Here is a 72,089-nt window from a genome sequence, read left to right as displayed (position 1 = left end):
TAAGCAATTCAATATACCTTTGTTGGGAATTCTCTGTTTAGCTCTGTACCCCATTTTGTAATTGGGTTATTTGGTTTGGTGGTGTTTAATTTCTTGAGTTTTTCATATATTGTGGATATTAGTCCTTTGTCAGATGTAGGGTTAGTGAAAATGGTTCCCCAGTCTGTAGGCTGTCGATTTGTTCTGTAGACAGTGTCCTTTGCATTGCAGAAGCTTCTCAGTGTCATGAGGTCCCATTTACTAATTGTTGATCTTAAAGCCTGAACTATTGGTGTTCTGTTCAGGAAGTTGTCTCCTGTGCCATGAGTTCAACTATTTCTTCTAACGGATTTAGTGTGTCTCGTTTTATGTTGAGGTCTTTAATCCACTTGGACTTTAGTTTTGTGCAGGGTGATAAATAAGGGTCTATTTTCTATTTCATTAATGGCCTCTGTAGCTCTGGGAAGGAGGCCTCAGAGACTCTATTTTGCCTTCCAGCATGACTTAAATCGAGTTGTTACCTTGACACTCATATCATCCTAGTGTGAATGTTCAGTGGTTTCATTAATTTTCTCCCTTATTCTCTGTGAAACATTTAGGTTTTTCCCTGGTTTTAACCAGTTCCATTTCATGAAACAAGGCACATTTTTTTGACAACAAAATACATCAAAAGTCATTTGGAACTGAAGTAAGGCTATTAAATATATTTAATCCACTGTACTAGTATGAGGGCAAAAATCCTACCCAAGGTCCCCTTTTGAAATACCAATTAATTCTTTGATTGCTATAATATTCTCTGTTAACCTCTCTGTGAATGTGCTAGCAGTAGCTTTCTCAGCTGCCAAGTATATGATCATTTTCTCTTCAATGTCAAGTCAATTTTGAAATTGCACAGTCAACTAGATGGTAAAATTTCTTTACAACTTATCATTTTCACGTCTAAAATTGTTAATGATCATAAAATGGGATTATTGGATTGGTTTATGTGATTGGAGACTGGATGGTCTAGTAGTGGCTGCCGGCAGGTTGGAGAGTCAGAGAAACTTGTAGCTGCTCAATCAAGTGCTAGTCCTCTCAAAGAAGAGGGACCAACGATGCTGTTTCCATTGAGGGATGAAGTTCGGAAAGCTACCTGAAGAGTCTTTGGTATGAGCTCATCAGGGGATTATAAACCCAGTGTCAGAGGTCCCACAGGGGCAATGGCAGCATTGGTAGATACACCAGAAGAATAGAGCCTTCATGGGTTGGTTTCTTTCCTCTTCTTTCCACTTTTGTTACACACACACACACACACACACACACACACACACACACACACACACTATTATTGGGGCATGCCACCTGCATGGGTTGTCAGTTCTCTCACAGACACATCTAAAGGTGTGGCTTACTAAGGTTCTAGGTATCATTTGCTTGGATCAAGCCAAAGGCAAGATTAACTATTACGACTTTGGTAAGTCTACAAAGCTTTCCATTGTCTTTACCAGCCAGACTCTTAAAACATATTCCTTACCACTTATATTTTAGGCTTTAACCATATCTGGTATGTTATCTTTTCCAAATTCATTCTGATGTAATTTTATCACCTTTCCTCATGTTGCAAGAATGAATGCCCACCAACATTTAGAGAAGTCTAAATATTTCAGAAGCCATGTTGTCACTGAATGACATTTCTAATGGTTATTTTGAAATCAGTACATACTATTTTGTTTCTGTTTAATTGGCATATATTCATTGTGTGTGATCTAGGTTTATTAAAGATAGTTTTATTCATGTATATATTTACTTATCTCTTTAACATGATGTTACAGTTCCCTCTGTCTGACATCAATACAATGCACATGGTACAATTATCATGTTAAATTTAATGTTCTCTACTTTCCCCCTACCCTATTCTCCTATAGTAAAGTGGAGAAAACTTGGTATTCCAGTGTTCAAAATTATGAAGCTGGTTAATAAGAAAGTCGCCAGACATGACATGATTGTCCATGTAGCTCTAACTCACCTTGTAGAATTACTCTAAACCCTTTAAAAGTTAAAAGCCCCACCCCAAATTTTGTTTCCTAATGTTTAAGAAAAGTCTTTAAATTCTGTTAACTAAACTGTATGAATCAAATCTCAGTTGTCTTGGTAGCTTTTCTAAGCACAGGTTCTTCTCTCAACTCTTTCCCCAGAAAAGCACAATTTTGTTCTGAGAGATTAAAGTGGATCTCTGTGCATGATCCTTGAGGAAGTTCTAAATCTGGCTCATTCCATTCTAGTGAATCAACTTAAACACAACGTACTTGAGGACAGAGATCAGCCAGCATATTTTGGCTTTTATTCCCACTGAGTCATGCTGTGTATAACAGAGGCCACATGGCTTTCTGCACAGATCCTTGTCCCTCTCTGGCACACAAAAGAAGAGTAGGATCCAGATTCCAACTGTGGTTTTATTCCTTACATGTACTTGGTACTGATATTACTAACAGAATTCATGTTCAGACATCCAAGCAACCAGAAAAAGAAGAGATTGCTACATTGGAACAATTATGTTTTTCCCCCTCTTTGATTTAAACTTTAAAAAAAAGAAAGATTTATTTATTATGTGTACAGTGCTTTGCCTGCATGTACACCTACAGGCCAGAAGAGGGCATCAGATCACTTATAGATGATTGTGAGCCACTGTGGTTGCTGCGAACTGAACTCAAGACCTCTGGAAGAACAGTCAGTGCTCTTAACTTCTGAGCCATCTCCCTAGCTTTTAGTGAAACTTGTTAGCTAAACTAGTTTTGGAGCTTGAGGGTTAGATCTATGGTTAAGAGAACTCATTTCTCTTGAAGAGCACCAGCGTTCCACTCCCAGTACTAACATGGTAGCTCATGACCATCTATAGTTCCAATTCTAAGATCATTCTTATTTCAAGGGATCTGATGCATGCACTTGGTTCACTTATGCACAGACAGACAAAATATTCATACACATAAAATAAAATGTAAAAATAAATGTAAAAGTAAGTTTCAAATGAGTGTGTATATGTGTGAATAAGTCAAAAGCATACTTTAGTAACAAAATTGTAATGAAATTTAAAGGCATAGTTAGAATTTAATTCTTGATGAAGTAATAGCTTTTAATCTGAAAAAAGAAGCTGTACTCTCTTTCCTGACAATACTGTGACTAGGTACATCCACATGGTATTGAACCTATTAAACATAGTTTTAGTGTATGTCCTTTAAGCCAACAAATCTATCCTCGATAAATTTTATCAACAATCTCCAGTTTCCTCGGCTTCTGGTAATGATAGTGAAGGATTTGTTAATGAAAACTCTCTGATATAGCAATTATAAAATATAAATAAAATATTAAATAAAACTCTATCTATCAGGGCTAGTGAGGCAGCTCAATGAATAAAGCTTCTTGCTATGAAGCCAGATGACTTGAATATGGTCTGCAGAACTCAGGCAAAGTAGAAAACTCACGGCGCAAAATCAGCCTCCACGTATGCACCACGACATACGCCCTCACATAGAATAACAAGAAATAAATAAATTTCTGTTTTAAAAAAATAAGAGTAAAACTCTTCAAGGACTCTGTATACAGAGAGATGTCTGAGGAGTGAGATTTGTCTCTGTTACTTTTATCCAAAGCATTCCCCTTACTCCCACTCCCTTCAGATTGCTATGACAAACTAGCATAGGGTAGGTAGATTAGAAACAATAAAACTAAAATATCTTGTGATTCTACAAGACGTGAAGCTCCAGATCACTGTGCATAGAGGTTAGGTGTCTGGTCAGAGGCTGCCTCCTCGCTCCTAGATAAAGATCTTTTTGCCTTTCTGACACACCTTCCAAACATCTCGCCTCCAATTACCTTCCTGAGGACTAGATTTCAACATCTTACTGTGAAGAGAAAACAATTTATAGCACATGGATGTAATGGGAAAACTCTTCAGCGCTATTTTCTTGGCTCTTGGTAGCAAAGAGTGAAGCTAAGAAATCATAATGTAAAAGGAATTTAGGAAGCAAAGGAGACAAGAGCAAAATATCACAGAGGAATGTGAGCTCTGCTCAGCCTGCTGCCTGGCCAGTCATGCAGAGCAGAGAGAAAGCAAAGGACAGACTTAAGCAAAGCCAACCATGGAAGCCTTTGCTGCAGCAGATGGCTTTCTCTGAGGTAATTTCATTGTTGGCATTTCTCAGACCAGGTGCTTGTCAAGTGGCAGAATGCAGATGCTGTGGTAATTGTGGAAACCAAAGAAAACAGGCCAAAGCTGGCTAATAACTAAAAATATAAAGGAGATCTTCCAAAAAGTCCACAGGAAAGGTGTGTCCCCACTGTAGAATAAACTTTTTGTCCAAATCCCAAAACACATGCAATCCAGGAGCTAGCACATTAGAACTGATGGAACATAAATTTGAAAAAAGACGGCAAGTACTGATGCAACAGGAAAGCTGCAGTATGCAGTGTGCACTAAACAACTTAAGTCTGCCTGACAAGAATGTGGCCCAGATGAATACAACTTGGTTCTCCATATTTTATCTACCATGTCCAATTCCAACTGTATATCACTGGACCTACACAGAAATAGGAAACTGTGAGCCAATTCAAAGATTAAAAAGTAGTGCATGGAAATTGACTTGAGATCAAAACAAACTATTTAGCATACATTTTCCAATAAAATGAAAATATTCATAGATACATCCAAAGAATTAAATATGTATGCTAACTGAAGTGGTGTTTCAGGACAAACTCTACTGGAATCACCTGGTTACATTTTGTCTTAGTTTTATTTCTGCTGGTGTAGTAATTGACAAAAGCAATTTAAGGAAACGTGAGTTTATTTTGGCTCACAATCCAAATTACAAGTCAGGATGGCAAGAATGAAGCTGCTGGTCGCATCCACAGTCAACAGCAGAGAGAACACGAATGCATGCATCTTTGGGCTCAGTTCACTTTCTCCACTCTCTTTTGTTGTTGTTGTTGTTTGTTTGTTTTTGTTTTTAGAGACAAGGTTTCTCTATGTTATTTTGGCTGTCCCGGACTCACTTTGTAAACCAGGCTGGCTTCAAACTCACAGCAATCCACCTGTCTCTGCCTTCCAAGTGCTAAGATTAAAGGCGTGTGCCACCATGCCCAGCTTACTTTCTCCACTCTAATGCAGTTCAGGATGCCTTGCTTAGGAATGGGGCCATCCACAGTACTAAGGTCTTCCTACCTCAATCAATGCAGTGAAGATAATCTCTCATTTACACACCCACACACCAACCTGGCAATCCCTCATTGATACTTCCTCCCCAGATGATCCCAGATTGTTTCGAATTATAAATTAAAATTAACAATCACAGTTCTACAACGTGACACACAAAAATATACCATAATTTAAGCAATAATCTTCATCCTTATAAGCCTATGACCACCTTAAGACATATAAGAATGCATTACAGTCTAACTCATAAGTTCCCATAGTTTTATAAAAATTTAAAAACATAAGTTTCTCAACTATTATCCTTGAAATAAAAAAAAAACCTATAATGGCACAGAACAGATATTTTATTCCCAAATGTAAGAACTAGGACATAAAATCATCACAGAAAAACAAAACTAAGCTCCTGTGGGATAAATACCAAATCCTGAAGCTCCATGTCCAATATTTGGGGGTCATGATACAATCAGTTGGGCTGCAAAATGCTTTAGCATCTGTACCCTACACCTTCTGTGATAGACATAGTGGGGCTCCATTCCACAGCTACAGGGTGTTTCACTTGTTTGTTTGGTTTTTATTTTTGTTTGTTTGGTTTTTGTTGGTGGTTTTGTTTGCTTCTTTTTGCTAGTGACCCACAGTCTCGGCATCTCTGATATCCTGGGGCCTCTACACAACTGAGGTTTTTGTTAGGGTTCAGAAATAGCTATACAGTGACCACTTGAACACCACACTAGGTCGATGGAAGTTTATTGAACACTGAACAAAGACTGGGCAGTCAGGGACACAATCTGGGTTTGGGAAACAGACCGTGATGGCAGTCCATGTCTAAGACAGATATTTTTTTTTGTTGTTGTTGTTAAATAAGAAAAACTATAACTAGGTAACAATCAGGTAACCGGGTGGGAAGCAGGAAGGGGGCAGCATTAGATCATTTTGACTAGATAAAGATAATCAGTTTTGTCCTGAGGGCATTGTATCTAGGTAGCTAGACAAAGCATTTTAAGCTGATTGGCTAGGATATAGTCTTGGAGACTTTCCATTTTCCCACCATTCTAGAAGAAAGGAACATAGCAGGATATTGTGGTTTTGTTTAAGTAGGATGTATATCATTAATTCAAGCAGAACATTTAACACATATTGGATTGTAAGGAAAAAGCTATTCACGTTCTCAGGCAGGCAGAGCCTGAGAACCCAAACTTAATTTCACCTTATGAGCAAAATGGAGAATTAAAATAAAATGGCTCCTGTTATGCTAAAGACAAAAGCAGGTATTAACAGAGGAGCTACAGTTATGCCAAGAACTACAGCAGATCTGCAGGGAAGGGGGTTCTATAGAGTTTAACCAGGTTACAACTTTTAGTTTCACAAATTTACTAAACAGCCCTTTACTTTTTTTTTTTTTACCCAGGGGTTTCCAACCCTGCCAGACAATGTCTGGCTTCAGCTACTCTTTTCAACTTTAACAACTTTTTAAACTCTGTAACTTTTTAATTCCTGCATCTGGTATGCCTTCAAACACTAGCATGAACTATTATCCTACTGCCAAGTTCTGCTTCCTGGGATGGACCAGCCAACCCCCACCTTAAGATTAGAAACCATTCTGCCACAGTGTCAAAATAAGTTCATTCCGATTTCCCGCAAAACTTGAATTTGATCAGGATGTTGTGTGTGGAGGCCAGAAGACAACTTAGGGAAGTTGGTTCCATCCTACCATGTTGGCATCAGGAATAGAAATAAGGTGGTCATGCTTAGCAAAAGGCACATTAACTACTACCATGTTGCAAGCCCTCGCCAGCATTCCTGCCAAAACAGAAGCATTCGTCTTGAATACAAGTAGTTTGTAAATTCAATGTTTAATAAAAATATTTTTAAAAACCAAATACTTTAATTTATAAAAGCACATTCAAATGACTTTCTATAGCCTCTTTTATCTGTGTATAAATGTATTTTTTCTTCACAAATTCAAAAAATTGTACTGGAATTTTTCCAGTAAATCAATTTTTTTCTGTTTTTTTTTTTTTTTTTTTTGGTAAGCATTTAAGTCAGATTAAATCCCATACTAAGACTCTCAAAGCAGCAAATATTAAATAATTTTCAATTAAGTTAACAGATAGAAGCATCCTTCCATGTATACTCAGAATAAACATTATCAAAAGAAGTGGAATGAGACACATTTTGTTCAGAGCAGAACCCCACATATATAATGGTCAGCTCAAATAGGCATAAGATTGAGATATAAAATGGTTGCCTTGGGGTCTCTCATAATGAGGAAAGACACCATGGACACAGCAACTCTTATAAAGCAAATAATGTAATTGGGCTGGCTTACAGGTTAGAGGTTTCATCCATTATCACCTTGGCAGGAAGCATAGAGGCACACAGGCAGACATGGTGCTGGAGAGGCAGGCAGCAGGGTCTGGCTTGAGCATCTGAGACTTCAAGGTCTACACCGTGTGGCACACTTTCTTCAACAGAGCTACACCTACTCCAGCAAGATCTTTCATAATGCTAATTCCTATCAATCTATGGGGGTCATTTTCATTCAGACCATCACAAACTCCAAACTCAGGTAATAAACACATTATAAATGTTATTAAACACTAACAAACAATGTTGAAATCCTCCTGAGAAGTAACTTATTAGTGAGAGATTTTTCTGGTAGTGTCCATATAACTCATGTGTTTGTCAGTGTCAAGCCCAGAGCTTAAAACCAGAGCATATGGAAGTAAGTCTCAAGATCACATAAGAATCCTTTTCTCATTTCTTATCCACGTTTTTATCATGACACTTCTTTATGGAATATTTCACTTGAAACATTTTTGGATTCCTCATGAATAAATATCACATAAGAAAGTAATAACTAACTCTCAGAGCTGTCTTCTGTGAAGGGCTCTAAACCACACCATCAACGGATCAAGAGGTGCCTTGTGCCTTGTAGAGGGTCTGCAGTTTGTAATGCTGTCAAATCTGTTCTTCCCACAGTATTGAAAGCTAAGTTTTCTATTTTACCCATAAAAATAAACAAATAATCAAACAAGTGAGGTTTGATAATGAAGCTCTCAGCTCAGAAACTGAACTACCAGATTTAATCCCAGTATAAGTGTAAAGAATTGCTAATTAGAGTACATGATCTCAAGCCTTAAAGAAGACAACTTGGACATTTCCAGTAATAACTGCCATAATTAAATCTGTTAAGTTTGGTGTGTAGGAATAACATTTAAATATCTTAAGTCAAAATGATTACGAAGTAACAGAGCTATATATACATTTGCACACTTGAAGCAATGATCAAAGAGTCCACAGATAGTTAAGCCTTAACGTCTTCACACTTAAAATAACTTTTAAGGATCAAGGGATATAGCTCAGTTTGTAGAACACTTGCTTGTGGTTTGGAGCCCACGTCCTGCTTCTTCCGTGGGAGCATCCAGGCACCATAGATGCTGGACTTGAGGGAATGAAGCTTAGCTGGGCTGATGGGTTAGAAGGATCTTGGTTCGGCGCTGAGTGCCTGAGGAGGGGAGAAAGCCTCTCTCTGATAGACTCTTTCAATGACACGGTTCTTCCAGTGATACAGCTCCCTTTATTGAGGGGACTGAGGACTATATACACCTTGGGAAGTGAGCTGGGGTTTTGGGGGTGAGCGTACACCATTGACAGGGGCTGAGGTGCTGGGAATGCCTCATTTGAATGGAGAGGAACTCCAGGTGCTAGCTTGACAAATCCTTACGGGGAAACCTGAAACCTGGTCACCAGACTATATGACTACCTCAAGGGTGGCAGAAGTGGGTGTCGCAAGACTACATGCACCCAGACATAGAGTCCCAGAACAGGGAGGGGAGCGGCCTTTACTTCTGCCAGTCTTAAGATGAGATTTTCGAGGTTTGCAAACATCTTGACCTCACTTTTCCCCCAGACCGGTTTCCCCGGTTGCATTGTTCACGTGCCCCACACTTGCTTAGCAGGCAAGAAACTGGAGTGGATGGTGCATACTGCAATCCCAACAACTGGGAGATGCAGGCAAAAGCATCAGGAGTTCTAGGCTTTCCTCATCTACACAGAGAATTTGAGAGTAACCTGGGATAACATGAGACTGTATGAAAAGAGAAAAAAAAATCACATATTAACAGTATGTTGTTTTTACCTGTTGTATATACAATTACTTATGTAATTGTAAAAGGATCCATTAAAAACTAACTAAAGTAGAACTGGGCTAGAAAGATGATTCAACATTAACACTGACTGCCACACCAGCCTAATGACGAGAATTTGAAATCCTACCACCCTTGTAAATCCTGAATACGTCAGCTTACTTCCCATAATTCCCATGCTTACTTGGAAGGTCCAGATTCCTAGGAATAGACAGATGTCCTTATTTGTATGTTCTAAACTTAACTGAGAGACCCTGCTTCAATGAAGGAGAGGGATACAGGAAAAAGTCCTGAAGTCGGCCTCTAGTCTCACACACACGTGCGCTCATACACACACACACACACACACACACACACACACACACACACACACACAAACACCCATACTCTCACAGAAATTCAAACATACAGATATACATGTGTGCAAACCACACAGACACAAACTAAAAATTAGCAAAAGGGAATCTATTCATAGAATATTGAAAAGTGAATTAGGAAGGACAGATGTTTAATATTACCAATTAGGAAAGAAAATCAAAGGTAACAACAGGAGTAATTTGTAAATGAACTAGCAGAGTTTAAAATGCAGAAAATATTTAAAAGCCAAAAAAATACTAAATATTGGTTCTCTAGACAGTATTGATTGAATGATACAGCATATTTGAGAGGGGATTTGGCAATATGTTTTAAAGTTAACTTTTTAAAAAAAAATACTCATTTTTAGTATTATTGTGTATACACTGTGCATGTGTGTGAGCATGGTTATGTATGTGCCACAGTGCATAATTTGAGGTCAGACAACATTTGGAAGTCAGTTCTCTTCCTATCGTGGAGCCTGGCAGTGGAATTCAGGTTGCTGTGTTTGCCCTCAAACACCTCCTGTCTCAACCATCTTGCCAGTCCTAAGGGTAGCTTTAATTAAAAGAATGGATTCAGCTCTCTACCATTTCATAACAAATAGGCAAAATATCTCAGTCTGTACATAGTTTAAAATCCTGGGGTTGTAAAGATGGTTCCCGGTTTAAACATAGATAATGCACTTGGCTAGAAATTGAGTTTGTTTCCCAATCCCCTATTACAGAGCAGTTCATAACTGCCTATAACTCAGCTCCAAGGGGTCTGACATCTCTGCCTTCCACATGCACCTGTGCACAAGCACACACACACACACACACACACACACACACACACACACACACACACCACACATTTAACTGAAAATAACAAAGCATTTTTTGTCTTTTTTTAAAGATTTGGCTTTGTAATTTAATGTGGTAAACACTTCCAAGAGCTTTCCCTTTCAAAAATTTTAAATGTAAATGTTTTTAAATTGTAACGAATACTACACACTTACCTTGGCACTAGAATTTATGCATACTGCATGTTATTGAAGGTTTGGAGCATTTGAAAAAAGTGAAACTTAATATGATCATTATTCAACTAATACCAGGGTTATGTTGAGATGTTTTATGTTTCAAATCTTTTACATTCTTTTTTTTTTTTAGTTATTGGCACAGTAACAACATTCTTTCCAATGATATTCTATTTCCTTAATTTTTCATAACCTATTTGCCATTTCTCGAACTTTTTGACTTTTACACAAACATTTGTGGATTTTTGTTTGTTTGGTTGGTTGGTTGTTTTTTGGTTACATAGCATAGAACTGAGGATGCCTCTTCAACCACTGAAGTCCAGAAATTACAGACACAGTGTAAAATGGCTCTTTCATTTGTTTGTGTTTGATAGTAACACTGGATTATCTGGATTTGTACTCTGTGTTGAAGATATATGTCTTAGTTTGGTTTCTATTTCTGTGATAAAATACCGTGATCCAGAACAAGTTGGGGAGGAAAGAGTGTATTTGGATTCTGCGTCCCAATCCCTATCTATCATGAAGAGAAGTCAAAGCAGGAACTCAAGGAGAAACTTGGAGGCAGAAACCCAAGCCAAGGCTGTGAAGGAATATTCTTTATTGCTTGCTTCCCATGGCTTGCGCAGTCTGATCTCTTATAACTTAGGACCATCTGCCCAGGTTGTCACTGCCCACCATGGGCTGGGCTGTCCCACACCAATCAAGAAATGCCCTGCACAGCATTCATAGGGCCTGAACAAGTGCAACCCAGATGAGGCCCTAGTACTGAGATGGGTAAATTGATATACTCCGGTGCCCAACCAAGAAGCAATTTCCAATTGACAACTACTAACAAAGAAATTTTTTTTTCTCCAAGTTTCTTCTTCACTGTGTATATGAAACAAAACAAAAAAACCAAAACACCTAAAAGCAGACATCATGCCTGGCAGTAGGTGGCCAACAACACAAAAACAAGCTCAAAAGTATTTTTAGAGATTTTCTCTCTTATGTATTATGACTTCAGATTTTGTCTTTTTATGAGTTACATATGTGTGTGCACATGCACGCTCATGTGCATATGTTTGTGTTTTTGTGCTTTTTGTTTTACCTTTTTCTGTTTTTGTTTGTCTTATTTTATTCGTGTTTGTGTCCTTTTTATTTGCCTTTTTGTTTTCTTAAGAGAGAGATAATGGTTAGCAGGTGGGGAGGATCTTAGAGGAGATATGAGAGGAAAAACCATCATAAGAATATTTTGGATGAGATAAACTTTATTTTTAATTAAAAACCAAACCAAACCAAACCAAAACAACAACAAAAAGGAAGGAAGGAAGGAAGGAAGGAAAAGTGAAAAGGAAAGAAAATGCCTCCATAGCCTTGCCTAGGTCAACCCAATAGAGACATTTCCTCAGTTAAGGTTCCTTGTCCCAGTGCCTCAGTTTGTGTGGCAAGTTGACAACCCTAACCAGCGCAGTGTACAATACACCTTTTTGAAATTCCTTACTCTGTGAGCATGATCAAATAATTATTATCTCTATTGTTTTAAGGTGTTTGTTTTATAACATTAAATATTCTTTTTTTTTTTCAAGATAGGGTATCTTTGTGTATCCTTGACTGTCCTGAACTTGCTTTGTAGACCAGGCTGGCCTCGAACTCACAGCAATCTGCCTGTCTCTGCCTCCCAAGTGCTGGGATTAAAGGCGTGCGCCCCCAATGTTAAATATTCTATGTGTGCTTTGATCAGTATGTTCCTTCAGATCTTTTTGTACCACGAGTGCCTTTTGAAAGTCAGTTGCCCAGGAGAGGATTTTTCTCTTTTTCTAACTTTCGTTGAGCAAATTAATTTTTTGCTGAAAAATTTAAGTTAGAATATAATTATATTATTTCCTTCTTTCTCTATCTCTTCTCAAAGCACTCCCATGCTGCTCTAGTCACTCCCTTTCTCTCAAAATGATGGCCTAGTTTTTCATTATTAGTTTTCTAAATATATATTTATAAATTTATAAATGCAACTTGGTGAGTCCACTTAGTGTTGCTTGTATGTGTATGACTTTAAAGTTCACCACTTTGTATTAAATAACAAATTAGGCTGCTTATCCTTGGGATGAACTAATTGTCCATCTCTCATGGTTGTCATTACTTGCCAACAGATTCTTTGTCTAGGGGTGGAGCCCTATAAGATTTCCCTCTTTCATTTTAGCATGTCTATTGATATTATCATTATTTGAATCTTGTTTAGGCAGCCATGTTGTTGAGGTATCATTGATGTAGCCTCTTTCTCATTTCCAGGAGAAATAATCTCACATCAGGCTTCCTCATCCTCTGGCAATAATGGTACACATGGTAAGATATGACCATGGGTGTAATAAGCAAAACCAGTAGGTGTCTGGTTTTGTAGGTGTCTATTATGTAGAAGAAAGACCTACAAAGATAAATATGGCTCGCTCTTTTTTCTTTCTTTCTTTCTTTCTTTCTTTCTTTCTTTCTTTCTTTTTTGTATTGTCTGTTTTATATAGCTACCAAAGGTACACAAATACACATACATGTGCATAAATAACTGTATTAAAGTTTTGCAGTATTTAAGGTAGGAGACCACTGTTTTGATTTGATGAATGCCACTACCCAATTGCTGGTAAATATTTCAAAGCTCTATGCTTTCTTATAAATGTCAGTGGAGGTAAAGTCTTCATAGATTTTTTTGCTAAATCCTTTGGTGAATGTTTAATGAACTGAATGTAAGTATGATTATAAATAATGTCACTAGTACTTATTTCTTTGCCTATAATTTTCTCACAGATTCATTTCATAAAACTAATAAAAGAACTCCATTCATATTTTATTGACTTTATTTTTAGTACCTATAAATCTAAAAAAAAATAAGTCACCATCATTTGTCTATTGTCATATCTGTAAGATCTAAAGAAGTTGACATATAAGCATATACGCATTTTTGAAGATAAGTCAAATAAAATATGGCACAGCAAATTGACAATACTTTATAAAGTAGTAGTTTCTAGTAAATTTTCTTTGTATGTTTGTTGGTTTCCAGAAGAGAAATTGAAGGAAACAGATCCTAAATCTTCTGGTCATACTGAAGCATCTACAGTAAATTTTTCTTTTTGTTTTTAAGCCCAGTTATATTAGCTGTGCTATGGTGATTTCGAGGACACAATAAAAACAACTACATTTGGGTCTTTTTAATTCACTATTGGCACTGTCTTCAAGAATTTTACAACTTCCATAGGAAGTTAGGGTATGAAAACCACAAAATATTCAAGAGTAGTTTATATAAACAGCTCAAAGATAGCAAGAGGCTTTCCAGAAGCTCCTGTTTCATGTCTGCCCACAGCTTGTTGTCCATAACTTTGTCCCATGGTCATGGCTAGCTACAAAGGCAGCTGCAAGTAGAAATTACATCTGTGTTGTCTGCAGAGGATGCCAAGTAAAAATTTAGTTCAATGATTACTGGACTGAGCTATCTATGTTATACATTATTAAAGTATATGTACTATAATAATCAACCAGCCACGACTTCTCAGATGTAAAGTCTCCCTTTAGCCATCTGTTGTAAATGACAATAGCATCATTCATTAAGGCCTTATGTGTACCAACAGGTATACTGAGCAGATTATTAATTGTTCTATAATTCTGAGTCAGGTTTCACTATACTCATTTTACAGAAAGGAAAGGTGACATACAAAGAAGTAAAGTTCCTTCCTCCTCAAGTTCACAATCCAGAACACCAAAAACAGAGACAATTTTTTGTGTTTTATAGTACTCTTAGTTGTAAGTTATTCTGTTACTTAATCCCTTACATAGCTTCTTTTGATATTTTATTATTTGAATTTCAAATGGATTCCATTTATTTGCTTATTTAATTTGCATTATTATTTAAACCATTCATGCTGTACCATAATTGTGCACCAGATAACTTTCTGAAGCATAATCTATGAAGATGATTTAGCACATGTCCATGATATGGTACTAGTTGCTCTTAAATGTCTCACCCTTCCTGACTTCCAAAAAGAGTACTATTCCATGTCTTCTAGAAACTATCTCTGCCTTAATGCTACATAGTTTCAGAATTTTTCTTAAAAAAAGTGTTTGTCATCACCTGTATTATCTTTACAATGGAAACAACTTTCCAAGGGTTTAAAAAAATAATATATGCTAATATTTTTTCATATAATGTTTAATAAAAATCATAGTAAAAATGATTTTGAGAAAAATAACCAAGTGACAATAACCTGGAATATAACATAGGTAAAGAAGAAGCAGATCTTCCAACACCTTAGATACTCATCTGCGTTGAAGGAAAAGTACAGAACTCAGCACCAGAAGTCTATTTGATTTATAGGTGGATTTTGTTGATGTAAATATAATTCTAGTAAATTACTCTAAGAGCAATATAAGAACATCAAAAATACATGTATTGCCTGAATAGTGCAGGCCACTCCTGGGTAAATCATGAAATAGCACAGTCTCTGACAAAGTTCCTCCCACATTCAATAAACAGATTCTGCACATGCAATTAAGGATGGGAAGAAATGCCAGCTTTGGACAATGTTGATCGAATACAGTAAACGTGATTCCAGTGCTGGCTCTGGTCTGGCCCAACTAGGCCTTGGGCTAATCAGGCTACACAAAATAATCCACAATGATAGCTGAGAATATTGCAGTTTTGGTTAGTATTTAATGAAAAATGATGTACTAAGCATTTAAACGATGATAACTATGATTACATAAAGATACTGTAGGACTGATGAACCAGTCAATGAAATCTGCTCAGCAGAAAAACAAGCCATTCTTTGTTGCACATTCTTTTGTTCACAGCCCCCTTCGACCTCACAGCTAGCAACATATTTTAAAATATTTTTAAGCATGTTCTCATCTACCCTCCATTTTAACAGACACCATTTAGATGATCCACGATCATCATTCACCTTCTCAATGTCTTTAACTTCACAGCATCTTCAAATTTCCTTCGGCATGCAAGGTCATCCATTCAGAGGCTTCGCAGATAAAGATACAAATCTTTATGGGAGTAACAGTAAGGGCATTTTCTTCATTGTAGAGAAACATATTAGACAGGTGGTCTCACTGATGTCAACATAACATCTGACCTGTCTTTACATCACTCTAACATAGCACAGTCACTTTGCGGTGCTTCTAGACCACACAGACAAGCATGTAAAAGTGCTTCAATAAAAGTATTTACTGTGTGAAAGATACTTTTGTAGGTGATGGAAAATATGACATTGAATAAAATAATATTCACATTCCCATGATCCTTAGCTTTGGTTGAGTAAGCAAAGGAAAAAAACACAAAAATTAGAATTGGGTGACAGTAACAGCTAAGAGTAGAAAATATGGAGAGTTCTGGACTGCTACAGAAAAGGCCTTTATATAAAAGGTGACATTTGATTGGAGACCACAGAGAATTACAGAAGTAGAAGATGTCCACAAAGAACTCTTCAGAAAGCACAAACGAGAAGGCAAAGGTTCCAAGGCTGGAATATGTTTTGAAACTCTTCAGAGAAAAAACATGATGTGCATGTGGTTTTGCACTGAAAACTAAGGCTGATGACAGAAGATGACTTCAGGGACAGAAGAGTGACAGATTACACAGTTCTTTAGATTAGGAACCAAGAATCTAGATGGAGCCCATACAATTTGGATCCTGTGTGAAGAAAGAGAGTAAATAAGATTGACTAGAAGACTTGGGCCAACAAGAAGGAAGTGCCACTTACTTAACTTAGTAAGATTATGGTGAACAGTTCTAGGTATGTTCAGAATGAGTTACATGTAAGAAATTAAGTATAGAACCTATGAAGACATATGGACATGGGAGAGTGGAATTGTGGGAAAAGCAGTCAATTGTGGTATATATTTAGAAATCTCAAGACATAAAGGTCATATAAAACCATGACATTGAACAAAACCTCCAGAGTGAGACTTTTGAAAAGAACAGAGCCCAGCACACTGAGGTTTAGAGACCAGGAAAAGTAGAAGAAGGCATAGCTACAATGGCCTCTGGAAAAGCAGGCAACATTGAAAGAGAGGAAAATGACATTCTGGATGTAGATGAGGATAGACTTTCAGAAAAGGAGTGGCCAAATGATAAGTTAGTAAGGTTCAGTATCTCCAAATTGTCATTTGTTTTATCATGATGGGTTTGATCATGTTTTGATAGAGTTGGGGAAACAAATGCTTTAAGTGAAGTTATCTGTGGTTTTCCATGTGCTTTATAATCCACCCAACTGCATCTCTGAACACTGAGAAATATTCATTTAGAATTCTAAACTCTGACTCCATGCAGTGGAAAATAGTACCAAATGTATATTAGCATTGGCTTACCTAAATTGCTTTTGTTCAGTTGCTTCAGTTTTATTAAAAGACTAGCAAATTTATAAAATAGATTAACATAACCCAGGCATGTTCCAATTTCTGTGGCAAACTCAGTATAGGCAAAATAGTTTGGAAAACACTGTTGTTTTAATTTCTTAGCCCATTTCTTCATGGTACTGACAAAGACCAAATATCAAAAGCTCAAGATCAGAGCTTGGTAACTGAGATTCCTTTGTTGGAAATGAGACACTTCTACACATCCATTCTCTTGAGACCAATGAACATTACTAAGTAGTCTCCTTTAAGTGTGCGTCCTGTTAGTGATATTAGGTGTGAAAACATTGTTGCTCTATAACTGATTCTAGACTATAAACCATACAGTATTTGCTAGATTTTTTTGGGGGAGGTGGAGGGAGCATCCAGATGTGGTACTGGTAGTGTATGCCTTTAAAGCACTTGGATGTTGGGGAGGAGAATAGCGACAGGTGGCTCTCTGAGTTCAAGGCCATCCCAGTCTACAGAGCGAGTTCCAGGACAGCCAGGGTTACACAGAGAAACGCTGCTCCCCAAAAGGAACAAATACTAAGATTATAAAATGCTGAAACTCATTATTCACGGAGTATAAAGCAGTCTAAAGTATTCGACCACTGCTCCTACCAGGTTCTTTATAAAACACAATGTCTAAATAAAAACGATTCTATCTATTTCTCTCACGTTGTGCTCTTAAGATTTTTTTCTCATGCCCTTACTAAAGAAGTGATAGTAACGGGTGGCATGGGCTCGATTTAAAAAGGAAAAGAGAACTTTGCCAGATTGAGTTCATAGTCTGAAGCTGTGGTCTGAGAAAGCAACTTGCTTGTGCATAGCTTGTTCTAGGCAACTGTTGGGACTTAAAGTTGTTAGAATTTGCTCTTGTTGTCTCGTCTGTTGCTACGTGCCAACTTCATTCTTATTAAGGATAGTTTCCTAAGCGTGCTGCAGACATATGGTTATATAGTTCATTACCTTCTGTTTGAAATCCATCAGTCTTGGCTTGAAGGGTGTGTTCTCTCTGGAGTTACAATGAGTGCTCTTGAGTTTTAATATGATAAACAATCTGTGCTAAGAATTTCTTGGTTTGATTCCAGATTAAAACTAAACAAAACAGCCAATCAAACAGCCTTTACTAAACTGGAAGTAATAGTATACAGAAAATGGGAACTATTTGAGGAATAGTTGGCAAAGGGCTAGTTCCTGACTTCCTTACTCTGAATATGTGATTTAAAGAAAGAGCTTGGTGGTTCAAACTGGGAAACCAGGAGACATTACCTGGAAAATGCCCTGGTTTTGAAATAATGTATAATGTTAAAATACTTTATTTACTATGCAAACAATAAAATGTATTCATATCTTCTGACACATAGAAATCTCAAATTATTTAAGAACACAAAGAACAATAGGAAGTTATCAGACTTTGGTTTATTGTAAAATTTAGCAAAGTTTTTCATATAATCCCTGGTCCCTCGCTCTGAAAACAAAAGCAGAAACAATTATTGCTTATTCTTTCCCCTCTACTTTGTCTGTGCTACTGTGAGAGAAGGGAGAAAGATTATTACAATAAATAAAATAGAGATGTAACAGAGAAAAATAAATCAGTCTAGATGAGAAATATTAGGAGCAACAGAAATATGATTAAGCCATTTAAAAATAAGCCTCTTTAAAAAGGTTGCCTTATTAAAATAAATCACACCAAAAATATAGCAGCAGAGAAGAAGGATACATACAAGTTAATTGCACACAAGTCCCATGCAAAAAACTGGACCATTAGCCAAGGCAGTAGTACTCAGAATCCAACTTGGGATGCTTGTGCAGAGCCTGTGAGTCCTCTATGATGGAGCTGTCACTGAACTGATCCAAGTCCGAAGGGGTCTGATGACCTGGTACATCATCTGCCAAAGTGTCCAGGTAGCTCCCTACTGAGATGCCATCCAGCCCGTCACTGCCATCATGGAGACTGTTGTAGCTACCACGTAAGGAGGTACTCTGACTCTCCAGCAAGCTACAGAGGCTGCCACTGAGACTGCTGCCTCGGCTGGTTATGGTGGCCTTTTCCTCAATCATCCACTTGATGGACTCGATGCTCTCATTGATGAGGAGCAATTGGCGCATGAGCCTTACATCAGTGGCTCTGAGGTTAACCTGTGGCAGAGAAGAAGAGAAGAAAGACATGACGGTTATGCTATGTTCTAGAAAAACATCTCAAATTAGCTCATATTCTATGTACTGTAGCTCACAATTTTAAGTTTACAAGATAAAAGAAAATGCTCTTGTTTCACTCTCTTTGGAAATTGTTGACTCCTCGTAGAAGTCAGAATCAAGAACTCATTTCCTGACATGCACTGGGCTTCTAACCAGGCAATGAAATCTCCATTGTATTACCCATTCACGCTTTCTGAACACACCCATCAAATGGCAAGTTCTCTGTTAAAAAATGCATTCTTTTTCTGGATTAATCTATGACTTGTCTATGATAATATGGTGCTGAATGTAACAATCAGGAAAGTGAAGAAATGACGCAATCCTCATTAGTTTTATAGAAACCTCTGCTTATTAAATAACACACCAGGCCACATGAAAGAACAGCATCCACTAGAAAAATCTAATTACCCTGTACTACAGGCATTATCACTTTCTTCTTTTACAGAGAACTGAAATCCACAGGAAGAAAAAGTTAAGAATAAGTAGAGACCAACAATCCTTCTGACTGCATCTTGTAAAGAGAGCCAAACTTGGCAGCAGAGACCTGTCTGGCCACAAGAGGGCCTACTTACACTCATTACAGTTTTGAAAATAAATTCCCACTCTTCCACTTAGGATAGTAACCCCAAAAGCTGGCCATGCCAAATCTCTCTTTAAGACATAGGACTAATTCAGATATGTAAGCCTCTATACTTATTAAAAGCATTCATTCTTAAGCGACTCAAACCACAAAAAAGGAGTCTATTGTCATCAGAAATCTGCTTTCATCTCAAAGGACTTCCTGCTGAGGAGTTAATCCATAACTGAAGGTGAACTTTAGATTGAGTGAATGTGTGAACAAACGGGGCAGGATAAAATCTCTACCAGAGAGCAGCTGAGGTCAATGCTCTGTGAGTAAAGGACATCTGCCTCTGTGTTCTGGGATCAGCCCTAAGAGACAGCCAGTCAAGAGACACAGAGAAGAGGGCAGAGGAGACAGACAGAGAGACAGAGGAGAACGAAAAAAGGGCCACTCTAAAGTACAATTTTCAAGAAATAATGAAAATATAAATGGAAATACGAGAATTAACAAAGTACACTTTTTTAAAAAGCTTGAATTCACTCAGATATTAAAGCAACTTCTGCATCTTCTTCGCAAAAGCTTAAAGAATAGATCACACAGACAGTAACAGGTTAAAATTAGTTTCCTCTATTGTATTCTCAAGCAGAAAGGTATGAACTCAGTAAGTCTCCAACTGTTTGTTTATTTCTTATTATGCTACTTCAGTGACCATGAACTTGCAATGGCTATGACCAAGATGGAGGCTTTCTGAAAGTCTTTGTATTCAAACTCACCCACATACCTTATGAGTCATGAGGACAGAGTTCAGATTACAAGTAGTACAAATATTTATAAATATCAACAATGCACATAGGTCCATTGATGAACACAGAAAATCAGTGAGTTAAACTTCTACAAAATTCTTCAATAAGTCCTTGAAGCTGAAGAAATTTCCCATGCCATTACAGGCATGGGGAAAGATGAATATGATCATTTTCCAACCACTCCCCAGATGGACAATGGATGCCCATTTCCACATGCCTGCTTTGCCCAATGAAAACAGCCCAATTGGCTTGAGCTCTGAGCATCCACCAATGGACCAACACTACTCTTCATTTCTCCAAAGCCTCCTCATTCTTCCAGGTGGATTGTTCCCAAGTTACTGACTCTAGTCTCCTCTATCGATCCACAAAGCTTCTATAATACTTTACATTTCTATCTTACAATGTTGCTGAATTTTGTGCTGTTGCATACTGTGACTGATTTGTGATATATACGAAAAATATATGTATGTATATATTGGTCTTCTCAATTAAGTAATAAATCCCTTAAAGAAGCCTTTCTTACTGTTCTCCTAGATTATAAAGAAGTCTTCTATATGATATCATAAGCCCTTTAAAGAATTTTTGTCATATATTAAGATCTTTGACGTGTCAGCCCTTAATTTATTAGTAAACTCACACTTCCAGAAACTACCTCACTTGAGGGTTAATATGTACTATGAATACGTTTTTCTGTCGGCAATTTTGGTCTTGTATAGTAGTCGCATCTAACAGACTTTTTTTTTTAATTTTATTGAGCAATAAGAATGAAAAGGAAGTGGGATATGCAGGAACAAAAGCTTCCTTTGACCATGGGATTATTTAAGTAAGGAAATCTGTTTCTAAAAGCAAAACATTCAGTGGCTGTTGAGTCATGGTTGGGGAGGGGTGTGAAGGTAATGTGGGTAGAACCTGTTGATGCAGATAGTGATTATAGATCTAAGTGTCCTTCAGGACAGTAAACAGTGTCTGCTCAGTTGCTGAGTGTGCTGGTTTCTGTGACTGGCTGCTGGTCTGTTCTATGAGTTCTTGCCTGTCACTCGGGGCTTTCTTCCAGAACTAATGTGTGGTTATGATATTGATGAAGCCTGGGAAAATGAGCAATCCACCAAGAACTGAATCACACAATGTTTTTCCTGTCTCCAGTGGCTGCCCCACCTTTTTCATGCTGTGATTCATCTTAGTCCTTGTGATGGCTGCACCAAGAACAGAGTAGCTTTACCACAGTGGCAGGAACCTATGGTTCTCTCAGCTGGGGTTTATAAGCCCTGTAACTTTACTCTGAGGACACTGAGAGTTGGGACCCTCCTCGATCTCCGAGGCTCATTACCACAACCGTGGAGAAACTGTTCCTAATTAAACAAGCCCAGTCTTCAAGCCCAACTATACTGAGTTTTATGGTTACTGTTTCCTGCATAATATTTATGACTTGTTGGAATCGATTTGCGTATTACTTGCGCGTAAATGAGTTTACGAATACAAGAAACCTTGTCTTATCACCATTGCTTGCTAAAACCTAACAGAGTGCTTATCACACTCAGTCAAGGTCTGTACAATGACTGGATGCTAGTTATGCTCCAGATTGGATCCCTGGTCTGAAGCCAGGAGCATTGTGTGGGCTGGTGGTATAAAATGTGAAAGGATGAAGTCTTTTTATTAGTTTATTCATATTACATCTAAATTGTTATCCCATCCCTTGTATGCTCCCATTCCTCCCTCCCTCCCATTTTCTCCTTACTCCCCTCCCCTATGACTGTGACCGAGGGGGACTTCTTCCCCCTGTATTTGCTCAAAGGGTATCAAGTCTCTTCTTGGTAGCCTGCTATCCTTCCTCTGAGTGCCAGAATGGGGAAATAGAAGGATCCAGAGGGTCCTAGAAACCTACAAGAAGAACATTATGATGGGCAGATCTGGGCCCAGGGGTCCTGCTCAAACTATGGCACCAGCCAACGACAATACGTGCAGTAAACTTCGAACCCCTACCCAGATCTACCCAATGGACAGGACCTTCTCCACCGTTGAGTGTAGCATGGAGACTGACTTTCACATGAACTCTGGTGCCCCATATAGTCCTGTTTCTATTCATTCCCAGGAGTAACTGCTACAGTCTCTCCCTGGCTTAAATACACAGAGTATAAGATAACATCCCAAAGGGAAGCGGACTTCAAGCTGTGAGTCACAGCACACACACAGATTTTGTTTGCTCAGGGGTGGTAACTTGTTCTAGCACAGCCCAGGTGTTCTGTAAACACCCAGTGAAAGTAACTGAACCAAGAGACCAAACAAGTTCCACATCTCCTTCCCCAGTACAAGTGTTCGGACTGACTGATTCAAAGCCATGTCAGTATCCTCTCCTTCCGGCCTCACTCTCCACTCCCTGTTCCAATCTTTTCAATTCCTGCTGTGTGGTTGGCCTTTGTGCTGAGTCTCCCAACCTTCAGGTTTGTGCCAAAAGGCCTTTGGCCTCTGGGGAAAGTGCTGAAACTTCATGTCATCTCGGAAAGGTGATGGGCTAGGTTTATACAGTATTTAAAAATGAAGAATCCAGAAAGAGCAATGATTCCTAAAAACACATTTTCAAGATGTTTTCCCAAGCAATCCTTTTTAAAACCATTTTTAAAAATACATTTCTTTCTTTATTTATTTACTTATCTGTGCTGAGGGTGAGGGTGTACAGGTGTCCTAGATGTGAGTGCAAGTCATCTGAGAATCAGTTCTCTTACCACCATGTGGGTCTCAGGGATAAAAGTCTTGTCACTGGGCTTGGCAGAAAGCATATTTCCTGACATTGACCAGAACCATCTCACTGGCCCTACACAGTCCTTTTTGTATGAAGGAATGCAACAGCCATGAATTAGCAGGATGGAATCCGAGGAAGAATACAGTCAAATTTTCAATTAACCAAGGAATTGAGGAGGGTGGAGAGATGGTTCCATGACAGAGAGAACCGGCTGTTCTTCTACAGGGCTAGAGTTAAATTTCTAGCATCCACAGGATAACTTACAATCATCTCTAACTCTAATTCAAGGAGATGCAAAGGCACTAGGCCTATAAGTTATGCACAGATACACATGCAGGCAAAACTCCCACACACATAAACAAAACTAAGTGTTTTTTTAAATCAGAGCATTGATACTAAGGTGTTGCATGAGGAACACAGTAAAAGATCCGTGTCTGCCCTTGGCACCGTATATCTATGATCTGTGGATAAACAAGCTTGCTGTGTAGGATTCAGATTCCCCAAACCTAAGGAGACCCATGAGGTTCTACTCAGCTCTCTGTGAGCCATAGGACATGATAAGAATGGCAAAGCAAGTTCCAGGAAACACAAATAAAGCATGCCCATCACTAGTAACATGTTCCTACTCTAAAACCTACAATATAAATCGCAAATATTCTGAAAGCTATACTGTGAATTAAGAAATGCTTTTTGCAAGTCCATCATAAAGTTCATGGGACAAAAAAAAAAGTTTAGATGTGCCTTCTTTTGGAGGGGTATTTTGATTCGATTTTTATTTATTTATTCACTTTACATGCCAATCGTAGGCTCCTCCCTCCTTTCTTCCTGGTCCCATGGTCTCTCCTTCTTCCTCCATCCCTTCTCTACTATCCTTCAAAAAATAGGAGCCCCACCACCAGCCCACCCCAGCATATAAAAGTCCCATCAGGACTGAGTGTGTCCTCTTCCTCGTGTAAGCTTGTCTCCTAATTTCCACCTAGAAGAAACAATAACCATCTGTTTCTCTCTTTTTCCCTTTCCATTTATAGTTGAAGAAAGTATTTGATTGTGGACGACCCTCTTTTATAGTCATATTTATCTCCCATTTTCTTACCATTCTTATTTTTACATATATTTAAATTTTAAGTATGAACTGAAAGGATATTGGAAAGTTGCCTGGAATATTGCTTTTTCATCAGTTTATGTTTGTTTATTGTTTCAGGATTTCTATTACTGTGGTAAAACTCCACTACCAAAATATCTTGGGGAGAGAAGGATTTATTTCACCTTACCCTTTCATATGACAGTCCATTAAAAAAGAAAGTCAGGTCAGTAATATGGAGACAGGAACTGAAGCAGAGGCTGAGGACGAGTGCTGCTCACTGGCTTGCTCCTCCTGGGTTCTTCCTCCTTATACATCCCAGGGCCACCTCCCCAAGGATGGAACCACTTACAATGGGCTGGGCCCACCTACATCAATATGATGAAGCCATTTTTTTAAATTGTGGTTCCCTTGTCCAAAATTACTCTAGTTTATGTTATTGTGTAGCCTCCTGGCATCCAATTCTGTTCCTTCTCCAAATTCACCACATAACCATTCGATGATCACAGGAGATTTTCTGCCTACTCATGCTTAGATGATCCAGATGTTTTATTGATAGTGGTATTATATAGCATTTCTCTCTATCTGCCATTCTTGGCAGATCCATGAGCATGTTGCTGTCTCTCTGTCATCTGGGAAGACACTATATAAGATTTCAATTAACCGACTTTTGTTTAAAACCTTCAGGAGAAAAGCCTGTGACCACACACATCATTTTTATTAGGATCAAAATTTAGAGCATAATTTGTTTCTAACTAAAAAAAAATGGGTTCAGTTTTATTTTGCCATCCTTCACTTATGTTGTTCACTGGTAGAACTGAACAGCTTGTTCTTCTCTCAAAGCCTTACAGCTGGGTAATTTCCCTAATGACCACATTACTGACAAAAGCACTGATGACACAGAAAGCTAAGTTTGATCATTTAAAAAAGGTCCATGTGATTTTGCTTATCTTTCTTATCCCATCATGTATATTCTAATGTACTGAAAGTCAACTTTACCAATTCATGTCTGAAGCATCACTGAGGCTAATGCAGCAGACTGAAAATTGCCTGAGCCAAGATTCATTTTGAGTGAGTTAGCAAACATATTCTGCATTCACAATAGAGAAGCTGATTCACACAAAACATAGATCAGAAGTATGACCACTAACATAAATAATTTACATATCCATTTTTCCAAGTTAGACCTTAAGGCAGTGTATCCAGATGAGGTTTAGATAAGTGTTGTGCTTTTCTGTTGTCTGTAGTGACCAGCATTATGATCTAAGAGGAAGATGCAGGGTGGTATAATGCCAAGTGTCCAACAGCCAAATCACTAGCCAATACATACACCTATTTACTGGGTTGTCCAATTCCTATGTGCTGGCTAGTGTTATGTCAACTTGTCACAAGCTAGAGTTATATGAGAGTAGGGAACCTCAACTGGGAAATTAAGATCCTGTTGTAAGGCATTTTCTTAGTTAGTGATTGATGGGGAAGAGCCCAGCCCATTGTGGGTGGTTCAATTCTTAGGCTGATAGTCCTTGGTTCTATAAGGAAGAAGACTTGAGTGCATACCTCCATGGCCTCTGCAACATGGAAATGTAAGCCTGTAAGCCAAATAAACCTTTTCCTCCTCAAGTTGCTTTTGGTCATGGTGTTTCATCATAGCAACCAAGAGGTAAGACATCCTACCTCTATGTTGAAATAAATAACTGAGATAATCAGTTTATGAGGTGTTAAGTTTATTTTGGCTCATGTTTTCATATATCATATATTGAGCATGTGACAGAATAATACCTCCAGGGCGGGGGGCAGGGTTGAAATGTATATGAAGGAGACCCATTTAACCCACAGTGGATGAGAAACAGTGAGAAACAGGCTGGGATCTCACTAACTATACATAGTGTCCAGTGACTCAACTTCCTTCTAGAAGACTTGCACATCTTAAATATTTTGCCACCCCAGTTCTATCACAAGTCAGGAATCAAGCCTTGGACACATGGGTCTTTGGAAGGCATTTAAGACCCAGACTCTGCCATATAAATTGGGATAATATAAAAAATGTGTGATACACTTTCAGTAACATATAAGGTAGCTTTGCTATCAACTCCTGATAGCCGACTGATTCTCAAAGAATGTCTTAGCCATTCTTGCTAAACACTTGGATGTGTGCAACCTACACAGATAGATTTTCTCCCATTTCACTGACTCTTTTCCCAATAATTATTTATCCTTAAATACAGCAATTATCTGTGGCTAGACTTTCTCATATAGTACAAATTATATGCATTAAAAGTAAAACCTATGTAAGCCTGGCTACGTTACTGGTCTATCAATGATGTTAGCAATTTCTTTGGTGAACTGTAGGACTCCTTTTGAATACACAGAGATTTTATTTTCCCTTTCTCTGTTAGTTGAATAACAGGGACATTTCAAAATGTATTTATTTTATATTTTATATGCAGAATTTGTTTCTTGTCTGCATGTACACCTGTGTAACACTTGCATGCTGGGTACGTGCAGCATTAGAGATAGTTGTAAGCTTCTGTGTGGTTCTGGGAGTTGAACAATGTCTTCTATAAATGCAACCAGTGTTTATAATTGTTGACATTTGAAAGTTTAGCCTTCAGAATTAAAATCATCTCTCATCTTTTAAAGTCTAGAATCAATTAATTAAAATCCAGGGATTTGCTTATACTGTTTTCCACTTTCTGTGTATGAACTCATCTATCACGGATAGTTTCAAGTTAACAATATGATATCAGCAAACATGGTTGATAAGATAGATGTCTAGAAAGTCTTATGGACAGTATTTTCATCCCAGATACAAGCAAAAAGAAAAGTTTACTTAGGAGAATTCCACAGAAGTACTGAATTTATATCATGTCCCACTCTTTGCCTCCAACTCCTTCAGCATCCCTTGCCCTACCTTCTCAAAATCATGCTTTCTTATTCTTTAATTATTGGTGTTATACCCATACACACACACACACACACACACACACACACACACACACACACATACACACACACACACACACACACACACACACACTACAACCTCCTGACTCCATTTAGTGTTAGTGTTGTCATATGTACTTCTGTTAGGGGCTTGCCACTCGGGATTGGATAACCTACCAGGGGGCTCACCCACGGGGAGGGCTTCTTCGTCCTCTCTCCACAGCCACTAACTGCCTGAAGCTCTTCATCATTTTTTTTTTTTTAGGTCTTACTTAAGTAACCATCTTTTGATATTTCATGGTGCAGCTTCCCTCTCATGTATAGAAGACACTCGCTTCAAGACTGTAACTGAAAGTAAAATGCAGTAAAATCATGAGGAAGTGCTTGAGAACTTGCTGCCTTTGAGTATAGTGTTGATTTGTAGGCTTATCTACGTAGCTACAGTTTTAACAGTGATTCTGAGAAGAAGTTCCCAAAGCTTCTGCAAGTTTAATAAGCAGCTCATGCATGCCAGTAAGTGTTGGTTTTAGAGCCACTGGGAAGATACAAAGGCTTTACTTAATCTATTGCAATCTGTGATAAGTATATTTAGGCTCTTTCATTTTATACCTTAGGGCTTTTACCTCTCTATGTATGATTTAATAGCAGAGTGTATAGTTTTATTTCCCACTAGACAGAACTTGTGATAAATGTAAAACATAGTGAAAAGTGTTCATGTCAAGGATGACAAGGTAGTACAAGGCAATAATCCAGGCATTTGGGAGGTTGAAACAGGATGATGGTGCCACCTGGGCTACGTAGCAAGACACTGTCTCAAATACAGAAGTTTCTTATGGATGTGGTCAAGTTCTATATCGTGTCTGTTCAGACATGAAGTAGACGGGACTGGATAATTAAAGTGCTGAAATTCAGTTGAGCATTTCCATTTCCATTTTTGTACTGTGATGATTTGGTGGCTATATTTTTAAAATATGTTCAACACTTCTATGTCTTGATATGTAGAATCAAATAAATCCAGGAAATGGGTGGTCATTACATTACCATTATAATCAATATGTTGCATGGTGCAGAGTTTTTCAAGAATGCATTTAGGGTTGTCAAAAAAAAAAAAAAAACCAAAAAAACCAGAGCTATAATCTTCTATTTTATACCTAACCTCTTTATAATGGCATTTCCATAGTAACATTTATTTCTTTTATAATGTTATGTATATGAATGCTTTACCTGTATGTATTTCTGTGTACCATGTTCATGCCTGGTGCCCACTGAGCTCAGAAGAGGCTGTCAGATCCCCTAAGGCTAGAGTTAAAAACAGCTGTGAGCCAGCAACTATGTGAATACTGGGAATTGAACCCAGATCCTCTGCAAGAGGAACAAGGGCTCTTAACCACTGAACCAGCTCTCCAGCCACCTATTTAATTTTTTAATGTCATCCATCTTTATATCTTTTGGTCTCAGCCCTTATATCCTTTACATCTTCCCTATTTTACCAAGTCTATTCTCAGTCTGATAATGGTATCCAAGTCATGCATGCTCAAGTAACCTTTGCTTTTTACATATCTGTTGAATAAGATACAAGGACATTTCCAAGAATACTTTGAGTTTATTTTTAAAAAAAAAAGAAAGAAAGAAAGAAAGAAAGAAAGAAGAAAGAAAACCCACCACCAACAACAAACAGTAATTAAGTAAAATTGAGAAACATCTTCTGCAACAGATTGAGGTGAATAGCCCTGATGCTAGGAAAAGGCTCTCCAACAGTGGGAGCAGGTGTGAACTGCCAACATGACACAATCCAGACTCAGCTCGGAGATGGACCTCACCCATGGGGAGCGTTGCCTTGGTTAAGATAACTGAGGTGGGAAGACCTGCCCATTGTGATGACATCATTCCCTGGGCTGTAGAACTTGGACTGTATAAAGAAAAGACTGTGAGCTGAATCACAACATGCATTTGTTGCTCTGTGCTTCTTGACAGCAGTGAGCCAGATCCAGCATGCTGCTGTTCTTGTGACTTCCCTGCCATGATGGAACAACCTGGAACTACGCGTGAGGAAAATAAACTCTTTCTCCCTCAAGCTGCTTTTTTTTTTCAGTGTATTTTATCACTGCAACAGAAAAACAAAGGCAGCAGGCCTTGACACGTACACGGGACTCCTAAGAAAGTTGCTAAAATATAGACTTTGCTTACTAGTTCCATGATGCTGCATTTCAAACAAGGTCTCACTTCATACTAACTCATAGGAAGCCTGTAAAGTATATCTCCATTAGTCTATCTCCTGACTTACAGCCTTTGGTAATCCTTGCCATTCACTATAGATCAGGCCTACTCCTGGTTTCTAAAGAGTTACAAAGGTTACAAAGAACATGGCTTCTGCTTGAAAAAGCCTCTTGCTAGCTGTGCACAGCCCTGTTCTGAGATCCACATAGTATCTGAGCTCCAGGCAACAGCTGGCCAGGAGAAAAGAGCTGTCCATCATCACCATCACCACTATCACCACGACCACCACTACCACCATCACCACTACCACCACCACCACCACCACCATCACTACCACCACCACCATCACCATTACTGTCACCAACACCATCACCATCACTACCACCACCACCACCACTATCACCACCACCACTACCACCACCACCACCATCCCAGCCCCTTCCTCCTGTACCTCAGTGAGCCTAGAGGCAGAGTCTTCCAAAAATCAAGCCCTGAGATGACTCCAGCCCCCACTCCCATCTGTGCCCCCATGGGTATCTGTGAGAATCTCTGAGCCAGGGACACCCAATTAAAATGTTCCCAGACTCACAGAAACTCTGAAACAGTTTGCTTTTTGGTGCTGCTGAGTTTGGGAAGCATCACTAATAAACAGGCACTAATAAATAGGCCACACTTTGTTCATCAAGAGCCCAGAGGTCTTTGAGCTGGTGGATAATTTGGGAGAATGGCAGACCACTCTGTCTATGGAATGCTGTTTTAATATCTAACAGTTGGGTACTTAATGAACAAGTAAGTAGCTAGGTATTTATTGGTGAAAGCAAAGACTATTCTAGGTAAGGCAAAGTCGATATTTAAGTAGCTATCTGGATTTCCCACAGGGCAAACTTTCTTCACCAGAGAATGCTATTTCTTACAGTGAGGAGTGGTAGTGGGAGAAATGCTTTATAATTAGTGACACACTAGATACACTCAATGGAGATTGCTCACATATTAATAGTTTTGAGGATAAATAAAAAGTAAATAATTACCCTAATTATCAGACCTAAACTTATATCATAATATTCAGATACAATGTGAAGAGTTTGGAACAAACTAAAAGATGAACATAGTGACATTATTGCAGTTTCAATATTTAGTTTTCTTCAGTTGTGATTTTTCTTTTTGAGATTGTTTATTTAAGTTGAAAGTACACTTCAAGTTGCTCTCAAAGGGGAAAAAATATGGGAGGAACATATGTTGGGATAAGAGTTCCCTGTTGAGTAGCCTACGCTACACCAAACTTTGTCCATGTTAATTCATTTTCTTTACAATGAGTCCCTGTAGAATTATCCTTTTGCATAGGGAATGTAACTGAACCATTGGTATCTCACTGTGCTACTCATTTTCAACCATTGTTAGTGATTTGGCCCCATCTGACATCCTTTATGGCACATGAGTCTTAGCCTTATCTTATTTTCCATATAGTACCCAACACTGACTAAGTATTTGCACTTGGGCATTTCAGGCTGGACTCTCCAAATGGGAGCAGTGATCTCAGCCTCAATGGGTAGAGGCAATGATTGGAAGGGCAGCCAGTAAACCACACCTGGAGTTTTCCCACCCTCACTGCAGTACCTTGACTCTGCTCTCATGATTTATGCAATCTCTGCTTTTAAAAAAGGTTTGGGGAATATTAAAAATGTATATCATTTGTCATAAGGTTCCTATGCCATACACTTAGGTAGCTGTGTTAAATATCAATTTGTCAATAACTATGTCAACACCCCACACACATAAACACACAATTGCTGAAGCTGACTATTCTCATCATGGTTTCAGTCTGACAAGTTACAAACTGGTCTTCACCACAAGGGGAAAAAAAACTGAACAAGCTTCAGGTCAACAACATTCTTAGAATAACCAGAGAAGTGAGGTCACAAGGCAAACTGCAGCCTGGGACACAGGTCAATGAAATCATTGCGTACAGAAACAGAAGTCCAGAAGCAGAAGGCCTCAAGCTAGGACCAAAGTCAGAGCGATGTTTTAAAGGACAATCTGTGAGTTGCTGGCGGCCCAGTGGCCCCTACCTGTGAGTTAGGAATGGTCTCAAGACCTCCACACTTCACAGTTTCACCTCCAGGAGTCCTGTCACTTTCTCATGATCTCTTGGGTTTCCGGCAGGAGAGGAACACTCCAAAGTACACACTTCAGACCTCTCTGGCCTCCTTAAGCAGGACTCACCTTAAAGCAGAGACTAACACTGTTAGATCTTTCCTAAGAAACAGCCTAGTTAAGAGAAAGAAACCATTCAACTCTGCCTCAGTACAGAACACTCTGCCGTTGTCTGCCGTCCCAGCAATCCAGATCCTACTGTATAACCTTGGGGTTAAGACTGAAGGTGCAGGTGAGTTTGAGGCCAGCCTGGTCTACAAAGCAAGTCCAGGACAGCCAAGGCTACACAGAGAAACCCTGTCTCGAAACATCCCTTCAAAAAAACAAAACAAAACAAAACAAAAAACCCAACAACAACAACAAAACAAAAAGACTGAAAGTGCTTCAGGCTTCTGATCCTAGTAAACACTGTCTAAGAACGGTGAGGGATAATAGAGTGGCCAAAACAGGAGTCCTGGTTTAGGAGAAAATATCAGTCACTGACACCCATAGCTAGGAAAAAACATTGAACAGAGCCTGACTCATGCTAACACCGAGCCCACTTACAGGCCTCCAAAGTCAGCTCCTTTTTCATTCCCAACAGCCACACAAAGCCAAAGAAAGGTCTAGAAACAGTGCAGAACAGCATAAAACCAAGTGAACAAGGATAAGAAACTGCTTCTTTTGCAAACTATTTAAACAAGAGAAATCTGAACTAAAGTACCTAAGTCCTGGGCGTGGAGGCAGGTGGGGAGGACGGGAGGAAAAATCAATACTACCAGAGGGAATTGCATAGCCACAGCATTGCCCTTAACCAATGAAGGAGAATCAGGCTGAAGTGCACTGACCGGAAAGGCCTTCAGAGTCCAGGTTGAAACAGCCAGCCTCTTCTGCAACCCACTGGCAATATACCACTTAGCTGACTTTGGTTTTTGAATAGAATAACATGGCATGCCTGGTTGAATTGCCCAAAAGGGCAACTTTTTGTTTTGTTTTGTTTTAAGAGACAGGGTGTCTCTGTGTAGCCTTGGCTGTCCTAGACTCAGTTTGTAGACCAGGCTGGCCTCAAACTCACAGAGATCCACCTGCCTCTACCTGCCGAGTGCTGGGATTACAGGCGTGTGCCACCACCACCCAGCAAAAAGGCAAATTTTAAAAGAGCTATAAACAAGCTTAACATTAGCATTGTGGAGACGTTGAGTGTGTGACACTCTCTAATACCTACAGAGATAACTGAGACTGTCAGCTCCAACTGAAGAACTTCACAATCAAGAAATAATCCTTATCACCTTATTTTTTTGTTCTCTGTGGCTATCAGAAAAGATGAAAATAAATTACTACTATTATTTTTACCATACATCTAGACTTCTGAATCTAAACATCAAAATCTGTTTTATGAAAATGATTAAAATTTCAAAATACTCTCAGCGATATGCTAAAATAGCTTAAGGGTATTTCCTGATTATCTGTGGGGATATTATTTCTCACTACCAATTTTTCTCAGACATAAGTTATAAGTGAACTTGGAAATTTGTGTCTCAAAGACGTGCAAATATATGACTTCTGCTGTGTAGCAAAAATACATCGGTAATCTCAAAAACTTCAGTTTTACTATTTCAAGGGACATTTGACAGTTGTATCTCTAAACTAGGAATTTGGACTTCTGATTTTTCCTGAGAAAATATACAGCACATTTCTCTAATTTGATTTTCCAACTAAATGCCATATCAGTTTTTACATGTTCCTTCTAAGTTTCGTATGAAAGTCAAATTTACAAGTTGCTGCTGGCACAGTCAGAACCTGCTGCAAAGAAGCACTCTAGGCTCTCGCCTACCTTTAGCGCTTCTCGTACGAAACTGCCTAAGATGCTCCTGGACTCAGAAAAGCAATAGAAGCCTTCCCTGGAGTCGGTTTCTTCTGGGCAGGTGTTTTTGTTTGTTTGTTTGGATGTTTGGTTTTGGTTTGTTTGCTTTGTTGTTTCCAATCCTGACTTTGTAGTTCTGTGTTTTATTTAACTCTGTGATCACATCATGTCTGTTTCACAACTAGATAATGGCAGGGTTTAATTACATAATTGAGTATGCCTCAAAAACAAAACATGTATAAACAGCTACTTCAGTAGCTACTGAACATCAAGGCCAGGAAGAATCTCACACTCTCTATATCTTTGGGGGCATGCTGGCAGTCTGGTCTCATCACAGGATAACTTGATTGTCCCTATGGGAAGACAGAAATCTGTTCAGAAAGTCTCGGGGGTAATAGAGGACAGGGCCAGTTGCTTTCTGTTGTCTGCTTGTCAATTTGCTAACATCTGTGAAGAAAACATTCCTTTTCAACTAAAGTGAAAAATAACTCTTTAAAATTGGTGGTCTATGTTTTCCAGTGTCCGCTGCCCAAGACCATGGAACTGAGGTTGCAAGTCCTGTAGGTAGGTGTGGTAACTGAGAACAATTTTTTGCCACTCACTAAGAAAATTAGTGCTAGAAACGCAGGACTAGCAAGATAGATTAGTGGGTAAATTCCCTTGGTACACAGACCTGACCTGAGTTCACATCCAGAAGGCATATAATAGCATGCAAGTATGCATGCATATACACATGCACACACACAAATAATAATAATAATAATAATAATAATAATAATTATTATTATTATTATTATTATTATTATTATTATTATTATTATAGACTATGAGGGAGATGGAGAGATAGTTCAGTGTTTAAAACCACTGGTTGCTGTTCCAGAGGGCCTGAGCTCCCTTTCCAGCACCCTTATGGCAGCTCACAACCGAGACGCAGGAGATTGAAGGCTGTCTTCTGACCTAAGCGAGCACCAGACATACATGCAGAGCATTTACATACGTATAGGCAGAACACTTGTATATATAATTTTTAAAAATACCTTTTTAAAATGTGTCCTACCTTCAAGTTATAGATATATATTGTTTCCAAGTACATAAGGCAGTATTTTAATCAAATAACTAAATCTACTCTAAGAACCCTTCCAATTTCCCCTTCTAGATATAAGCCAAAATTCAAGGGGTAGAATTTAAAAATGTCTTTTGTCATCCACCTCTTCTTGAGTTCCCTGCATGGGCTCTAGGTGAGTGGCCCTCCATGAAGAAAGCTAGACAGCAGCCAAAGAACAATCACGCTGTGACTCAACAAAAATGTTTACAAATAATAGCAGAGCTAGATAGAGGAACTGGGTTTCCCAAATCCCAGCTCCAGGGAATTAAAAGGAGGAGGAGGAGGAGGAGCAGGAGGAGGAGGAGATGCTTCCTGGAGAACTTTTCCTCTAGATCACTGAAACTCTGGCCCTTGGAGTCTTCCTTCATCTACCCTGTCCATCCCAATGGCCACCCTCACTGAGCTGTAGAAATCTCTAGCAAAGGCTTGTTTTATGTCTGTGTTTCCTGTTCTTTGCCTCTTTTGAAGAAACATATTCTTTGATGATATCAGCTAATAGCTCCCCAAAGGAATCTGATGAGAACTCACACAGACACAGGTAGTTTCAGCATAGCAGAGATAACGCAGAGGAAACAGAAACATAGACAGTATGGCAGTGGCATAGCAAGTGCCCATTAAGTTTGTGTCCCTAGGCCTTCAATTCATTGTTAATCTTAATTTATTCATTCCTCCTGTTTTATTCATTATCAAAATTTATTTCAATTGCCTGGCACAGGCTTTCACTGAATTTAATAATAACTAAGTAAACTCATATTTGGGGTAAGAAAAAGGTGGCTTGCCCGAGGAAGAAGTAGGTTGCTTTTATTTCTTTTGTATTTATGTCTGATTATCTGTACCTAAGAATACAGCAAAAAAGCCAGACCAAAGTACCTTACTTCACACCAGCACAGGAGGCCAGAAGGAATGAAGTAGAAACTTCCCACATAGGTCCATGCAAGCTGGGCAATCTGCAATACATCTAGCTGTCTCCTCAGTTCCACGTGGTTCAGTCTAGGTGCTGTGTCTGTGCAGATGTCCAGATTGCATGGGATAAGGGTTTAGTCTCACTTCTAACACTGGTCTCCCATGCTTCTGACCAAACAGCTAGGTACCAACCAGGTTCTTGCGATTCTGCTCCTTGGGTTAAACAGTTTGTTAGTGCCTGCCACAGAACTCGGTGCAATGTCTCCCTTAGACTTCCCAGTTTTTTATAAAGGATACCACCAAGGAGGCAATGGTAAGTAAGAAGGTTCACAAAGCTTCCATGCCCTTTCATGTGCTCCACTCTCCAGGAGGTACCACAGGCTGACTGAAATGTTCTGAGACCTGTCCTTTTGTGTTTTCATGGAGACTTCAGTGTATAGGCTTGCTCAGTTACTATCACTGACCAATGTAACCTGCATCCCTTTACTGCCCCCAGAGTTGGGGTTATGGTTTGAGGTACCAATCATGTAACCATGTTTTCGTCTTCCTGTGGTGACCAGTTCCTATGCTGAAGCCACTAGGGGGCTGGTAGCCTTCAGTCAACCCACCCCCTTATGAAAGATGTTTGCTACTTTGGAGATTGCAAGGATTTTAAGAGCTTTATGCTGGAATGCATAAAGGGAGAGCAGTTACAGATTTCACAACATCATGTGGTGATTCAGCATCTAGCACGGACTAAGTGTTGTGACAATCACACAGTAACCTTTATTAGCCTCTGACATATTTCTACAAATAGCTTAATGGCACCTAAAGTGCCACCACAGAACATCAGTGACCTAAGTCATATGCTTCTACTTCATTATATATATATATAAATATATATATATATATATATATATATATATATATATATATATATATATATATATTTAAATGAGCCTTTTGCATGGTACCATTTTGAAGTTATTATTCTAAGTAATTCTTATTTATTCTAAATGAATTTGGAACCTGAACTAGCCTTAACCCAAATATATTATTTCTTTCTAACTTAGTTTTCTTCAAGAATTTCACTTTTAAAAATTAGAATTTCATTTTTGTTCATTAAAACAAGTTTGGGACATGTAAGAGTTTGCTCACTTTTGAATATGAAATGATGTGCCATGTGGGTATACAAACAAATCCCTTTCCAGCATAAATGATATGGAAATAAATGTAAATTAGAAGTGATAGTGATAGAAAACTTTATCCACTGCTGTGATGCTTTCTAACCCAAACATCTACTGGTAGTGTGGTTGAGAGCCTTGCTGAGAGCCCATAACCTTGTTGTTAGTTTTGTTGCCACTAGTAGCACAACCTCCACTTAGATCACGAAGTCTTCGCATGTTCTTGTTGTCCTGCTTGATAGATGAGGATACTGAAGATCAGTTCTAAAGTTACCTCCAGCCCTAAAATGGCGTGGATCTCAAAAAAACAAAAAAAAAAAAAACAAAAACAAAAACAAAAAAAACAAAAAAACCAACTCATTAGAAGTTCATGACCCTTGTAGAGTCTGCAAAGAAAAGGGAAGGATTCTCCACTCGCTGCTAAGGCAACAGAATGACCTGCCATTGATTCCTGAAGAAACTGCACTGGGAAAGAGTTTATACCTGAATAACAATTTTGCAAGGTATCAGATTCTTTAGGCAGGAAAAGCAGAAGAACCGGTGACCGTCACGCACAGACACATGCACTGTACCCAGTGTAGGACAGAGATAGCAGCCTTCACTAAAGAGATGGGTGAGAAAGGAAGAGCAGGGGACACAACACGTGGTGAAGTGTGCAGGGGAGTAGACTCACTGTTGTTGGGGGGAAGAAGTCATGAGTTGAGAATGAGGAAACCAGAGATGCAACAATCCGTCTGTGCTTAAATGCTGGCCATCCAACTGGCAAAGCTAGGATGTATGTAGAGCGTGGTGAAAGGCAAGTGGAAAAGTAAGGTGGTGGGGTGTCATGGAGGGCCTGCTGTGGGGAAGGTGCCAACAGCAGACTACAGGGAGATGCTCAGAACATTTTCCTACATAGTTCCTAGATTTGACTCTGCTGGGCTGCAAGCTGCTAAGTAAACTCCCTCGGAAATCAAAGTCTACTGTGCAGGGCCTTAATGAACATCTCAAGCCTATTCTTTCTCATGGGTAAGAATGTACCGATGACAAGAGCAGAGTATATTAGAGAAAACTGTAAGAAACGGATATAAAAACTTCTGCCTAACTTGACACAGGCTCAATTGATTTAATCATGTCTCAATAGAAGAAATGCTGACTCTTTAAGTACTGTCTGCTAAACTGCGTGTAATTACCTCATTCTCCTGAGTTCAAAGTGACAGGTCCACTCTGGAGGAATTGTGATGGGAATAAAAAGAGGGTTAATTTGCACATGTGAAGCACTAGTAGGCGGCTTCCCTTTCCTCAGCTAGAGTCAGCAGGCTGTTTTCCATTTCTCAGTGAGAGTTTTTTTAATTAACTTATTTACTTTTCACCCTGATCCCAGCTTCCCCTCCCTCCTCTCCTCCCTGACCTGCCACCCCTCACCCCTCATCCTTCTGCTCTTCAAAGGATGCATCTCAGAGTTTTAAGACCAGGGCAAAGTGCTTGTTGAGGATGACACTGAAAGGCCTAGAACACTGACACCAAATTCTTATTCTGATCTCCATTTCCTCCCCATAAACTCAGTTCTTAAATTCTTATAGAAAATTTGTCTTCCTCTTGGGTTCTGAGTTGTTCTTCCTTGAGGAGGAGGGATGTTCTTAAGTTTCTCCAACTTCCAGGTTCTTTCTTTCTTTCTTTCTTTCTTTCTTTCTTTCTTTCTTTCTTTCATGGACACAAAAGAAATAGTCACGTGACTTCAAAATACCGTGAAACTCTTTGTTCCCAATTTTAATTTCCAAACACCCTTTAAGTTTTCACTTTTGAAAAGTATTCTTCGTTGAGCACCGTGGCACATGCCTATACCCCAGCTACTTTAATAGGTTGAGGCCAGAGATGCTGATTTGAGAACTGCCTGAACACCCCAGCAAAATCTAGTTTCAAACAAAAAAGTACAAATAAGATTTCTTCTTAAAGTAGCATCCTTACAGCAGTCTAATGAAACAGACACAGAAAACTTCGTTGTTGTTGTTGTTGTTGTTGTTGTTGTTGTTGTTTTGTTTAATGATCAGAGGTGAGTTTAGGAACACATTTTCCTTTGGGGGACAAAATAAGTATCTATGCTGAAGCTCTGTTGGAAGCCATGGGTCACAGAGTGCTCTGCAAACTTCAGTAACTGTTAATTCGCCAATCTCTACCTTTAAGTATCAAAGTCCTAGCCTGATGTGAGGTTTCCTCAGGAAGCACAGCTGTCACAGCTCGTGAAGTTGCTCAAGGTTTTTTGGATGAATGGACCTACAGGGATGTCTATGTAATAATTATAATTAAGAGATTACATTTTTTACTTAATCAACTCACTAGAAAAATATTATTATACTAAAGATAAGAATTATGATCTTTATCAAGATGCAAAAGCCCTAAAATGTTTCTGTTGCTTTATGCCTTGGAAACCACAACTATCTTTATGCGTAGAAATTAACTAGAATAAGAGGTTTTAATTTCTGTTTGAACTTGACAAGAGAGAGCTTTACAGACATTACTTAACTATGGAAATTACTAATGTATCATATTCCAATAATTTTACTAAGGCATTGTTTCCACATTTTGTAGGAGTTTACATAAATATGTCCTTGAAATCTAAACAGAATTAAGAGCAATGAATATTTTTTTTTACTTTGGATTCCATGATTTGCTATTATATTATTATTATTATTATTATTATTATTATTATTATTATTATTATTATTAATTATTGCTAAGTCCTTATGAATTTCCTAATGTAGTGGGGTAAAACAGAGCCCAGACAGCTTGATATCATGTTAAGACAAACAAGCTTAGTTTTGACTTCAAAGGGAATGTTAGAATACCATTCTCCCATTCTGTAACTTCATTTCTGTCATTGGACAAGTTTCTTAATAGTTTTTCTACATCAGCTTTCTAATCCAGAAACCGATGGATTTCCCAGTGTTTGGTGCTGGAATTGAATGAGATACTGTATGCATCCTCTGTTCAACAGAATCTAGCTGCCCCCTTTACTTCGAAATAGGTCAAACTACTAAGTTGCAGATGTGTGGGATCAGGTAACTCACAGCTCTAATGTATAAAAGGACTACAATTAATAATCCAATACGGCATACTGGAAGTTTGCTATAAGAGTAGATTTTAAATAGCTTACCACAAAATTTTCTTAAAAGGTAGCATATGAGTTATGTTAATTTGCATCACTACAGAGTCACTTAACCATATAAGTCCAGCATCATATTCACCTTAAATGTCAGCAAAAATTATGATGGCTTAAATTTTTTTCAATGCTTGCCACATTCGAGAAAGTTAGAATATATTTGGTTGGTTGGTTGGTTTTGGGGGGTTTGGTCTGGTTGTTGCCCAAATGAGCAGAGTCATGTACCCTAAAAAGTTTGTAACCTTTCCTAAAAACTTATTCCTCTTTGACCAACAAAAAGCCAACACACCTGGGCAAGACAGATGGCATAGGTGTGGCTAAGGTTCTCAGGCTTTTGGGACAGAGAGGTTCTTGGGAAAGGAAGCAGTTAGAGACCAGAAGAGGATTCTGGGAAGGAGAGATGAGAGAGGAAGAAACTAAAGAAGCAGGCTGCCGTGAGTAGGTGCAGAAAGAAACACATTGCTGAAGTGGATGGAGGATTTGGCCCAGATGATGAACATTCACAAGTATTTGGGATTATGGATGGGAGGTAGCTTGATAGACATTATTAGAAGCAGATGGCATGGGACTGGGGCAGGGATATATGGGAGGTAGTTTAGGGGATTAATAGCTGCCCTGCCCCAGATGAACCAAGGCTATTTTAAAATATAACAGGTATTTGTGTTTTTATTCATTAAGAATGATTTAGAAAGTACCGTCGAAGTAATTATAGCCTAATCATAAACATTTATGAGACCCAATCTTTAAATTAACAGCAACATTTGTTTGTTTGTTTATAGACTGGCTGGCCTGAAACTTTGTGTAGACCAAGCTGCTGTTCTGTGATTAGAGGCCTACACCACCACACGTGACATGAAAATGGATGTGCAGAATTTTATTTCTGATAAAAATTTAGTTGCTTATTTGATCCAAAGTGTTATTTAAACATTCACCTTAGTATAGGCCAATGAACTTGACATCATCACACTATATAGGCAGAAGAACTTGACAGGGAGAGGCAGGTGGGTCTCTATGAGTTTGAGGCCTGCCTCATCTACATAGAGAGATACAGGCCTGCTAGTCTATAGCGTGCAACCCTATCTCAAAAAAAAAAAAATAGAAAAAAAGGGGGAAGTGAAGGAAGGAGAGAGGAAAGAAGAGGGGGGAAACAAAACAGAGCAAAACAAGTAATAATAAACATAGCCAATCCGTATTACTTAAGTGCCTATAATTTTCATTTATAACACTTAAACCTAAATATCTGGTACCAGCGACATTACATTGCTCTTCATGTTTATGTTTGAGCTGGTTGATAAATTACCAAGTGATTATTCCAATGCAACAATGAAAAGATAGCCCACAGATAGGCATAAAAATTGTGGAGTCCTAGTGATAAAGAAACCAGAGATAATGGTGGAGTTGAAACGTGAACAAACTCAGGATTGATGATACAGTGGAAAGGTAGCTTACATTCTTCCAACATACTAGAAGGAAACCTTAATGTTGCATAAAGACAATATTGTCAAAAAAGAAACGACTTGACAATTTGGGCATAGATCATTCATGCACAATTTTACCCTGCCATACACAAGGCCATGCTTGGTTTAAAGGAAATTCAGCAAATAACAAGCAAGACTCACTCCTCATAGCTTACTGATACAAAGGGGGCAATAACAAAGGCTTTTACAATTACTGATTCAAAAAAAAGGTGGCTGAGAATGCAAATACACTTCTGCCTTCTATTCTTGGCCTCTGATATTGCTAATTTCTGAAAACTGCTGCTGCCAGATTAAATGTCTTGCAAATAGCTGTCCTCGCAGCGCAAATTAGCATATATTCAATGTTAATTCATCGCCTCTAGTTTAGAAGGACCACAGATGAGGATGATAAAAGCAGATGCCTGACATATGGCAACAGATGCGTCAACACATTTTTAAAGAGCTGCTGGGAAATAGAATGATTCACTTTTCTCAATTCACATCAAAAGAAAAAAAAAAGGTGAAAGGAGGAGAGCAGAAGCAATCCGAGTAAGATGGGCTTAATAGGCTTCTAATTTTCCTACAGTTTATATATCCTGCAAAGCTATGGGGCTTGCAGTTTGCTAGTGTGTTTCATGACACAGCGTCGGTCTTAACCAGGTAGAAACATTCATTAACAAATACCAGACAACTATAGATAAGAACTTTCTACACTGCAGATATGTCCATTGGTGGCAGGAATTATTAGAGCAGATGGTACGTGATGAATTCATCAGGACACGTCCAGACCTCGGCCCCTAATTCCAAGTATTTGATTCTTGCTCATGTGATCGCCTAGCCTCATGTGACCTGGGATACTCACCATTTGCAATTTTATACTTATGCATGCCTGTTACTATAATACAGACACAGGAAAGTTCAATGTGTAAAACTCTGACTCAAATATAACACTGTAGAGACATCTTCAGGTAGAAGTCAGCCCAGAGAAGTAACATTAAATTACTGTTCTGAAGTAAGGGAAATTTCCCCCATTGCTTGGGGATGGTTCCATAGTAGATGAAAAGGGAATAAGAGTGCTCACACAGCGAAAATAAATGGCTGGGTTTTGTGAGATAGCGTTCTTCATCACACAGTTAGCCATGACATCAAATTATATGCTTTCTCTTAGCTATAAGTTGTTAAAGTGATGTTTTGTTAGGTGGATTTGATTTCTCTCTGCTAGGTCAAATTAAAACAGACAACAGCGACAACTCTTACACAAAATCCTTATAGAATTTCCAAAATTAAAACAAAGCCTCCACACCTCCCCTACGTTTGAACACAGGAACGAAAAGGCAACGTACAGCAACAAAAGCTCATCTTTCACACAACTGCTCAGGAGAATATGAGATGCTTTTACGGCAATTAAGGTCTTGGCAAACACAGCTTCACGATCTAATCTGTATTGCATCTCGGCTCCTCTGACATCGGTAAAGCCACCTGCTTTCTGTGGTCAGCGTCTCTCCTCTTGTTCCGGAACATGATTACAAACTGGATGTGGAACTTGTCTCTTAATGTTTTGGCTGCCCTGCTTCTGTACAGCAGCAATCAGACTGTGATTCCCATTGCCATGTGTTTTTTTTCCCCCAGTAACAGCAGGATCAGCTTGCTGGGCTGATTTTGCAATCATCCGAGTCCGCTGCTGGGGAAGTAGGATACAGGAGCACCTGCAGTGATGTGCTGAATTCTGCAAAGAGGTGAAGTTCCCTCTTGTGCGGCTCCAGCTCAGGGCAGTAACAGGGAGAGTTCTGCCAGCCGTGCACTGCACAGGCTGTGTTCTTTTCCTATTGGTTTTGCTTTATAATCTTATAGAGAAAATTTTAATTTCCCAGGTAGCTTTCATACAGACAGAGATATATCCCCAATAATAATAAACAACAGTACAGACAATACAGACACAAAAACAAGTAGTGTTTAGACAATGTTAGTGTCATACACTACGACTAATTCTTCAATGCATTTCCTTTCACCTAATCTTAATGAAGTCCCTAAATAGTAGATATTATCTTCAAATTGCAACTTGGTCAAAATCATTCTGCTAGGTATCAATGAGGATGAGATTCAGGCCTAGTTCTTAGCAGCCCTGAAGCTTAGGCTGCTACTCATCCCCATGAAGAAACTCTGAATCAGCTTGCATGTACTCCCTTACAGAGATCAATTTAATTTGACAATAGAAAACTCCACCAAGAATTTGAAAATTATGTTAAACCAGTAACATATATAGACATAGATATATATTCTTTAGGGTAGGAATTACTTGAACATAACTCGAAATGTAGAAAGTATTCATCAAATTAAAATCTAAGAAACAAGTTAAATATGCAGCATTATAGGACCGCACACAGAAAAGAAAATTTCAGGTAATACAAATGACGGCTAAGATGGTCACATAGAGAAATCTGTGAGTTGGCCCATAGTTTATGAGCACTGAGTGCTCTTCCAGAGGACCCCGGTTCAGCTTGCAGCACCCAGAGAGTGGCCCAGAGCCATCTGTAACTCTAGCTCCAGATCATCCTGACTGCCTCCTGACCTCTATAGCCCCCAGGCACACAAGCGGTATACAGTCATACATGTAGGCAAAACACTCGCACACTGTTTTTAAAGGACAGTTACATGGGGAAAACTTTTTAAAAACAGTATCAAGCAAAAGGCTGGGCTCCCATAAAAATAAAGATAGAAATGACAAAGGATATCTTCTACAATAAAAACAACTACAGAAGAAAACACCCAAATAAAATTAAAGTGCTACCAATAAAATAATGCAGCCTAGGAAATGTAATAATCGTCTTTTTGTTCCTACCATTAGTGGAGAATTATGGATCTATCTCATCAGGGTAAGCGAAACATTTAATTTTTCCTCTAGAAAATGTCAATATGGAACTAACCCAGGCAACTTTAAATTATTGAGATTGTATTATGAAACCACAAAACCATTATGATAGTGGGATTATAGTCAATAGGAATAAAACAAATATTTTTGAAATATTTATATCATATACAAGTTTAATAGTCCACTTTTTTTTATTCTTGTTCCAAAAATATGCTGTCATTTTTTTACTTTACTGCATATTTTATTCCTCAGTAATCAAGTGCTTTCTTGATTATGGCTAGTTCAAAAGTATGTCTTTTAAAGACACTAGACATAAAATGCATAGGAACTATTTGTTTCTGAAAGAATATAAGAAATTGAGCAAGCATGCAAATTCACCCCTACCTGCGTTCTACGACTTCTCTATAACAGCAGCTATAATTGGTCCTTATTGATTACTCAGCCATACTCAAACTTCTTAGTTTGACATTCTCTTATTTAGAATTATTCTGTTTCCAGGTTCTGGCTATTATGAATAAGGCTGCTACGAACATGGTTGAACATATGTCCTTGTTGTGTGCTGGAGCATCTTCTGGGTATATTCCAAGGAGTGGAATAGCTGGGTCTTGAGGAAGCCCTATTCCCAGTTTTCTGAGAAATCACCAAGATAGATTTCCAAAGTGGTTGTACTAGTTTGCACTCCCACCAGCAATGCAGGAGTGCTCCTCTCTCCCCACATCCCCACATGTAGGAATATTCTACTTTTGTACTAATCTCATTTTCACTAACTCTTAACACACAGTCGCACAACTGTTGTGATCATTCTGGTTTGCTCAAGTGACTTAAACAATCACACCTCTCTTAATCATCTGGTACCCTGCTAATCACCTCCTTACGGGGGAAATCTGTCCTATTATTAATCTGTTCCCCCACTGCTGAATTCTTGGACTCTGTTAAATTCTAAAGCTGAATAAATTGCATGTGGTTTGAGGTATGAGAGAAAGTATTATCTACTGAGAGACCAAAAAAGGAACAAAATCTAAACTGAAAAACTAAATATGACGTATTTGATTGTTTGACCCTCAGAATAGTAAGTCAGAGTTAAGTACATGAAATGTGGGAGCTAAGACTGAAAGGGGGAGACGAGCCAGGCTAAGGGGACTGAGCAGGTGATAAAAGGCTGGAACACCAGAAGAGTCTGAGGAATGGATATGGGGCTCCAGTTAGGAGCTAAGATACAAGACTGCAGAGATGGCTCAGTGGGTAAGAGCATTTGCTGTTCTTCCAGAGGACCCAGGTTCGAATCCCAGCATACACATGGCAGTTCACAACTGTCTGTAACTCTAGTTCCAGAGGAGCCAATACCTTGATGTAGATATATACTCAGGCCAAACATGAAAGTACATAAAACAACAATAAATAAATGTTAAAAAGAATTTAAAAAGGAATAAAGATACAAATGCGTAGCTCCTGAACCTATCAGCATATAAACAGTTATGTAATTACAATTTTCCTTAGAAAACAATAAAAATATACTTATTACAAATATTTTTAAGATTCAATAAGAATTTTTAATACCATAGAAATTAAATTATCTAATAGTAACCCCATGCCTTATCACCGGATTCACTTGTAAGTAACCTAAAATCCTTGTCTCCCGTGTTATCTGTACTCCTGATGGGGCTTATCACAAGAATCAATATTGCTGGCACCTAAAAATATGTGCTGTGCCTACTTCATGCCTTCTGCTGAAGTATTTCCTGAGGCTGAAATGTGGAGTCCCATCTAGAGAACACGTTTGCACTGCTAAGTGGTATGCATGCGAGTTTTCATCAGTGTCTGGTCCAAGAAGAAGTGAGGATTTGGAAATATGTGTATTCACTATAGATTTGTATGAAGAGTACTTAGCTGGAACACGCAGATCCCTAACTGGGACAAAACTAGCTCATGTAGAAGGTCACAGAGGAGGCAAGTAGATTCTTGCTGGACTCATTTTCAGGAGTGAGTCACTCTGACTTTTTGGCTTTACTTTCTTTGCTCTCATATGAGCTGGTATATTAAGCAGCACCGAATACTCCACACACAGGGTAATGGAGAGGCAGGTACACAATAAGATTTTCAAGTTGTTCCACCTTACTGCAACAAAACCAAGTCAGTGATTAAAAAACAAAAAAAACAAAAAACAAATCGTAACAGTGCATTCCTCTGTAAGAACTGGGTGAAATCCAAGTGGGATCCATTTGTCTCGAGACTGAATGCAAACAAACATGACCCAACACTTCACGTGGTGAAACTGCAGAACATTCCCAGTAGTGGTGCTGGACTCTTGGAATCAGAATGTAAATGGAAATACACTTCCTCTATTTATGTTGGCCAGGCCCCAACAGACACCTGGAACAACCAGTTTTGGGAGTGGGAAAGCTGGCCCGTCTTTATCAGCGTGAACTCCCTCCATTTCTGAATCTTCATTTCCAAACCAACAATGCAAGCATTTGATATTGCTTCGAGGAGCGTTAATTAATGAGGAATGGTTATGAGCAAGCGTTATAGTGCAGATGATAATCCCTTTGGCCCACTTGATTACTGGTGCCAATGAAGATGATGGTTCGATCTAACAACCAGACTCGGAACTCGTAACCGGAACCTGAATTGGTGCGGACATCTGAGAAAATCTTGTGGCAAGTGCAGCAGTGCAGGACGGAGATTTCATTTCCCTTTGGTATAAGATTACTGTGACATGTATGGGTTGATATGTGGTGGCTTAAGGTTCCCCAGGTTTCTAAAGGATGGCCACTGAAGGACAGGAGATGAAGAAGAGAACTGGGAATGTGCAGATCTACTGCCACATCCTCCTTCTCCCCCCCCATCCTAGTTTGAGTCCTGGTAATACGGCATAAAATCTGGGTTAATATTAAATCCAACGTCTACTAAAATAGGACTCCTTTATCCCTGTTCATTTTCTCTCCTGGCAAGCCTACATACATAAAACCATAAATGGCTTAATTATACAGACTTTCCCTCGCATATTTACTACAGCCATTCCCCAGCTAAGTTTTTAGAAATTTCCAAATAAGGGATCATTGAAACAAGTACAGCACAACAAGGCATACACAAAAGGCAATTTTTAAAAATGAAATAATTAAGTTATAAAGAGGAACTATAAAGGATAAGATTTCACTTCATTACCCAGGGTTTTCAGGGCCACAGCCTTCGGTAAACTATAATTTGTCTACTAAGAGGATGGTTTTCGAGCTAACTCAATAAATATATGTTATTAAATATAATCCTCCAAGTAAGACTGAAATTCACAAACTAAATGTAATGTAGTAAATGTTGAGAGGGATAGTCTTATTTGTTTCCCTCCCTCCTTGACCAGCAGCTACAGGAGCAGGCAAAAAGCTATTTATAGGCACTCTTACATGACAAGTCCTTCATGTCGGGAATACATTCTGTAACCATTGTACTGAGGTATAGGCCACAAGTGTCACATCTGTTGACTAACTGTAATTGTATAACCTGGAGAATTATGGGTATGGAGAACACATGCATCTCTCTCACAAGAGAAGGCGTTTTGTGGTGAGAGTGCTGCTAACAACTTGCTTCTTTTGTTTGTTGTGTGCAGCCCCCTGTGCTCCTTGCCTAACAGAACCAGCTCATAGAGTAATCATTCCGTCTTAACACAAGGCGGTATTTCTCCCTTATCTTTTATTCAAACTGTAATTACTGAATGCCTTCTGTGGAGCAAAATCTCCCCATTAGAATTTCACATGAGTCAAAGGGTCTAGTGAAGAGACGACTTCCTGGGACAGAACTGTCATAAACCAAGCAGGAAGCAAACTGGGCATGGTGTTCATGACGACTATGCGATGTTCTAGACAGATCAACTTAGATCGTCCAACTCCATGCTTCTCAACCTTCCTAATGCTGCCACCCTTTAACACAGTTCCTTATGTTGTGGTGACCTCCAACCATAAAATTATTTCAGTGCTACTTCATAATTCTAATTTTTCTACTGCTATGAGTCATAAAGTAAATATCTGATATGCAGGATATCTGATCAACCCCTGTGGAAGTCATGACCCACAGGTTGAAAACCGCTGACTGAAATCTGGTCCCTTGTAGGCTTCTGTGAGATGGGTCTGAGCAGTGTTCTGTCACAGAAACTTCTAAGAAAAGAATCTGAATTCAGTGGGAGTGAGATATGTCAGCAATTGTTTCATTATTGTACAAGAGCATACACCTGCCACCCATGAACATCTGCCCTGGGGAAGTTACTCACTAAATTATTGAAAAGTACAGCAATGCAGCAATAACAGACTTGCAGTCTTTAGAGATTTAAGAGTGATTAGTGGTGTGTGTGTGTGTGTGTGTGTGTGTGTGTGTGTGTGTGTGTGTGTACATGTGTGTGTGCATGTGTGTGTGTATGCTTTGGTTGTGCTGTGTAGAAGGAGGAAGAAGGAAGAAAATGAGGTGGGCACGGGTAAGTTTTAGAGGATTCTGGGTAAACACAATACATTGATTTGTGCCCCTTTTTGTTTTTATTTTGTTTGTTTTGCAACTTTTAAGAGAAGTCTAAAATATTTAAAAATAAATGGGTTTTAAATGCCTGCCGCATATTTAGAAGTTTTCCTGTATATAGGCAGGAAAATTCCATGCAGTGGTACTTCTCAGAAAGCAAAGATTGATGCCTTTGGGAAAATCAGTATTCACACAACTTTGTAAGGACAAAAATATCCAGAAAGAAATACAGAGTGACTGGTTTAGTTGTAATATTATGTTATGTGATGGCCACTTTAAGTCTTTCTAATTAATATAATTTCAGATGAACACTCACATACTCAAATAGATTGATTCATCAAAACTCCTACCAGTATTATGACTCTAGAGAGACCATTCAAGAAACCTAGTGTTCCTCTTTCCACCTATTCATCTTACCCATGTGAAGCTTGCTTCTGTGAAGATCACCTCAAGTTTGCTAACTGTTTCAAATGTTTCAGACATAATGTGCCCAAGCCAGTGTGCCCTCATAACGTCCTGGTTCCAGACTGAAGCCTGAGCCAAGGACAGTCAGAGAATTCATACCCTAATGTTACCTAGCTCTAGGGACAGCTCCAACTCAAGTGAGGCCTGTCAAACTAAATGGTTACCATGATCCCTCACTTTCAGCTAAATAGGTACAAACCACACCATGCATCCATCTCTCTCTCTCTCTCTCTCTCTCTCTCTCTCTCTCTCTCCCTCTCTCTCTCTCTCTCTCTCTCTCTCTCTCTCTCTCTCTCTCTCTCTGTGTGTGTGTGTGTGTGTGTGTGTGTGTGTGTTCCAAACCATATTAATTCTAACCTTTTTGTCTTTTTGCCCTCAAACTTCTATAGCTCATTACAAAGCAGGAGAGGACAGGCGAATGGGGAATGTGCACTCTGTGTCCAGGCAAAGAACATCACTCCCTTCCAGCCTGTGCTCTGTCAGCGTTCCTAATGGCTGAAACAGGCTGTTGGTGAAGACAGAGTGTGAGCTACAACCGAGAACAAATTCTCCAACAGTCCTTCCAAGCAGGTAGAAAATAGTTATTTTTATTTTCTTATGTCTATTACCACAATCACAGAGATCAGAAGGATGTTGGAGTCTCCGGTCAAGAACCAAGTTCCAAATGACTAGATTTGGTTGGTGTCAGGCAAAGGAGGCACTGTGTTCTTTGTTTTACTCTGGAAAAGAAGTGCTGCTAGAACACTCTAAGCATGGAAGCTGGAAACAGACCGAGGTATGCTTTAATTCACATGTAGCTGTAAGTAAATGACTAGGCTGTTGGGAAACGCAAGCATCAAACTGATTAGTCATAGCAATGACCTAGAATTGATTATACCATAGGAGATTATACTGTTGGGATACAGGATCTAAGAGTGCCACATCAGGAGAATGGCAAATTCTGTAATTGTGTTAGACTTTCATCCCATGGAAGCTTTTGGCCAGAGGCTCATGAATGTCTTTTAAACAATAACATTATTTCACTATAGAAAGATTTTTTTTTTTTTGGTCAATTCAGTCTTTATCTGCCTATAACTCATTAAATTTTACAGTGTGACTAAAATTTAAGTGACAAATCTAAGTGATAAAATCAAGTTATATTGGGGGGACCCATGTATGTTATCTCTGTAATGCAATTTTATAGTTGGATTGTCATGGCAGCGGACTAAAGAGCAGGTTCTGTTTCTTGACTCATGTACAATCCTAAAAACAAGAGTTCCTATACCCTTAATTACTTCTAATCCTCTGGTCTTGACAAGGACTATTTTTCTCTCTAAAGGCCTTTACATTATCATTTTCTGCAGGGTTAATGCTTTCCCTTACTGCTCTAGCCCACAGAATTCAGGCTGCTGTGAGCTGCTGAATGGAACTGCCCTAGTGTACTTACCAATTTCATTATTGCTGACTTAGGATTGACCAGATATTGGGCACAGTTATTTTATTTATACTTTTATACTTTGGCTTCACTTTCATCTGTTTGTGACTGTCCCTGGTTCTTCCCTCTTGGAGGAAGAAAATATTTCGTATTTTTGTTATTATTATATAGGAGTCAACAGTTGATAGACTTTGGATATTTCAAAGAAACCTAACTTTAAAAGAGTTTGAATTTGTTAAATATTGTGGGTCTTTTAAAGTTATATTATTTTATATTGTGATGTTACTATCATATCTTTGGGATAAACAAGAAAAAAATCATGATTTTAGTTTGTGTTTGTGTCAGGTTGACAAGGGTTCAATTGTGCAGGATTTGTTTGCTCTCAAATGGACACAAATGGAGCCAGCTAGGAAAAGGTGATTTGCCTCCATCAGTTGGCCTATAAGCCTGGGAATACTTTTTTGATTAAGGATTGATGTGGAAAGGCCTATCTCACTGTGGGCAATTCCAGTCCTGGGTAGGTAGTTCTGGGTTATATAAAAAAAGAAAGTTAAGGAAGCCATGGAGATCACACCAAAATAAACATGCTTCTCCATGGCATCTGTTTCAGTTCCTGCCTTGAATTCCTGCCCTGACTTCTCTTCATGGAAGACTATAAGCTAGGAGAAGAGACAACCCCTTTCCTTCCTAAGCTGCTTTTGCTGTGCCTTTTCACAGAAACAGAAAGCAAACTAACAAAATGTATATTCATTCTATCGGTTCTGTTCCTCTAGAAAACCCTGACTAATATAACATGTAATCAGTTTCTGTATTCCATAAATAAATTTATAAAATAATGACATTAATATTAATAATATCAAGAATACTTATTAATTATAATAGCTCAAAATGTCTATCATATATGTATAAATGCATACACACACACCACACACACACACACACACACACACACACACACACACACATATAACTTACTTTCCACTATCAATGATTTAGGTTATTCAGCTTTCTTTTTCAATGCACATGTTTGTATGAAGATATACATGTTGCATGTGTGTGTGTATAGATAGGTGCAGGAGTATGTGCATGCATATGGAGGGTAGATAAAACCTCTGGTGTCATCCTTGACCACGCCATATGCTTCATTTAACACAGGGATTCTCGTTGTGAGGAAATGGTGACGTAAGTTAGACTGGCTAGCCAGGGAGTCCCAGGGATCCTCGTGTATATTTCTTCCCAGCTCTGGGATTACAAACGTGCTCCATCATGCCAGGCATTTTTATGTGGGTCCTTGGGATTGAACTCAGGTCATCCTGTTCCTGAGGCAAGCACTTTATAGAGCTACCTCTCAGCTCTGTTGGGCTTTCAGTAACAAAGCACAGCAATAAATGTACAGGAAAATATGCTTTTACACAAATTTATGGTGATTTTTTTGATAAATTTCTGCAGCACTGACAAGGCCAGAATTATAGGTTATAGAGGAAGTACCTGTTTCTTTTTAGAGCAATAGAATTAAGCAAGATAGTTTCTGCTCATCCTACGCATAACAAAGCATCAGTGACTACTTCTTCCATTGCATACTGCAGCATGTTGTTGCTCTCTTTACAAACAAGCATGAAAGTTTATAGCTATTAGTCTCCAGTGTGAAAACATAATCACAACCCACTAAGATATGCTTTGGAGCAACATAAATGTATGATACGTGATAGATAGATAGATAGATAGATAGATAGATAGATAGATAGATAGATAGATAAAGGGTTAACAGAAATAAAATGATTATAGAAGAGTACTTATTGGTTAAATCTAGAAAAATAGCTGTATCAGTAGCTCTGAACAGTCATGAATGTAGCTGGATCTGACGGTGTGCATGCCTTTATCCCCAGCTATCCGAAGGCAAAGTCAGGTACGTCTCTGTGAGTTCAAGGCCAGCCTGGTCTGAATAGGCAGTTATACACCAGCTAGGGCCGCATAGTAAGACTGCTGGGCTAAAAATCTCTACACCCTGTTGTCAAACTTGCTGTGGATTCATGTGGAATTCCAGTTTGTATTCATTCATTCATTCATTCATTCATTCATTCCCCCCCTCTCTCTGTGTGTGTGTGTGTGTGTGTGTGTGTGTGTGTGTGTGTTTTTGTATGTGCTTAGGACAGAGATCAATGTTGAATGATTTCCTCTATTGCTCTCCACCTTGTTTGAGGAACAAGATACTGTACAGAACTTGGAGCTCACCAACTCAGCTAGACTATGGGGCCCGGCAAGCCTTATACATCCTCCTCTCTTTCACTGCCCCCACCCGCCCACCCAAAGGCTGAGGTTATAGGCGTTACTGCTGAGGCTCTAAGCTCAGGTCCATGTGTTTGTTCAGAAAACACTTTATGGATTGTTCCACCTTCCCAGCCCCTGCCTTGTGTTTCAAAGTTTCATCTAAAATCTGCCATGACTCTGGCAGGGGGCTACTATCTGAGTAGTAAAAATGTGGGATTGAAAAAAAACAAAACAAAACAGAGGGCTGGGAGACAGCTTAGCTGCTAAGAGCACTTAGTAATCTTGCAGAGGTTGGTTCCCATCACTTACAGGATGGCTTACAAGTCTCTGTAACTTCAGTTCCGGTGGTTCCATGTGACCCAATGGCTCCATCCAACACTAACAAGTGTTCAGAGACTCCAAAGACTTTCACCATGAATCTCAACACCATAGCTGTGCCTTAAAACTTAAAGTCTCAATGCAGAAAAACATCTTTTAAATGTGATTCGCTTCAGTGGAAGATAGGGGGTACATTTTTATGTCAGCACAGGATGGATATTCTGATTTTAAAATTCCCACACATTTTGTAGTCTTTTAAAAACAATGCAGCATGCTTTTATTATGCCACCTGAATGGAAGGAAATTCTTTTCTTCCAGAAAATGTTCTTATAATGGGTGTAGTGGTGTATTCCTTTAACTCGAGCACTTGAGAGGCACAGGTAGTTGACTCTGGGAGTTTGAGGCTAGCCAGGGTTTTAAAAAAAAGCAAAGAAGGGAGGAAGTTAGGTTATTGGGTAAGCAAGATGGCTCAGCAGATTTGATAACCTGAGTTAAAACCCAGGACCTACATAGTAGAAAACTGATTCTTACAAATTCTCTCTCTCTCTCTCTCTCTCTCTCTCTCTCTCTCTCTCTCTCACACACACACACACACACACACACAAAATATAATTTTAAAAACAAATTTTTAAAATGTCTTTTACATTTGTGTCAATAATTCCAAAGCTCATTCTTGGGTATGGGTTGGGACATTAGTTTGTGGAAGTGTCAAGGTTTTCAAGTGATATGTTTGCCTTCTATGAGCTTCTAGTAAAGCCAAGGTTGCTGCCAATCCAAGAGCCACTCCTTAAGGGAGTACATGAAGAAGACTTACTTATTGTATTAAGAATACTAACATCACATGGGAAAAACGACAGAAGCAGCAATGCTGGCAACTTGCTGACCTCCAATCCTTTATTCCTAAATTAAACCCTTAATTTGCATAGGTGCCAGAGTCACCTGGAGGGCTCATCCTCGTGAGTCACCTCCATGGCTAGGCTTCCCTTTCTCAAATGTGGCACCTGGCGCCTGCTGACATGTTGCCTTATAATCATTCTCTGGCCAAATTATATTCTCATTTTATTTTTTTCAACCATCTTGAGAACTCATTAAGGAAAACGCCTCCACTTCCCAGCTTCTACCTAGAAGCAACTAAGTGATAAAAATCACCTTTCCTATACTGAAGTGTGCCCCCAAGCAAGTGTGAACTTAATTTAATGAAACTAAAATCTGCCTTTTAGGGAATTTTTAAATTTTTGTTTGTTTAAGTTACAAAAGTAAAGAAGCCATTTAAAATGGAGGGGGCATAGTAAAATTCAGGAAGAAAAGTATCCATAAATGTCAGGTATAAATCTATTTTCATGCCTGCTTTGGCAGCACATATACTAAAATTGGAATGATACAGAGATTAGCATGGCCCCTGTGCAAGGATGACACACAAATTCATGAAGCACTCCATATTGTCTCCTTGATGGGGAGGCCTGGTGGCACTCAGAGGAAGGATAGCAGGCTACCAAGAAGAGACTTGATACCCTATGAGCATATACAGGGAGAGGAGGTCCCCCTCAGTCACAGACATAGGGAACGTGAGTAGAGCGAATACGGGAGAGAGGGAAGAATGGGAGGATACAAGGGATAGGCTAACAATTGAGATGTAAGATGAACAAATTAATAAAATATTTAAAAAAAAAAGAAAATTCAGGACAGGAAAAAAATCTATTTTCAAGGTTTTTATTCAAAGATTTTAATTCATATTCTGGAATCATTTGTGATTATTTCTTTCAAAAATTAGGTATATTTATTTATTTTTTATGCATTTGAGTGTTTTGCCTGCATGTATTCATATGGGTACAGGGAACCGAACCAGGATCCTCAGCAGAAGGAGCAAGTGCTCTTAATGGCTGAGCCATCTCTTAAACCCTGCTTTTGTTCTTTGCATATCTATTTTTGTGTCTAGTCCAAGGTATTGCTCTGAAAACTTTATTAAAACAGAAGTTGACAACCGGTTGCAGTATGTGCTGTGTTATAAGCCAGAAAGTATGTCACTAACTTCAGATTTCTACGATCACAGATATTAACATCTGCAAAGCATGGCTGCAAATATGGAAACCCGGACAGTGTTTTCAAGTCATCTTTCATAACAGCACTACCCTACCTGAAGACTGTAAAGTGTCTCCCCCAGAAACAGCCCCGACTGGGATCCAAATTGTCACTTCCACAGTCAGTGTCTCTCCTACTCTGCAAAGTACTTTGACTTTCCAACTAACAGTCTTCTAGGAAGGTAAACTGGGGACTGTGCACTGGATCCTTCGCAACATCAATCTCCTGCGGTTTCCTAATTGCCTCCATCATCCTCTTCATTTCAAGTTGACCACAGAGTAAATCGAGGAAAATGGTTCTCATCCTCAGGCCGGAAGTATGCTACAGACATTTTGAAATAGTACAATAATCTTTTGAATAACTCATAAAGAAACAATATAGTATAAACTAGATGACTAAATAGTGAAACACAGTTTGGTAAAAGTTATCTGTACTTACAGGAAGGAGGTTTCAACTATTATGTGGTTATATAATGTAGTCATTTTGTTAGTAACCAAGGAAGTCCTCATCTTAAGAAAAGATGGGCACACCTATAGTCCCAGCACTCAGAAGGCAGAGGAAGTCACATCTCTGAATTCAAAGCCAGCCTGGTGTACAGAGTAAGTTCCAGGGCAGCCAAGGCTACACAGAGAAACCCTGTCTCAAAAAACCAAAAACCAACCAACCAACCAACCAAACCAACAAACAGAAAAAGCAAAAACAAAATAAAAAGAAACAAACAAACAAAAACAAAAACAAAAAAACCCCCCAAAATTTCAAATGAATCTCTGTGAATACTGTGGAAAGAAAACTTCAAACAAAGAAAATCTCTCAAATTGATTTAAAGGAACACTTATTAAGCTGATCGGAGTGGCACACGCCTTTAATCCCAGCACTCTGGAGACAGAGGCAGGCGGATCTCTGTAAATCCAAGGGCAGATTGGTGTACAAAGTGAGTCTAGGACAGCCAGGGATGTTACACAGAGAAACCCTGCCTCAAAAAACCCAACCAAACAAAAACACAAAAACACCAAGCCATTATTATAGTATGAGCACATGATGTGTGTGAGGGGAATGGCATGTACCATGGTGTGCGTGTGTGTGCGCGCGCGCGCGCGTGTGCAGTGTGGGTCAGAGAGCAACTGTTAGAGAGAGTCAGTTCCTTCCACATACCGGTTCTAAACTCCGGTTGTCAAGCTTGGCAGCAGTGACTTTACAAAGCACGCCATCTCCAGGACCGCAAGACTGACTTTTGTTAAGGAGAGACTTTCTTCTTGATCCTTAAGGTCAAAGGCAGGCGAGATACACACACACAATTATTGACTGATAAATGAATTACACTCCCAATGACCCCTGCCCTATATCCTGAGGCCTTGTTTTATGGGCCTTGTTTTCATTTTATGAGGTACTGAGATATCATAGATTTACAAGAGCTAAACTGTAATTTTAAAAGAAAATTTTGGAATACAGACCAGTGTGGAAAAAGCAGAGTACATAAAATCAAGTGCCATAAGTTCATATGTTGATTTTGTTCACTAATTAACTGTGTGGCCTTAGCCTGCCTTTTCAATCCATCTCTATGCCAAGAAAGGGGCATTTTTCCAAAATGTAGATGAAAATACCTCCTTTGTTGTAGTCTAGCTTTAGCTAAAATTGTTATGACACACATTAAAATGAACTGAAAAGTAGTTAACAAATGCTATTGGACAGATTTTGTTTATTCATCTATTTATTTTGGGGTGCGTGTGTGTGTGTGTGTGTGTGTGTGTGTGTGTGTGTGTGTGTGTGTGTGTGTGTGTGTTTTATGACAAGGTCTCACTGGGTAGACCTGGCTGTTTGGAACTCACAGAAATCTGCCCATCTGTACCTCCCAAGTGCTGCCACCACTCACAGGCTTATTGCACAGATTTTGATTCAGAGTCCCAGCGCCTACCACGAGTTTCACAATAAATTTCAGGTGTAATTCTACATTTCTTCCTTATAGTCTCAAATGTCCTAATCTCTAAATGCAAACTAAAAACTGTCCACATTGAAATTTTTGTTCCTACCCCCAAAACATCCTGAAATTCCTTACAATTGACCTATAGTTTCAGATTATGCTTGCAAATGTCTTTCTCAAAAATTTCCTTGCGTTTGACACTCTACCTACTTTGGGATGCAAGAAGGAGAGAAAAAGGACTGCAGAGCTGCATGCATCCCATCTTCACGGGAAAACCATCCAAGCTGTTGCTCTGCATAAGCCTAAGTGAGGGTTTTCAACACCCACAAGAGGAACATAGAAACATAAAAACATAATGGCCTTCTTGACAAAGAAATATACTTCCACCACCCTCTAAATTTATGAAGACAGCATTTGAAAACTTCACTCAGTAGAAACTTTTATTAGAACATAAGATTTGACCTAAAGCATCTCTCATGACGTAATAGTTTTCTAAGATATCACAGAGAGAATGCAATGAAGCGACAGTTGTCCATTTGCCTTTTCAAAAGCTAGTGCCAGAGTGCTAGAGCGAAGGTTCAGCAGTTAAGAGCACTGGTTGCTCCTGCAGAGGACCAGTGCTCAGTCCTATTACCCATATGATGGCTCACAAGTGTCCCTAATTCCAGTTCCGGTGTCTACAACACCCTTTTCTGGTCTTCAAAGACACCTGGTACGAATGGTGTGCACAGACATTCATGCAGGCAAACCGTTCATACATGTAAAATAAAAATAAATCTTAATAGAAAACCCTGACATACCAAGATCATCATAAAATGCAAGGTATACAGTTGAGAGAAAAGGATTTTTATCAACATGGATATCAACATGGTGGATATTCTTAGTTGAAAATGACCAGCTTTCTTTATTGTGCGGAATTCAGTGCTACAAATACAGGTTTATGTATTTAGTTTGTGGGGGTGTACACACGTTCCTGTGACACCACAGTGCTTGTGTGGATGTCAAAGAACAACTCACGGGAGCTAATTCTCCATATGAGTCCTGGGTATCAAGCCCAGAATACCAGGCTCAAGAGCAAGCACCTTTACTTTCTCCAAGTCTCACTGGTCCTTCCAATATATTTCCTCATATTGTAGTGACCCCAACCATAAAAGGATTTCATTGCTACTTCATAACTAACTTTGCTACTGTTATGAATGGCAATGTAAATATCTAATATACAAGATAGCTGAAATGCAGCCCCAAATGGCGTCTCCACCCATAGGTTGAGAACTACTGCCTAGACAAAAAGGTAGCTAGCTATCTGTAGTAGTGGCTCTGAATTTGATAGATGTTTGGGATGCTTAGTCTAAACAATCTTACTTCCTTTTCTTTTTATTTTATTCCAGAGCTCATTGCAAACTAAGATGATAACTAAATAGTTGGTGTGACTAATATGCCTGATTTGAATATGTATACTTAGACAGTGAAATATGAATAGTAATAAAAATCATTTGCAATGCAAATGCAATGCAATACGTCTATGTATATTCAGTTACACACAGAAATATTCAGATTTTTTAATATCTGGAACATTCTCAAGTGATGAGTATTTAAGATATGGAGTCCTCAGTCGGGCTTTAAGCCCAGCACTTGAAAGACAGAGGCAGGTGGACCTCTGTGAGTTCGACGCCAGCCTGGTCTACAGAGTGAGTTCCAGGACAGCCGGGACTGTACAAATAAACCCTGTCTTCAAACAAACAAACAAACAAACAAAAAGACACGGAGTCCTTAAGCAGACCGGGTTTAGAGATTTAGTGGGAGCCTTTAGAATGGTATTCGATATTGTTTAATAGGTCATGACCTCCGACCACTATCTTTTTGCTTGGAATTTATTACTGGGGCCTTTCAATCACAGGTGAGACTGGAAGGAAACTTGGATGTGAACCTGACAGACTCCTGTAGGATGCCCTCCTCACTCCCCTCACCCCACACCCCACCGCCGAGTTAGTAGAAAATGTTGGTAGTTTATGGCCATTTTTTTCAAAAGGCTTAAAAAGAGATCATTTCCATCAGTCAGTTCATCACCATAAAGATAAACTGAGATCTGTAGAGGCCAAGACTCACACGCGCCAAGAGCTCAAGGCAAATCAATGAGTGCTTTAGTCTAAGGACATCGGGAGTCTTAGATATACTTGACCCATTGTCCTAATCAGAGGTTAACAGAAATGGCAGAGAAAACAAGCGCCCATTGAGGACTAGAGGAAAGGGTAGGAGGTACTCATTAGCAAATCCCTGGGCTCAGGGGTCACCTGCTCTCCAGGATCTAAACAGTGAAACAAGCCATTCATAAGCACACCAAGGGCGAGGAGCCATTGTTTTCAGGGCCAGCTGTGAAGAATCTACTCAACAGTGGCCTTGGGACAGCTGCAGCTGCTGCATCAAGAGGAAGGTGAAGAAGAGCCAACTAAGGAGGCAGGCTGCATAGGACCCTGCCGCGCCACCTCCCGGCCAGCTGGGAGGCATTTCTGCGCTAAGTTGCACAGGACTAAACCACCCATTGAACCTAGGCAAAGCATAAACCTCTCTCAGAAGGCCCCGACCCTCGCAGTTAACCGCGGGCCTTCAGCAGGCTGGCGCTTGAGAATCTGCGGCTGTCAGTTGCAGAGTGGCGCTCAGTGAGTGGCGCTAGGAGAAAGTAGAGTGGAGCTGACTGAGCTTCCAAGGCACCTCGTGACCGAGCAAAATCCTCAAGGTTCAAGCTTAGCTGCAGCTGAGTCTAGAAGCGCGCTCCCGCTCTCATCCTCCCGGCCTCTCCCCAGCTGCCACGCTGCCCTCTCGAGTCCCAGGCCCCTCGTGTCCCCAGGTCGCCACTGACGCATCACACTCACCATCTCTTGCCTGAGGGTGTGCAGTTTGGTCTCTAACCTCTCCAGGGCGCTGGGGTGGCTACGTCTTGGAGAGCCAGAAGCAGGGGAGGATGAAGAGGAGGAGGACACAGAGGGCGCGAAGCTACTGCAGCTGCTGCTGCTACTGCAGCTCCCACCAACCCCGCTGGGGTCCGTAGCCCCTTCCCGGGGCGCCGGCTCCTCCCCGCGCAGCGAGCGCGCTAGGCTTTCGGGCACTTTGCGCCCCAGCTTCAGCTCGATGTCTCTGAGGTCTGGCAGCGGGCCGTCTTCCATGACTCTTGGCTAGGGGCGACACTGACAGTAAAGGCAAAGGGCGCAAAGAGGCGGCGGCCTGCGGCCTTAGGAGCTCAGCAGCAGGCTCCTGGGGCCGAGCCTGGGTCCCCGCGGGCGCTGGTGCGCTCCATGCCCGGGGCGCAGGAGGCAAATCTGCACCCGGCCGCAGTTCCAGGCTCTGCCGCGCTGCAGCCAGCGAGATTAGCCAGATCTCTTCATTCCTTTCTCTCTGGCTGCTCCACCGCCAAGTTGAGTTAATTGATACTGCAGAGAAGAAGGGCAAAAGCTAGTACGTTCGTTATACGGAGAGACACAAGAGGGAAATGGAACCTTCTCGATGGGGGAATATTCCCATTTCAAACTGTCCATTCACATCCCTGCGCCGTTCACAGTGCCCATCTGGTATTACACCACACAGAACAGCGATGTGGCCACACTCCCGAGTCGTTTCATTTTCCAGCCATATGTCTCGAAGGATCAGACTATCTCGGACGGTCAGAAAAAAAAAAATCGCCGGTCAACGAAAGAAGTGGGTTCGTAGTGTTTTTATGCGGTATGGATGGATATATTTAAGAAAAAGAAAAAGAGAGATGGATAGCTTAGCTGGGGTTTAAAGCCTTCCTGGTTGCGGCAGCAATGTCCTTCCCATTTAGGCCGTCTCATCCAAGTCATTGTGTTCCTCCCAGCCTCGGAAACTTTAAACTCAGCTGGCAGGTGGACTAAAGCTGGGCCAGCCCTTGTACCGTATGTCACAGACTAGAAGAGCCAGAAAAATCTTCCCAATCCTGAAACTAAGGAACTGGTTTGTAAATCCTACCTATCTCAGCTGAGTGTACCTAAAGTAAGCTACAAAGTTAAAAGTTGTCCCGCTAAAGTTGCCTGGCAGCTACAATCTGTAAAATACATTTTTAAAGTTAGAGGGAGAAGAATGGCTAAATTCTATGCCATTTTCCACCCCCAAACCTTCCTAAAAGCCAACACATTTAGCATTAGAAAAGTTGCCCAATAATTGCTCAGTGTCCTGGTGTATTTGTGTGTAGAAGTTTAAACATAGGAAATTGCTGAATCCTTTCTTTTTAATTATGGAGGAAAACCTCTGAGAATAACTAGTGAAATTATACTTGTTTTCTTTGATAATTTACCTATATTTTGCCACTATTTAAGAAGACCCACAAAGTTGTAAACTATTAACCCAAAATACTTCTACCAAGTAAATTAGTATAAAGTATATAGATTATAAGATTGCTTGAACATTGTGTTTGAGTCAATGAGAGTTGAGAGCAGTACTTCCAACCCACTAAACTATAATTTTTGGTTTCCATTGAAGTATTTTAAAATTGAGCCTTTTTCCTGGGACTAGCAGATATTGTGTCCTTGGTTCTTTGGGCCTCCTTTCCCATTTAGCTTTTGCCTTCAAAATAACATAGATAAATGGAGTTCGGCATTTGTTCATAGCATTTTCTCATCTAAGAAACCTTAAAAGGAGAGAAAACATAGACCTTCTGAATGAAATATATCATGTCAAGGAAAATGTTGTTGAAATTGTTTTGTCAACAAGCCAGGACTTTGCATGTGTTAACTTCTTAAGATGAAAAAAAAAAGTTGTTAGTTAGGTGGCTCATTTCAAAGTCAAAACTACCATTTATGGAATCAAAGGGGAACAAAATTAAATCTCAACCCTCCCAGAGAGCTGCATGTATCGTCTTAAAGCTGGCAAACCACAGGTTCATTTCATGAGGACTGTACTGTGGCATGTAATTATGGACGCCTCTCATTTGAGTCATGGACAGCTTTTTATTACAAACTGTACAAAGTCCAACCCAGAGCTGGGAGCAAAGCAAACCTCATGGGTTTGATATCTAGTTTGAATTTGGTTCAAAGAACTACTGTTAAATTATTACCAGTGGAATACCTTTGCCATAACCAGGGCAGTATTGATATTAACAATAGATTCTTTAAAAGATGTTCTCTTTTTCTTGCTTTTAAAGTAACAATGAAGGTAACTTATAACAAAACCCTTATAATAAAAAGTGTATTGTAGTCAGGTGGTGGCATACTCCTTTCATCTCAGAACTCAGTAGGCAGAGGCAGGAGGATTTCTGAACTCGAGGCTAGTCTGTTCTACAGAGCAAGTTCCAGGACAGCCAGGGCTACAGAGAAACTCTGTCCAAAAACAAACAAACTGCATTGTATAGTGTTAACATTTTGTTCTAGTGAAATGTAAAATAATTTTACCATTTTAAAGAAAATATTAGTTGCATTAAATTTTTAAGTCTTCTTTATGACACCTTGAGATATATTCGTTTAAAAGAGAAATGTTTTGAATGCCTAGTTTGGGGAACAACTGAGAGTTACGAGATGCTTACTAGGCCTACCATACAGTATGGTAGGTTAATCTTCTCTATGGCCGGATACAATGATGTTTCTCACGATAACGTCTCGTCTTGAGCACATTCTCTATGAAGTCTAAAGGTGTGTCTATGAGGAAACGTGTGAGAGAGCTGGCCAGTAGCTCTTGCTGTGCTGTGGGAAATGAGGCATAAGCTGTGGCAATGGGCTCTGGATGGACCGTGTGTAGGGAGTGGTGATGCCAGCAGTGCAGGAGGGAAACAGGGAGAAGAAGCACAGAGGAAGGCGGAAGCACTCAGGACCCCCACTCTTCTAACAGCTCCCTGCCTATACCACTTACCCACCTCAATACTTTTCAAAACTCAGGATGTTTGTACTGAAGAGCAGAGCGTCAAAACACTGGGTTTGTGTGACAGTTTTTCTGCTTTAGTAGGTTGTAGGTCTGGGGACTGCTTTAATTCTGGGTTACCTTAGCCTTTCTATTTTTTTTTTTTAAATGCATAAGCAAACTAAGAATGGATGTTAAAATGTGGAAATCAGAGAGAGACTGACCTTGCTCTCCTGCCGGACTGTGTTCACAGAGAAGAACAGGCGCCTCAACCAAATCCCTGTTGGTTAATTAAATAGAAGCAGTTTTGGACTCAGATGACAGGTTCTCAAAGAATGCCCTGGTCACAACGGACTGAGGTGAGGCATACTTCACACATTCCTCACTGAGAACACTTCCTGGTCAGAGCCCAGGACTTAACAGCAAAAGCAGACTGAGCAGGGCTTGACTCTGTGTGGGTTAGCACCACTCCTTAGTCTGCGGCTGGCATTTGACTTAAATAAGAAGAGTGTACCACCTTGGCTCTGGCACTGGCTGAGAGTCTGCCCAGTTCCCAGCTCCTGCTGGCGCAGAGTTCAAGGACTCAAGCAGTCTCCACCTGAGACTCCACTCCCCGCAAGTGCAAAAGAAAATTAAGCTGCCAGCCAGGTCAAATTACCAGGAAGAGTTTTAGGAAGTAACAATTTAATAGGTATCCTGTTCTTTGGATCTTTTATTTAAATGCACAGAACTGCTCTGCCTGTAAATATTTTTGTTCAGCTGATAGGTGGAACAAGGAAGGTGTCCCAGCAAAGCTAAAGGATGTTGACCTTACCCAGATAGAGAATTATATATCTAAGAAGGCCACTAAAGTTTTACCTGGCTTTGTTTATCTAGCAACATCATTTAGTTTACTGCCAATTTGAGCAAGTTGCACATGTGAATACTCTAACTATTGTCATCTATTTACTATCATCTGCCTATCTGCCTATCTACCTACCTACCTATGTTTTACCTTTTGTGTATCTGAAATGTTTTTCTCTAAATGGTACAGTGCCTTTAAAGACTACTCTTTGAAATCTAATTAATATTTATAATCAGAGCTAGCCACTTCCTGAAGAGATTTAGTGCATAATACTAAAAGTAGGTCACTAGCATCTAAGTCTCCCTTATCCCCACCCTACAATCCCTCCCGTCAAAGCTCACTTTGCCTTCATTATTTGAACTAGTGCCTGGTATTCTCTTTGATGCTTGGCTCAGTTTTTCCAAACTGGACTCAAATAGAGAAATCTTGTTATTTTTTTTCTCTGTAGCCATCCCAGTGTGCTGTAGAGGATGATAATTTTGATTCTGTGTGGGTAAATGTTTACAATACGCTCCCTGAAAATATGAAAAGAACTGATTTGCAACTGTCTACAGTAGTGTGTAATGCTTCCATTATAACCAACCTGAGTGGGGGAAAGATATGTTTCCCAAATTATCCCAAAATATAGGTCAACGTAGAGGTCATACAAATGTAAACTATTGTGCTATTTATATAAATAATAATAAATTACATATGTGTATAAATATATTCAAGAACATAGAACAAATGTTAATTAGTAAAAGGTAATGAAGTTTGAGGATTTATTATATTTGTTTTCATTTACTTAACCAAAATTTATATAATTTTTAATAGCTATATTTAGCAATGGTTTTGCAAAAATCTCTGAAAAAAATTTTTGAGAAATGCAAGTTTTATTCAACACAATCAAAACAGTCTCAAAGATTAAGTAGAAGAGAAACATCATTAATTTCTGTCAAAATTTTAAATAAAGACTAAATTCACTTAACACAGTTTATATATATTTTTTCCATTTAATACATTGGTATTAATCACAAATTACCACAGCCTCATATATGTACAACTTCAGAAAATTTTCATCAATGTCAAAGCTAGCAAGCATCCTAGTTTCATTAAGCAGCCACACCCTTTCCCAGCTCTAGCCTGTTTTCTGTCTCTCTGTGGATTTGCCAGCTCTGAGTATGTCATATAAGTAGGCTTATAAAGGAAATGCCTGGTCTTCCTCACTTAACATGGTGGGGATTTTTTTAAATTATAATTTATTTACATTACATTTTGATTATAATAGGCAGTCTCCCACTCTCCCCTCCCCTTTTCCATGTGGAGAATGAGCTGTCCATTGGCTACATCTGAACAGAGGTCTAGGTTCTCTGCTTGCAATGTCCTTGGTTGCTGCATCATTTAACAACAATCTCTTACAAACTGGTATGGATGGCCCGGCTCCTGGACACTTACGTTTCTTATACTCACTTATGGGAAATTGCTGAAGTAGTAGAAAGTCCAGGAGTTCACCAATTGTATGACTTGGGAAATGTGTGCCTAGGACAGACCCCAGACAGTTCAGGAAGCTCATGAAAGCAACCGCTTGTGTTTGTTTCCTTGGAATGCTATAACAAACTCACACAGAATGGGTAACTTAAAATAATAACAGTTTATTGCTTTAAAGTTTTATAGGCTAAAGGTCTCAGGCAAAGGCTGAGTGGCCAATGTGTCGCCTGTCTTGTGTCAGCACAGTTGCAACCATTGCATTCATGTGTATTGCATGTTTGTATCTCAAATTGTTTCTTCTTTTTTAACATTTTTATTTATTTATTTATTATGTTTCTTTTTAATGTACATATTTATATTATTATACATGAATAAAATAAACTACACACAGCAGGAATAACTACAAGACAATCAGGAATTATATAAATGTTAAATTCATATTGGGCCTATGATCCAATATGATGAAGTAAACAAGATGTTTACTTCAAGTTTGAAATTGTTTCTTCTTTTAAGAACATCACTCTGGATCACATGCCCATTCACCATACCCAAGTGCATCTTATCTTAATGAGTTATACCTGAAATGATCTTATTTCTCACTCTGAACCCTACAAGTAAAAACTAGCCTTAATTAGCTACTGATTAACCTTGCATTCTGGATGTATGTGCAGGTGTGTGATTTGAAAAGCAGTTTGTGATACAGTGAGAATATTTTTGTAATCCTAAAAAGATATACAGAGTATTTGTATCTTATATCAAAGATAAGTGCTATAATTGTGTCCTCAGAATAATAAAGCAATGGCTACTGGTCATTATCTCTATTATATTCATATCTATATGAATCCCCAAGAACCTTTTTATACCAGAAAAATATTTTACCTCAGAAAAGCAAAAAAATTGTTGTGATAATTTGAGAGAAACTGGAAGCTGTTATGACGTCCTGAGGACAGGATTTATACCCAGTCCCTACAGGTTTTTACTATGATTACTCCAAGCAATCTAGAAAACAATGCCATGAATCCTTCTCTGTGAGCATACATTTTAGATTATAACAGATGAAAAACTCAGTGTTCTACTCATGCCAAATAAGGAGTCTATAACTACTTCTAAATTATACTCTCCTACCAATGTCAAGTTTTTTCTTTCTGTGATTTTCGTTTGTTTGATTTGTTTCTGTTTTTGTTGTTGTTGTTGTTTTGTCTTTTGATGTGTAAGAGTGTTTTGCCTGTATATATGTCTGGGTACCCAAGGGGCCCGGGGCCCCCTGGAACTGAAGTTACTAATCACTATGTGGGTGCTGGGAGTTGATCCCGTGCTAGTCCATGCTAGATAGTTGGATCGTGACCTTTTGGCCAGGGAGACTGCTCATCTCTGTCTGATGAAGCAAATGCCAAGGGCATGGCAACTTCTCAAGGAGAAAATGTCAAGGCACCCTGACATTCCGGAAGATGAAAGGCAACTGCTAGGGGGTTGCTCAACTCCTCCTTAGTTCCTGAGATCTTTCTACACCCAGGCCACCTATGGCAGTTGACTGTGTGGTGGTTGACCCTTAACTCCATCATAACCTTTGTCTGTGTAGTTTAAACACTTCAAAGTTTATTTTAAAACATGGTAATTCTGTTTAGATTACATCATGCAGTACCAGAAACATTTCGTCTTTCTTTTGAAATTGTGACTGACTGTTGCCTCTTAAGGAGCCAATGGAGAAGACATGATTAGAAATATCTGCGGAGTCACAATCTAGATATGATTTCAAAACTGGATCAGGGTCAGGAGTATGTGTAAACACCTTCAATGGAATGGCTGCATTCTTTTGTGGGACCTCAGGTTATCTAAAGCAGATAGAGCATAGAATTCTTCATTTCTTTTGTCTGTTATCAACTCCAGACAGATTCCATAAATATTTGGATCACACATCTTTACAGGAATGGTTTAGTTGACATATAACCTGACATTACATCATTCAGAATTGAGTGTAAATAGGGATTAGGGGGGGAAAAAGATTTCCTAGTTTACTGGAATGTAGCCTCTGTTTTACAGAACTTAGGTTTCTCGGTGTAATTGAAACCTTTGCTTTGTGTTATAGTACATCTCCTACTTATGGAAGCTAACTTTGGTTAAAATAGTACATAATGGCCAAACCATATCTGACTGAGAAGGCTGTCATTTCATATATCTCTTTCCTTTTTTAAAATTATTTTTTTTTCATACAACATATTATGGTGAGGGCTTCTCCTCTTTACCCCTCCAAGTTCCTCCCATCTCCCCTCCCATTCAGATACACCCCCTTTCTGTCTCCACGTAGAAACAAACAAGTATCTAAGGAGTAATAAAAATAAATAAATAAAAGATAAAACAGAAATTAACATACTGAAATAGGGCATACAAACAGGAGAAAAAGAGCTCCAAAAAAGGCACAAGAAACATCGATGTAGAGGCCCCCTCATTTGCACACTCAGGAACTACTGAAAAACACAAGACCAGAAAACCATATTATATATCCAAAGGACCTGTTGGGTAAAAGAAATAAAAAATCAAAAAGGTAAACTTTCTAAAAGAAAGGGGGAAAGCCCTAACATAGGATCGTGAGATAAGGAACTTCCAAAGGACCACTGAGTTCCTACTCTACCGGCATCTATTGCTGCCCAAGCAGCCTACTGTTAAGAATAGTTTGTTTCCTGTCTATTGGCTAGATCTGGGTAGGGGCTTGAAGTTTATGGCCTGTATTGTCCTTGGCTGGTGCCATAGTTTGAGTGGGACCCCTGGGCCCAAATCTGCCTATCATAATGTTCTTCTTGTCGGTTTCTAGGACCCTCTGGATCCTTCTACTTTGCTATTCTCCCATGCTTTGCTCATCTAGAGTCCCAATAGGATGTCCTCCCCTCTGTCCCAGTTTCCTGGTAAGTGAAGACTTTCATGGGACATGCCCCTTGGACTAGTATACAGATATGTGAGTTATATACCATTTGAGTCTTTCTGCTTCTGGGTTAACTCACTCATTATGATCATTTTTAGTACAATCCAAATTTTGGGATTTCCTTGTTTTTAATTGAGTGGAAAGTGGGGTGTGACTTTCACACGTACTCTGGTGCCTCATATTTGATCACGTCCCCTGGATGGGGAGACCTGGTGGCACTCAGAGGAAGGATAGCAGGCTACCAAGAGGAGACTTGATACTCTATGAGCATATAAAGGGAGAGGAAGTCCCCCTCAGTCACAGTCATAGGGGAGGGAAGTAAGGGGAAAATGGGAGAGAGGGAGGAATGGGAGGATACAAGGGATGGGATAATTATTGAGATGTAATAAGTATGAATTAATAAAATAAAATTAAGAAATTAAAAAAAAAGAATAGTTTGTTTCCTCAGTGAAACTCCCTTGGAGAAAACTAAGTTTTCATTCCCTGGTGGTTATCAATTGCAGATAGCTTCTGGGTTAGTGTGGGGATGTGGGATGCAGGGTGGATGGGGACCACTTCTTTCAGCTTTAAGATTTAAGACCATGCAGGCCCTATGTGCGCTGCATTCGTCTCTGTTGTGCTTAGAAGGCTTTGTTTTCTTGGCGTTCTCCATCCACTCTAGCTCTTACAGCCTTCTTTTCTCCTTTTCCACAGGGTTCCTGGAGCCTTGAATGAAGGGATTTGATGTAGGGTGTTTAGAGATGAGTGATCCAAGCTCTGTCATCCTCTGTATAATAATGCCTGGCTGTGTTCCCATCTGCTGACTCTACGATGATGGCTGTGTAAATATTGATCTACAAGTATAGCAGAATGTCATTAGAAGTAACTGTATTGCTATGTTCCTTTAGTAGAAGAGTTGTTTTTGGTTTACCTACAGATTCCTGAACTATCTACTTTCAGGGTCTTGGTCATTCAAACAGTGTTGGCTATGGGTCCCTTCTGGTGAAGTAGGCCTGAAGTCAAATTGGATATGGGTTGGTTACTTCTCTACCCATTGTACTAGCATGACTTGTAGGCAGGAGTTACACCATTGTAGATTGAAGGGTTTGTAGCTGGCTTGGTATTTACCTTTCTGTTTTGGCAGGGGCATTTCACATTATTTAAGCAAATATTTTAATACGCTGGTAGACATATAAGGAAAAGACAAAGATAAAAGAAGTAGATGTTAGCATCCAGAGTTTGAGGTCAGTATGGGCTACAGAGAAAGAACATGTCTCAAAAAAAAAAAAAAAACAAAAAACAAAAAACAAAAAAACCAAGCAAACACAAACAAACAAAAACCAATAAACAAAAGAAAATGTTAAGTCATATGTCACAGTGTCGATCATTTTTCTATTTTTGAATAACAAGGTCCTTTCTTCCTTTTCCTTTTGCTCTCAATGGGTGTTTCCTTAAACATTCTTTTCTGTTTCCATCACTGTAATGCTTCAGTGTGCTCTTCAGCCATTATGAGGAGGAATGCGCAACAGTGAAGAGCTTGCAAGCTGTAAGCATCACACCATTCTCTCTTACCATGTCTCTTCACATTTCTCTTGGTGTTTCCTCCTCACTGCATTCTTCTCCCTCCAGTGCTGGGAACTGAGCCCAGGGGCTTGGTCATGCTATTCCAGCACCCTACAACTAACCTTCATCCTCAGCCCTCTTCCTTCATTTTATCCTTTCTCCCATCCTCTAAAATAAGAAGTATAAATTAAGTAGGGGCTGGAGAGAGAGGGCTCAGCATTTGAAAGCACTCACGGCTCTTCCAGAGGACCTGAATCCACTTCCAAGCACCTACAGAGACTCACAACCATCTGTAACTCCAGTCCTAGAGGCGCCCTTTTCAGGCATCGACAGGCACCAGAAATGCACACAATGCACAGACATACAAGCAAGCAAAATAAGAACAAAACCCGAAAGGAACAAACGTACATATAAAATAAAGTTAAGAAGAGAGTTGGTCCTCTTACCATGTCACCCACTGTACAACCAGTGCTCACTTAACTTTGGCTAAGTTCACCCAGCTACACCGTTAGGAAACACATGATCCGAAGGTTAACACCCCTCTCTGAATCCAGAGACTGTGTGCTTAATCAGTGGTCAATGCTTTCCCCCTCTGCTGGTCAAAACCTCCAGGGATGAGCTCCCTTCCTCCACCTGGTAGCAACTCTTTACAGATCTGCTGTGATGAGAATACCTCTGTCACCCAGAAACTTTCCTTCCTTATTTAGCAACTTAGTGCCTCTGTTCCTGAGTAACGTTTGTGGAAGGATTGCAGGCTTTGCCCCAGGCTTTACCCCTTGGAAACACCATGGATATCCCACTGAGATGGACTTTGTTTTAGACTGGCAGGAACTACTCACCCCCCACCCCCCCACCCCCCATTCCCACCCCGGGTCCGGAATTCAGGGAGAGGAAGACCAAGGACTCCAGCCAGGCTATTGTGTTTCAACAGACAGACAGACAGACACAGGCAGAAAGGAGAGGAGAAGGCTGCAGGTTTGGACCATGAGGGTGCGGATCGGATGGGGAGCGGGAAAGCGTGCAGGCCTGGAGACACTAAGAGATCCATCCTGTTGAGCTGATACCTTGAAGGTTTATTCTTATTTCCTTTTAACCTTTTCCCCCTCCTGTATAGGATAGTTGGGTTGCATAATAAAGCCTAATTGTTAAGAAACAGAGTTAACAAACATTCCCTTAAGATCTGCTAAATGACGTAAACCATTCCTACACAGGCAAGTGAGTATAGCTCTTTCTCTGATTTCTGAGTTCAACTTGCGTAAGATTTGCCAATGTCCCAAAACTCTAATAATCATTTTTATCCTTATATCATGATTATTATTGCAGAAATTAATGTGTCTCATTAATATTTTAAGAAACAAAACCACCCAGGGATGTAAGCAACTTAACGAGTATGGTAATTCAGCACATTACTTTCTCTGCTCCCTTTGCGCTGGCTGTGCTGCTGCTGGTGCGTTTGCCCTGAGTAGCAGCAGCTTGTCTCCTCCATGCTGCTCCCAGACACCCGGCTTTGATTCTTCTCTTTGCCTCTAGAATCCACAGCAACTTCTGCGTTATTTATCACTTTATAAAACTATCTTGTACAAATTTAAATGCCTCACCTTTCTCAGACTACACCCCATGCTTCCTTGTTTTAATTGCTGGCCCCGTGATCTCTGCTGCATTCCAGAGCTACTCAGCTGGGCTGAGGTTTTCTCTTCTGGAGGGTCTACTCTAGCTTGGGCTCATCAACAACTGGGTCCTAACTGTTTCATCTCTGAGAAATGTTCTCTTCTTGTCTAACTCACAAGATACTGTCTCTAAGCTCTTTATTTTAAAAAAAATTTGTTTTTTTATGGCTTAAGGACAACACTGACTCTAACCTTAGTTCAAAGTTACCCACCCAATACCGGCATGGTTAGAGCCTGCCGTTCATAGCACGAAGCATACTTCACTTATCAGAGTGACCAGGGGCACCCAAGTCAGTTTCTTGTTCCTGTAAAATGGCCTAGGGCCTGGCTGGTAATGCTCTTGGCCAGAATTCTCACTTCTCACTCATCCACTCCAGTCCTTAACACCCTAGGCCCAGTCTTCTTCCTTTCTAGTATCTCTTCCTTTTTCATATTTCTCCCTTTTTCCCCCCCACTTTCCCTTTATTTCTTCTCTTTCCTCCATTCCTCATGCCCTCTGTGTATCATGAACAACGTTTTGCTTGAACAACGACAGTATGAGAAAGAAAACATTAAAAAGACCTGATTCTTGCACCTCAGGATCTTGCAGGCAAGTAAATGCAGCCAGCAACATTAGCTCAGTGACTCACTCCACTCCAC

At 39.5% G+C, this 72,089-nt stretch overlaps 1 protein-coding gene and 1 long non-coding RNA gene across 2 annotated transcripts; one reads left to right on the top strand and one right to left on the bottom strand.

The window, feature by feature from the left end:
* Positions 1-18,443: 18,443 nt before the first annotated feature.
* On the bottom strand, positions 18,444-61,029 carry LURAP1L (leucine rich adaptor protein 1 like). The gene is made up of 2 exons (XM_084767607.1): positions 60,046-61,029; positions 18,444-19,183 (listed from the first exon to the last, which is right to left on the bottom strand). Exons 1-2 carry the CDS (start codon positions 60,334-60,336, stop codon positions 18,809-18,811), a joined length of 666 nt encoding a protein of 221 aa, XP_084623733.1. The 5' UTR covers positions 60,337-61,029; the 3' UTR covers positions 18,444-18,808.
* Positions 56,408-69,615, top strand: LOC311589376. Its single transcript, XR_014776524.1, has 3 exons — positions 56,408-56,533; positions 68,134-68,224; positions 68,935-69,615. It is a non-coding gene; the product is annotated as an uncharacterized lncRNA (long non-coding RNA).
* The last annotated feature ends 2,474 nt before the right edge of the window (positions 69,616-72,089 follow it).

The sequence above is a fragment of the Acomys minous genome (assembly GCF_964271855.1).
Source record: "Acomys minous genome assembly, chromosome: 1".
In the NCBI taxonomy this organism is placed as follows: Eukaryota; Metazoa; Chordata; class Mammalia; order Rodentia; family Muridae; genus Acomys; species Acomys minous.
Note: the sequence above shows the minus strand (reverse complement) of the source record. Positions and strands in the feature narration are given on the sequence as shown.

Excerpts from the sequence above, each read along its gene's own strand:
- LURAP1L (XM_084767607.1), bottom strand. The coding sequence starts at position 60,336 with ATGGAAGACGGCCCGCTGCCAGACCTCAGAGACATCGAGCTGAAGCTG. Across the intron at positions 19,184-60,045 it reads ACACCCTCAGGCAAGAGATG|GTTAACCTCAGAGCCACTGA; the intron begins GTGAGTGTGATG and ends TCTCTGCCACAG.